This window comes from Pithys albifrons, chromosome 2 (assembly GCF_047495875.1).
Source record: "Pithys albifrons albifrons isolate INPA30051 chromosome 2, PitAlb_v1, whole genome shotgun sequence".
NCBI lineage: Eukaryota > Metazoa > Chordata > Aves > Passeriformes > Thamnophilidae > Pithys > Pithys albifrons.
Genome location: NC_092459.1, coordinates 22983773 through 23055861, shown reverse-complemented (window position 1 = coordinate 23055861; position 72089 = coordinate 22983773). Strand labels below are relative to the sequence as shown.

Sequence of the window (72089 nt, the reverse complement as noted above, 5' to 3'; positions counted from 1 at the left end):
CTAGAATATTTTGGATTTTTTTTCTTAATAACCATGTATAGCTCTCTTAGACTGTGAGAGTCTCTTTGGAATATAAGCCTGTTTATTTTATTGTGCTCTGTTTAGTTATTCTGAAAAAGAGTTACAGACACATAATTGTAGCCATCTGTTGTGTTTTAAGTCCAATCTAGCCCAAAAGTCAAAAAAGTCATGGCAACAACTTGTAAAAACAATGGCAATAATATGAACTCACTATGGTTACTGGTGAACCTTTTTTTCTCCTGTCAAATGAAGTAAGTTTCCTCAGAGAATTACTTTAATGTCTGATTTATTTCTTTATTAAATATGCCCACATTATGACCAGCTTCTCTATCAAAATTGTCATATAGCTGTCTCCTTGACTGTAAATCTGTGTTTCTCCAAAAACATGAGTTCTATTATAATAAAAACCAACCTCAAAGTGAGACTGCAGTGCTTGCCATATATTACTCTAGCATAAACTAGCAAGCAGGATTAAGATTGTTGAAGAAAATTTATTAGTGGTGATGAATAATATTTATCATATAATATATTTAACCCATACTCTGACAGATTTAAAATTCATTGTTTATAGATTTTAGATATTTCGTGCATTATGTTTAATAATTCACTGAGATATTTAGTAAATAGTTTCCTCAATTAACTTAATCAAAGTGTCAGTGACTTTTCTGAGAGATTGTTAATTTTCAGTATTATCCTGTCTTGTAGACATAGCCAGTTTGTAAATATACCACAGTAATTTTAGCTAGGAATGATGCTTTGATACTTGTATAAAGAACAATAAATGACACACGGGTTGAAAATGACCTCTAGATGTGTTGGATAAAGTCAGATAGATGCTTTCTGCTACTACAGGTTGTTGACGTGGTATATTTTGTTAGTTCCCTTTTTTCTATATTTATGGAAAAACCAGAAAATAGAAATCCATGCACAACTGTTTTTGTATGTAATCATTCATACACCTTACTTCTGTTAAACAGAAAAGCTGGAGTGTTTGGGGAGCAGTGTTGTCCCTTGAGGAGAATTACGGACTACAGAATTCTAGAGGATGGAAATGTCTTGAGAAGGGTGAGGATGCCTGAGGCATGAAATGTATCCCAGCTAGACCAATTTCTCTCTTTTGACTGTGAAGAGCATAGCCTTATGTTGATCATAATTTGGAGCCTCATGTAGTGCTTGCCATTAGACAGGATGAATATGAGCCCCAGCCACCTCCAGAGAGATGGTGGCCCAAAGACAAATTGCTGCCTGTCCTACAAAATTCCCTAATAGTCACCAACAGGGAGCTAGGTTGTTTCTGTCAAACCAAATTTGGTACTGTAACAGTGAAGTTAAGATGAAAAATAACAGAGATCAGTTTCCAGTTGTTCGAGCTGCCTCCATGGGAAATAGGAGGACATGTAAGTAATGGCCAATTTGTAGATTGTTTTATCCAGCTAGTAATAATCTAAATAAAATGGCAGGCAGTTCACATTGCTGTAAATGGGAGGTGAAATAAGAAATGTAAATAATGGTGTCTGTGCAAACTTCACTCACAAGTATAAGTGTCACGTAAAAGCCAACTGCTATTTTTTCACTTCTCATTTATTGAGTTAATTATGTGTGGATATCTTTGCTTTTACTCTTGGTTCTTTTGATAAATATGTCCAGTGAGCATGGGAGTGAACTGCTGTCATTAATATCTGCCTCATACTACCATTAAAAGTGACGGTGGAGACTAGCTAATTTTTTTTTTCAAGGGTGTAAAAAACATACTGGTTTGTAACCTAAAGATGACATATTTGTAGAATGTTGGCAACCGCAAAGCTTTGATCTAAAACATCAACTCTGATTTAATTTTTTTTCCCTGAGAAACTTGCACTGAAAAATTATTTAGACTTCCCTGTATTTTCCTGAGCTACAGTGAAAAAATTTCTATACAACACAATCTTCTCATTGAGATGTCCTTGGAATCCTCTCTCTTTTTTGCTCTCCTACTTTTGCTTTTAACAGACTTCTGATTTTCTCCCATTCTAAATAATTTTCCAAGTGTTGATCACTGAATCTTTTTTGTGTATTCATTTGTGCAAATGTAACTGTCTTTAATCGCTGTCTTTTAAGTATTAAAACCTGAAGTTATCTAGCTTGATGCATTCCCTTTACTACCTTTTATCAAATAATAGTGACTAAAAATCAACTTATTTTATATCATCCATACAAAGTGCTCATTTTTTACGACTTTATCATACAAATATATCCCAGACTTTGAGTATTATTTTGTGCCAAGCAGGCCAATGGGTAAAAGTAGGGCAAGTCCGTGGTTCAGAAGGTGCATGTGGCTGTGGAAAAGACACTGTGCTAGACTGGAATCTGATCAGTAGCACTACTGGTAACCTCACTCGATCATCATGCACAGGCAGCTGGGGCTACCTCATGCAACTCTGCAAGTGTTCCTGACTTTATGAGTGTTGTGTTATCCACAGCAAGTAAGAGAAACATTTTTATAAAAAGGAAAGACCTTAGGACAGTCTCAGTGTGCAGCTCAGAAAACTGAAATATCGATGACACCAACTTCAATGCAAGTGGAATTGTTTGGGATGACTTAAAAACAATAATTTATTTATTTATTTATTTTTAAAGGTACTCCTAAAGATCAGAGACTTAAGTTTCTAATCAGAGATCTCATCTGTTAAGCAGCTGGTTGTACAAAACCATTTGAAAAATATTAGTAGGATTAAAATATTGCAGTTGTGTGTTGTAGTGCTTGGAACATCAGTTTGCTCTAAATCTCTCCCATTTAATCTCTTTCATTCTCTGGTTAATATTAATCCATGCTAATGGTGCAAACATTCTGGGTGCGATGCAACAAGGCATAAACCCATGTTCCTAATTTGGAGTATTTGAGTTATCCTTTCAACTGATAAGCATATGATTGAGCGCTCTGCTGGAATGGGGCCAGAATACGTTTTACTGCTAGTTAGAATGATTTTGTGTGTGTGCTGACTCCACCTCTATGCAGGACAGAGTTGGAAATTGTGGACCGGAGTGCTATCCCATTAAACAGTCAGACAGTGTTCATATCACCCCCCAACACTTCACACACACGAAACCAAAAACAACAAAACAAAACAAAAACAAAAACAAAAAAAAAGAAGAAGAGGATAGAAATCATGTTCTGTGAGTTAATAAAGAAAACAGTCCTACTACCACAGTTCACATGAAGGAAAAATCTCCCACTGACTTAATTAGGTGCACTGCCTGACTAAAGCCTGCATGATTTGGCCAACATTTTCTACCATTCCAATGTTATGACAGAAGTTGCCAGAACAGTTCCAGCTGAGAAGTAGTCATGCTCCACACTGCATTAGGAGAACAAATGGAAGATGACTGCAGAACCTGAACATGTATCAACAATAGCTGGTGATAGCATGTAATCCTGTTGCTCAGCTCCTGTTGAACTCTCACATTTAATGACCCTTCTATTTACATATGACATTACAGAGAAAAGGTTTCCTGTCAGGTAAACAAAATTAAGCTTTTGATCTTAGCTCTTGTACATTTTGTTTAGGAAGTTCTTTTTTGATAAATCGTGTAAAAATAGTAATGTATTTTCAATAAAAACCCTTAGTATTTTTTCTACTTACTACACTTTTTCTGGTATTGATATCTGGTGGCAGAGATTTAGTTTCATTAATTCCTTATTTGCATACCATTCTTGTAGGACTGATGTCTAATTCTGGTCTTCTAGCAATCACTCCTAATAGTATTTTCGATCGTCTCACTTTTCTTCTTGAGTAGCCTAATCTTGACAATAACTTAAATTCACATTGAAAGATGCTTTAGACTGTTGCCATTCAAGGACTTCTGTCTCTTGACCACAGAAGACAGAATTATATTTTTCTTTTTCTGACACATCTCCTTTTATGTAAGTTTTATTTCTGCAATACATTGGTTTTTAATTTCTTTTCCTTTTTGTTCTGTTTTTAAAAGGCCTTATTGGCTTCCTTTCTATTGTGTAAAATTACAAAGTTCTGCAGTCAGATACATACTCCTAGAAAGTAGACACTACTGGTTTCTGCTTTCACCTTTGTAGGCATTCTTTTCTATAGATCAGGAAAAGGCCTAAAGCCCCATAGAACATGTGGAATTGATAAACATGATGCCAAGGCAATCAGTCCTGGGTTTTTTTCCCTTTTTCATTGTCACACACAGGCTGTTTGTTGGTCCCTCTCATTTTCTGCATGATGAACTATTGCTTGAGCTGCATTTGAAGGTGTTTTAATGTGTAACCAGAGCAGAGAAAAAAATATGGAACTGAACTACAGCAGCACCTACTGCAATAATTCTTCATAAGCAGTCTTCAAATCTACTGGCTTTTCTAAATCCCAGTGGTTGCTTCCCACCCTGATTCCTTGCTCTCAGCTCCACAACCCTCCTTGGAAGGTGCTGGGTGCCTCTCCCCCTGGACAACCTGAACAAAAGTACTCCTTCCCTCACATAGCATCTGCTGATTGGAACTTGCTTGAAATCTCACCTTAAAAGCTTCCCTCTTTCTCTTGACTAAAAGAAGAGTGCAAGTCAGCATCCAGAAAATGATCCTTCACTACATCACACAGATTTTGCTGTTCCTAGGGACCTCACTGGACCTTGGCTAGATGAGGGCACCCTAGGCTCAGACTCCAGCCTTTCCAGACATCTTACAGATTATTGCTTGTTCATTAGTTTTTGTGACTGAGCATTACCACTGAAGCGTATTTTCCAGCCTTTTTTCCTTACACAGTTGAAATCGATGCCCCCTGATAAATAATTTCTGTGCCTCTTCTATCAATTTTCATGCTGTCTATTTCTCCCTTCAATTTCTCTTCACTTTGGATTTCTTCTTCAAGGAAATAAAATAAAAACAATTTTTTTTTATTTTCATTCATCGCTTTGGCCATAATTATAAGTCTTTGCTAATGTAATACTGATAACTGTTTCAGGACTCAAAAGAAAATCACAAGACAATGCCACTTTTTTTCCTAGCTTTTTTCCCCCTTCCATACCATGCAGTGGTAGATTATCTCCTATGTTCTCTTCTCTGTGTTCCATTTGGAAGATTCAAAGGCAGCAAAGACTTGAAGCTCCTCTTGACAGGAGGCAAACTTCTATAGGAGGAAGCAGAGAGAGATCTGCTGGTAAGGCTGACTCCTTTTACTCTTTTCTTAGTCTAGAAGTGTGTTGGAGAAAAGAAAGGAAGTGACATAGTTAACTCTGATAATCTCTCCAGTTGGTAGATAGTCCTGGGGGAAAATGACTGAATAATGTTTGTTAGAACAGCATTGTTCCAAGGCCAAATAAAGAGAAAGAAAGGGGCTGTGAAAAATTCTTCTAGCTGAGTCTTTGCTATACTTCAAGAAAAAATATTCTGTTTGTCCTGAACTGCTTCAATTCATATGTTGTTTTCAGTTAGAAATACTAAATGCTTCTATAGATCTCATTTGTACCTGTGCCTGTTAAATTATAGCATGTTAAGTTACGTATATGCTGGTGTGACCTACTTAATTTTGTGCATATCAAGGTCCTTCTCTGAATATCTCATTACCTCCACAGTTTTCCTGTCAAAATGAGATACCCAGTGCCTGTGGACCATGCATGTAAAGAGCTGATGCCATTTGTCACTGTTGACTGTGCAGGACACACACTCCTGCAACGTGAACAACTGAAAGAAATTGAGAAACAAGGGCAAAGTCAGAAAAATGAGGGAGGGTGTTTGTAGCAGCAACTGCTGCAGAGGTAAAGGGTGAGGGGAAGGCAGGTGGGGCAACATGGCTGGCAGCGGCCACTGAGGTCTGGTGGTGCTGAGAGCTGGCAGCAACCCAAGTGGCATCACCCCACTGACTGGCTGGCTCTCCCCCCACTGCTGGAAAACAGCTGATATTTCTCAGGCTACTCTGTGCCATTTTTTTATTTCAGCAACATAAAAGGAGCTTGTATAGAAGTAGGAAATATGGCTTGGTGCCAGGAACTGAAATTCTCTGTACCATCTCAGCAGAGATGCCACACAATGACATGATACCCTTGTTAGGACAGCACAGAGGAAGTCGAAGCGTTTTGGTATCTCTGGGTAACAAAGTCTGTAGTACCTGCCTAGGGCATTAGGAGAGCATCACCAAAGCATATGCTTTCTCATGAAAAGCCTGCATGGTACAGATTAAGGCAGATAGCATAGATGTTATAGCACTGTACTTCTGAGAGACATAAACTGTAAACCTTTTTCTGGTTACAGATGAGAGAAACAAAAACCTCCATTAAAAATATAGAACAACTGAAGTCATCAAAAGACGGTTATTAATGACCTATAAAATGCATGCAATCTTTCAGTCAAAAATATAAAATGTATTTAAAATATTTAACAAAGAAAGACTACTAGAGGCAAGAGTCTCTTTTACAAGAGTGTCCTGGCAAGAGGGGCGACATAACAGTCAATTATTACAAACAAAATCCAGGTTTCTTAATTAAAATACAAAATACTGGCTCTGCTGTGAAGCCTGTAATAAGTTATGTCTTGAGAAGAATGTAATTATGCTGGCGCCTGCTAGTGCTGCCATAGTTAAGTTTGTCACCATTTCCATTATAAACCCCATTTTTGATCAATTTATAATGTAGCCATAAAACATGATTTTAGATTGCAACTTGGAAAATAAATTCTTAGACTGAAAAGTTTAGTTTCTTTTTTTTTTTTTGTACAAATAATCTGTTTATTCATCTTAATTTTTTATTTTAGAAGAGCAGGAAATAAGCTAGAATTTTATGATTTTAAGCTTTCTGGCCATTCTGTAGTATAAATATATTTTCTTTTTTCATCTGCATCAAGAGGATCAGTCATTGCTTAAAAGCAGAGAATTTTAGTTCTTTGAAGGTCCATAATAAAGGAAAACAAACTTCACAGTTCTTTACAGAAACAATGAAGACTGATTAGCTTTGAATTACAGTGAAGAAATGAGAACTTAGTTAACCTTGACCCTCAGGAAAAAAATCATTGCAAAATATTTCTGCCCCTTCTCATGCCAGAGGAAGATGTGGTCAGAGCTGGAGGCAACAGCGTCTCAAACAGGGAAGCTTTCCTGGCAGCCCATTCCAACTGCTCCTTCTAGCAACGCTCACAGAAGCATACAGAAAATATCTGCCCAAAAATCATAGAAAATTCTCATCAATTTGTCCCAGTGTAAATTTTATCATCAAAAGGTGATAAAAAGGAGAAAATTAGCACAGAAAATATTGGGCATCTGCTCCAAGAAATTGCCATGAGAAGGTACACTTGTGTGATTGTGCTATGTAGAAGTATGTTTATCATGTACTTCATCCTGATCTAAACTATTAATGAACAAAATTCACTTTGTGATTCAATGCTATTTTTCTAGAGAGGCAGATATATTTTTTGATGAGTATTACTGAACAGCAAATGGCAAAACCTATGAAAATATACACTTCCCAAAGGAAAAGACTTCTGTAGTCTCAGTCAGCATCTGTAGCTGTTTTATAATTTGCATGACTTAAATTAGAATTCCTTCAGGAAATACCATTTGTCCCAATTTAGAGGTCTAAATGCTAAGAAACAAGCACTAGAAGTAGTAAAGAAGCAGAAATGAAGGACTGCTCATGTGTATCATGCAGATCATGATTTCAGATGTTTGGCTACATAAAGGCAAGTTTAGCAGCTACAGTAATCTTTCATCTTCAATGTAGAGATTTTAGGGCAAATTTACTGCAGATTTTAGGTATATACTTTCTCTAATATTTCAGTTTTTGTCAACCACCCTAACAAACCTCTGAGGGAAACAAAAGGGTTTTCTAGACCAGCAGCAGAAACAGGCTTTTCATCAATCTTTTACCTTGCCAACTTATCAAATTCTGGCTTGAATAGACTGTTTTAGTAAGAGCTGGTAATGATTGTCCATTACCAGGATAAATTAATTTCATCAGCTATGGCCAATTGTAATCATTTTGCAAGATCAAGGCATTACGTGCTAGAAGGGTGTATGGCCAAATGAGAGAAATTCAGAAAACAGTGTTTTATTTTAAAGACTTTTCTTGTCTTATCACCATTGCCACCCCAGTACTATTGCATGTTGGCTAATTAAATTGACCCAACCCTGGGGAATTTAAATACCTTCCATGATGTGTTCACATACCTGTCTGTCTCAGTGCTGCTTGGTTGCTACCATCTTTAGGGTTCTCATGATGATAATAATTTAGTACAAACACAGAGGATACAAATAATGTTCTTTCTGACTGAGCTAGTATGGAAATGGTGTAAGCAGAACATTAGTTGCTAATATTACTAAACAATTCACAAAATCTCTGGTATTGTACTGTTGAAACCTAGCTCACTATGATGATGTCTTTTCTGTTTACCTGAAAATCCCATCACAGTGAAAAGCCTACAGCATTTTGTAGCTGGGTTGTTGCCAATTCCTCAGGTGGGTCTAGCCTGCCTCCCTGATGGATCCCCACACCTAGTCTAGCAGTTGTCCCATGAATGTCTTTTTCTTTTACAATCCTCCTCCAACAGAGATTACTGGTCTCTCAAGGACTGTATGATTCATGGTAGTGCTCACTTTCAATGGAAAGTACTGGAGCAGCAGTTCCTTTTTCACTGCCTGAGAGGCCAGCTGATCTCTTACTAAAGGGGAAACTTCGGTAAACAAAGGAAGTAATTTTAAAAGAAGAAAACAACATCTATCTACATATATGTGGAGAGGGAAAGAAGAAATGTGAAAATGGAGATGGTGGGGGAAAAAGATTTAAAGTTTAAAAAGCTGAAAAGAAATTCTGTATGGGATCAGAGGCAGCATATCCAAATGGCAGACTAAATGTAGAGAGATGTAATGGGAGGAAGAATCGGAAAGAGAGAGAGAGAGAGTGTATCTAAAATGAAGCACGGGGAAAAGGGATACCTCACCCCTCCCCCCCCCCCCCCCCCCCCCCGCCAAGTAATTTGGAGAGATTAACAAAACTGCTGCAACATCTCATTGCCAGTAGAGGTGCTAAAGCCCCGGTTAAGGAACATAGTAGCTAAATACTCAAGGGAAGAAGTAATTCGTATATTTAGATACATAGAGTATTTCACAATATGAATAATAGTGCAGTGCAGCTACCTAGAAGCCATCTGTTTAGAAATTAACTTCTATATGTATGTAGCTGAAAACAAAAAGATCTCCAGTAAGAGGCAGAAGAGGTTCCCTGAAAAAAGTGCTGCAGCCAGCCTGGGAACAGTATAAGATACTTCTGGCTGTGCTGCAGCCAGAGAACAGGGAGATCTGCAAGTACCAGTCACCATAAAATTGGGCACCATAAAACCCTTCTACAACCTAAGCCAAGAATAATCTTCTTTAAAAGTGCTTTGCTACTTGCAAATGTTGTTCTTGTCCAAGTGTTTTGTATTCGTCTCAGTGCAGTTTCTTTTCTTTTCTCTTTTCTCTTTTCTCTTTTCTTTTCTCTTTTCTCTTTTCTTTTCTCTTTTCTTTTCTCTTTTCTCTTTTCTCTTTTCTTTTCTCTTTTCTCTTTTCTCTTCTCTTTTCTCTTCTTTTTTCTCCTTTCTCCTCTCCTCTCCTCTCCTCTCCTCTCCTCTCCTCTCCTCTCCTCTCCTCTCCTCTCCTCTCCTCTCCTCTCCTCTCCTCTCCTCTCCTCTCCTCTCCTCTCCTCTCCTCTCCTCTCCTCTCCTCTCCTCTCCTCTCCTCTCCTCTCCTCTCCTCTCCTCTCCTCTCCTCTCCTCTCCTCTCCTCTCCCTCTCCTCTCCCTCTCCTCTCCCTCTCCTCTCCCTCTCCGCACCTTCCCTCTCCCCTTTCCCTCCTTTCCTTTCCCCTCCTTCCCTTTCCCCCCTTCCCGCACCTTCCCCTTCCGCACCTTCCCCTTCCGCACCTTCCCTTCCCGCACTTTCCTTTCCCGCACCTTCCCGCACCTTCCCGCACCTTCCCGCACCTTCCCTTCCCGCACCTTCCCGCACCTTCCCGCACCTTCCCTTCCCGCACCTTCCCGCACCTTCCCCCACCTTCCCTTCCCACACCTTCCCTCCCCCTCCACCTCCCCTTTCCCTTTCCCTTTTTCCCTTTCCTGCTTTCTTTCTCACTGTCTTTCTGTCTTTCTCTCTTGGTTTGTGAATTATGCAAAAGACACCACTGTGTTAGATCATATTGTTAATTGTATATTTTGCAGTTCACATACTGTCAAGCATATGTGTGAAACAAATTTTTCTTTTTCTTTTCTTTTATTTTTTCCCCGCCCAGTCCTTAGCACAATAAGTTTCAAAGAAAATCCTCAGGCAGATTGCAAAATTATTTTTCTCAATTTTCTTAATGTTAAAAAGTACAATTTCAATGCTGCAGAGTATTGTGTGCTGATAGGTTTACAACATTGTGCATGTACTATGAATAGAAAAAAACTTCACAGATGATTATACTTTAGGCTGGAGCTCTTTCTGTAAAAAGTGTTTACCTCCTAGGCTCATTTGTCATTCTGCCTGAGCTTTTGTAAACCTGGATGAAAAATTCTTTTGCTGTAGGAAACTAGTTGGTAACTGAATAAATAGCACTATAATCTAAGTATTGAACACTTCCACACAGTAAGTATTATTTTGCAGTGCATTCCTCTTCCTGTAGCATAGAATGAAAATACTCACTCTACAAATAATACCCTGAATAGAAGTTTATATCAATATGCAACATTTACAAAGATGACACAATTTATGTCTCAACTGTGAGTTTCTGCAGCTATTTCTACCAAATTTCATGGTGTCAATTACAAATTAAATTCCCTTAGCATTAGGGGGCAAGTATTTCATTGATTCAGAAAAATATATTTGTGTTTCTTTCTTATGTTAGCAGGGCAAAAATAAAATTTCCATACAACATGTAATTCAATAAAATAAAAACCTAAGTGGAAGCTATCATAAAGGTTTTGTTGATTAGACATTTAGAACATATGGACATGTGCATATTTATGTCCAAAGGGTGAAATATACACCTTTTGCAGTCCATACCTCTGTAAATTTGACTTGGACACAGGTAATATAACAGATTTGCCAAACTGCGGTGTCAGTGTCTTGTTTCTGCCCCAGGAGGAGTCCAGACTACTTACTTTCTTTTTGCTGGGGAATCTGTAGTTTTAACCACTGATTATTCTCCTGTTCTCATGAAAGCTTTTATAAAAGTCTTTCTCCATATACTTTTAGCAACAATAGCCATGCAGAGAGATAACAACGACAGACTAAACATTTTTAATGCTGGATCATCTGTTTATGCATAGTATTGATCTGAATGCCAAATTTAGCTGGTCATTAAGAAGGGAAAGAGCCAGTAGAATCATTCATTGTGCATGCATAGGTTTATGATTTAGATGGCAAATGTCTTGAAGAGGGTTTGCATTTTAGTTTATTTTGTCAAACATTTGCAGAGAATCATTGCTGTGGGGAATCATCCTCAGCTGATGTGGTATTAAGAACCGAGGGAATCTGCACTCAGTAGCCATCCACTGATTTTTGTATATTTTGAATTTTGGGCATTGCCCCAAAAAACACTTGTACCTTCAGTGATTACAGTGACCTACTGGGTAGCTATTTCTGGCCTTTTTTTTTTTTTACCAATCTTTTTCACCACAGTGAATGGTGATCCATTGGAATTTGAGATTGTCAAGATCTGGATTCCTAGGTTTCATTACTTTCCTTACAATATTTTCTCGAACACTGTTTAGATTAATGCAAACGTAATGAGCCCTGAATTCACTCATCCTGTGCATACATGCCACATTGTTTAAGAAATTCATGCAGCTGCTTCCTATCTTGTGATGCCATAGGTGCCTGCATGGTGCTCTGCTGATTTCCTACCTCTGAGACCCTGCTTTCCAGGTGCACCACTGATTATGTGCTCTTCTGTCAGATAACTACCCCTACTGGGAGCTCACCTCTCCCAGTTTTTAAAGGACTGGGATAAGGACTGATCAGGTGATTTTTTATGTTGCTACCAGGCTGAGCATCTGGGGAAGAAAGTAAGTCTATCTATGTGTATCTTGACGTGCTGGAATTGTACATGGCATTTATCCTTTAGAAGGACAGTACTTCATATTGGAAATACAAAATGGAATCTATCAGCTTCTGTAGACACCTTCATTTCTTTAGTAAAGGCTTTCAGTTTTAGACCTGCCTCTCCCCTGTATAAGATACCCAGACTAACAATGATTGTTTAGGAAGCATAGGTTTATAAAAATGGACCTTGTGTTATATTAATAAAAGCTTCATATTTTTGTATTCCAATCAAGGACATTTAGTGCCTTATTGTAGGGTAGGTAATAAATATAAATAAATCTTTTGGGGTTACGTTACTTTTTTAGTTGTGGCTCTGTCAAAAAATAACAGGAGCTGTTTTTATTGAACATATGATTATAGTTTACGTGTGTTAGTTTCTGTCTAGAAAGATGTTTACTATATAAAAGCATCCTCTAACTTGAGAGCATATTTGATTTCTTTATGCAAAAAGATTAACTAAATGTGGAACTCCAGACACTCTAGTGGGATAATATAGGAAGTTTCTATTGCTGGAAATTTTGATGGGCTGAGAACTTAAATCCTCTGAGTAATCAATACACTGGCTTTTATAAATGCTTGGGACAAAAAAAGGAAATATATTGCTGGAAAACAGGAAGAAGCCTTGTTGAAGCATATGTGATGGCCAAATTAAAAAAAAGATAAAAGTATGGTAAAGTCTTACATGTCATTGCAACTGTCTGAGCAGAACAAGTGAAAGAAAGAAAAACCCAGGAAATAATACTTTTCTTATAACAAACGGGTTTTGAGGAAGAACCTCAATAAGGAAAGAAAACATATTCTGATTGTGATTGCTCTTCTGCTGAGAAGAACAAGACTTCTGCTAAATAGCTTCCTAATTTTAGTGTTAATTCAGCAGCTAGCATGAGATAAATCCTTCCCTAGGAGGAGCATTGTTTCATTACATGTGCTAATTTATGAGAGAGATTCAGCTGTGTTTTAATGATGGCTGGGCTAGACTGTAAACATAGACTAGGACTCACAAATATGAGAAGAACTCGTTTGTGCTTAATATAGTAGATAAATTGTTCCTGTCTTCTTGGGGTGTGACTATACTTGCTGTCATACTCCCAAGTTTATTCAAGAACTGTGTGATTTGCTGAGTAGGTGTCAGGGAAAGGAAAACCCAACGGGCTAGATTTTATGTACCTGGTTTTTTCCCCAATGTCGTGTTGATAAAAAAAAAATCTTTTTTTTGCCCCTTCATCAAAGAAAAGTTTTCTCAAGACTAAAGGCAAATTATACGAGCAAGAAAAATGATGACCAATAATCTGAGCAGAGTGAAATTTAATGTGGTGATTTTGTTTTAGTGAGAGGAAAACACCAGTTACTGGCAATCAAAAATTTCAAAGCTGAACCTTAACTTCATGGGCAGCAGCTTTAAAATCTATTTAATATTTTTGTTTCTTCAGTTAAGCTGTTTCCTTCTCCAGTTAATAGCAGGCTGTGAGATTAAATCTTAGCTTTTGACATTTACTGGGAAATGTAGTATAGCAATTTATGAGCAAAAATGTACTTTGAATAAATTATCATTGCAAATTACAGTTTATGAAAGTTGTGTCTATAACCATAATTACAACATTGGCTGTGCACAATCTGAAATCTTGCTTGCTGAATACATTTGTTTTTGTTCAGATTGCATTTCCGACATTTTTAGAAAACAGTGAATAAAGCCTCACTGACAAAATTTCCTACAGAATTTATTAAAAAGGTCATCTTTGTTTGCTAAACTTATCTAACACATAAACATTTCTTGAATTAATAAGATAATAATCTAGTCTGTTATGAGAGTTTCCTATTGAAGTTTCCTAAACCATAGACTCATAAGATGACTCATAAAAACTTCTGTATTACACCTTGATTTTAGCTATCAATATACCCTAAAATTGTTACAGTCAAAATTGATTCTGCAAGCTGTAAGTAAAAAAACAGCCGATAATCAAAACTAGGTATATTACTGTAAATTGGAGAGCGGAGCAGAGGTTTAAAGCTCTGTCTGGCAAGAGAAGGGTTAAGGACTTTTTTGCTATACCCGTTTCAAATTACAATGAGAAGCCTCTTCTTTCCCAGCAGGGTTGTGCTTACATTAGTCTTTAGATCTCTCTTGAAGAGAGCTGTTATATTTGTGCCTGCTACAGTTGGAAATAACAGTTCAGAAGCTGAAAAGAGTTGAATGGATTTACAGAAGGTTATTTTTTGCGAGTAAATTCATGGCAACACATTAATTTGATTAGTACATGCTTTAGAATTACTTTACACTCGAACGATTCAAAAGATGTTAAAGTTATCACCAGGCTGCTGGACAAATATGTGTTACACCACCAAGGTACAGATCAAGACAAATCTGTGACTCAGGATTTTATCTTGGGAAGAGCGCAAGGTGTACGAAGAACTCAGAATAACAAGGGAAGATAACTCTGGGAACTACAATGTGTCAGAAGAACAGCTCTTTCTAATACAGCTCCCCACCAAAGACCTGGTTATCTAAGTTTTATATAGGAATGCCTAGGTCAGCTGACAAAATACTGGTCTTCTGCTCCATAAATGCAGAAAAAACGATAACAACAGTGGAAAATTGGAAGTCTGAATTTCAACTTTCTTAGAAATAACTGCAACTTGACACATTCCATAATATTTAAACAGGGTGGGGGGAGAGGAATCACCAAAGATGTTACGTTTAGAGATGACATTGACATGAAGAATAGGTAAATTTTGTTTTTCAGCTACTGGGAAAGCAGACCTCTTAGGAACTCAGAACAAGTAGGAGAAAAGATTTTTTTTCCTTATTCTTTTTCTTTTCAAAGATGAACCTAACTGCACTCAAAGCTTTCGTGGGCTTGCTCTGGAATTGCTGGGTTCTGGTGGGTCAAGCACAGGGAGGTTTAGGAGACAATCATGTCCATTCAAGTTTTATTTACAGGAGGCTGCGGAACCATGAGAGAAGGGAGATTCAGAGAGAGATTCTCTCTATCCTGGGTTTGCCTCACAGACCCAGACCATTTTCACCAGGAAAGCAGGCTTCTTCTGCACCCCTCTTCATGCTGGACCTGTACAATGCCATGACAAATGAAGAGAATACTGAGGAGCTGGAGTATTCACTAAAGGGATCAATGGCAGGGGAGAGCAGAGGGATACGGAAAGGATACCCTGCCTCTCCAAATGGATATTCGCGGAGAATACAATTATCTCGCATGACCCCCCTGACCACACAGAATCCTCCTTTAGCCAGCCTGCACGACACCAACTTTCTGAATGATGCTGATATGGTCATGAGCTTTGTCAATTTAGGTACGTGAAAATGTTTTTTATTTCTACTCTCTCTGAGAAACTGTTAACCAGGTCTGGTGAGGGAGAAACCTCTCGGCTGGGCTGTAACCTGTTCTAAACCGGCAGGATTGGGCCCGTGCTGCTATGCCACTGCTAAAAGAAAATCGTGCTGATGGTAAAGCAGCTACATTGTAGGTGGCCGTGGAAAAAGATTTTTCTCACTGTTTATATAAAGTCAGTTTCTATAACTCCCCTCTGCTGGCTTCTGTTTTCTTTCTTTCATTGATGTAATGAAAATTCTAGCCTTAGGCCAACTAACTCCTTTTTTTTTTTTTTTTAAAATCTCAAAAAAATCAAACACTTATCCTTATTGCTCAGTTATTTCCCCCACCATTTTCCTTAAAACTCACACATGAACAAACACCAGTTGTTAATATTTTAAAGGCTAGAAAGTTATGAAAGGGAAAAGTTAAGCCATTAAAAAAAATCTTAGGTTATTTAGCTTTTTATTTCTGTTGGTGAGAGTCAGAGTTTTATTATCTTTTCAGCTGGATGGCTGGATTTGAAATAATCTGTTGCTGTTTCCTTTGTTATTTCTATTTAATAACCACAGCCTGTGTTTTATTATACTGCTATGGTGCTCAGAGTCTGCAATCGTTCTTATTTTCTGTGTCATAAATAAATTGAATAACAAGTAGAGTATTAAAAAACAGAAACATGCTAGCAAAGAATACTTTTGAAAATTATATCAAGTCAGACACAAACCCTGATAAAACTAAATTATATTGGCTTCTGAGTATAATAAACATGCTTACCATTTACAGTATAGTTAAAAAAACTTAAATCTCATTTAGAACTCTGCAAATAATTCATGAAATGCGTTTACTATTTTAAAGTATTTTAAATACTGCAGAACTCACAAATTTGGCTAAAAATATACTTCTCATCTGACCTGACTGGCAAGACATTTAATTGAAAACTTGAAGTTTCTCAATAAGCTGGTACAAAGTCTGATAATAATACTTTCTGTACAATGACGCATGTTCCAAACTACTTTCAGATTATCACACACATTCTATACCTTTTATGTCTATCAGGTCTTTAATCCTTGCTGCAGGATTAAAAATGTTCCCAAATACTAAAATCCTCAATAACAGAAGTTTCTAGGAAAGTGGTACTCTAGAGTTCAGTTTTCGTAATAATAAAATCACTTTTAATTGATTTTTTGGCAGATAAGGGGGTGTTCAATTCTGACATCTTTTAAAAAGTAACATATGTCCTCACCTCTAAATATGTTGCTTGTTGCTCTTGCTCCTGAAATAACAGGCTAGGAAAAAAATGTAATTTTTTAAAAATATCTTCCTTATTGTTCCTTATCCTTAAGAAACAGTAACATATTACCCATGTGTTACTTTTAAGTCAATATTGCATGCCTTGATTTACTCAGAGTATCTGGATTCAGCTGAATTTAAAATGGCAACATTATATAGGAAAATAGAAAATGCTCTGATCTCCTCAGCATTAGTAAAGGCACTGATCCTGCAAAAATTTTCCTTGTGTATCCTGAGAAATATCGTCCATAAATATGTCACAGGCCATTCAATCAGCAGCCCTGAGGACTATTTACATGGGACTTAGCCTTTGATTTCACAAAATGTCTTTGATTTCAAGAGGACTTCTTGCAGTGAATGAGTAGAAGTCTTTGAAGGCTCAGTGTCAGATATGTCCTAGGCTGATCTTGTTGCACTTCTTCAGACACAAACCCTCTCTGGAAGAAAGCAAGTTTCCACTAGGTGGGAAGTTTCTAATATTTGCCTCATTTAGTTAGGAAAGCAATGTTGTCTTAAGAAAGTAATTCTGAGAAGTTAGAGAACATTTTCTGTTTCTAAACTGTGAAAACTGGGGGTGAGATGCTGTATTTTTCTAGTGATTAATAGATACCATTAGCTTATAAGAAAATACTGCATAAATGTCAGGTTTTATTTGGCATCTGCAAAATTAAAATGTGTATCAACTCTAAGTTAGCCTAAATCCTAATTCACTTCAAATGCCTTTCCATATATGTTGGATTTTGTGGTTTATCACACATTCCACCCTGTAACATGCGTAAAAAATATTGATGACCAATATAGATTAGCTTCAACGTTTTTATTAAACAATCCTATGTTTCAGTATAATTAACATAAAATTGAAATAAATCATGGAAACAGGTAACCATTTTATATTATTTATGCAGTCTAAGATTGTGACAGATGAGAGCAAGCTCTTTTAATGTAGAATGGGGAAAAATATGCAGTGATAAGTGAATGCTAATGCTGTACTTTAAAATCAATAAATGCTGATGCAGCACACTAATAACTCAACTGGTTCTGCACTTGAAGCCTCAGTCAACTTGCATTAAATTAATCTGCTCTGAAAATAGTATTCACCATGTTCATACTTGCACACAATTAATTAAGGTGTAATTATAAAACTCTATTAATCATCATGATATTTTATTGAAACTTTTGTATGTAGTTTAGCCAGTTATAACAATTTAAGACATATATATATATTAATACAAGAAATATGTAGCTGAGATGTTGGATAGGAATAACTAAGTATAAAATTGGAAAGATGAATAGGCTAAAATGCAAAGTAAAAAAATAGACAATGACAAATAATTTTATATTAAGGAATAAAAATTGAAACGTGCTAATTTTGATTAAAAAACTCCAAGCTTTCAGATTGCAAATAACTCAAATAAAAAAAAAAAAAAGAAGGAAATAATTATCAAGGGAAGTGCAATCATAATTCTGTCAAGCAACCAGGGAGAAAAATAAAAATGCATTTACTTCTCCTGAAGGTAAAATTGTAAACACCTGCTTTTTCTACTGAAATTTATATCAGAATTTCCATCTCTTTCTTTCTTGGAAGATACAAGACAGAGTCTATGTCTTGTCCAGTGTTTTGTATAAGACTGTGTGTGTTGGCAGCTCTCCATAAATATTGATGAGTGTAACAGAGGAGTTAACTGGGTTTGGTCCAGCAGTCAAAGAATAAATCCTCCACTAAACACACTGGGGTTTTCAAAGATCTGATTATATCACCTACAAGTTCAGAACTTTGTTTTCCTCACTGGGTGTTTTTATCCTGTTATTATATTTTATTATATTATTGCAAAGCCCTGAGTTCTCGCATCTTCTTTTTGGCTGGTCTCCCAAAATGACATATATAGGATACCCTGCTCCTCAGAGAACAGGCAAATAATACTCATGTAGTCCTACTCACTTTTCTACTCACTCAAAATTTAGTTAGGGAAGGACTTTTCTAAGATAAATGTTAGTGTTCCCACTCTTCACCTCTCACTGAAAGAGGGGGATTTAATAAAAAAATATGTACATGACTGAGGCTTGGAGAAAAGCAGCACTTTTGTAAACTGGATTTAAACATTTCAAATTGTGATTTTCCCATTGTCATCAAAGTGATCATTAAATCCACTATACTTGTGTTCCTTCTCTTGCAATTCAAATGGCCTATATTTTCATCTGTTTGCAACACATCTGTTAACTTTTCTCCTAGCAGATTGTTCCATTGGATAAACAAGTCTGTTTGCTTTCTTCACATTTTCCTGTTAATTGATATGAACCTTCTATAAAATAGGGGATTAATATATACATATTCTGTGGTTTTCTTTCTTAGCATATAAAATTGATTTCAAAAATATTAATGTGAAAATCGTGATAAAATTTGTGACTCTGACCTACAAGTGCTCATAAGGACAGGATATTATCGAGACTTTAAAGTCACTGGTACACCCCCAAAAGACAGCTTTTCTTCTTCACATACAATCTTTTAATAATCCTCAAGCCACACTTGCTGTGTTCAGTTCTTAAATGAGACACTGAAATCAATGGAAATTTTAGTCTGAGGCACAGAGGGCTGTTCATATTTCTCCATCTTCTCTACCCCAAGTTTGTACACTATCTTACAGATCATATTCTTTTTTAAAACCTGAATCACTAAGCAAATAAGCAAGTTCAAAAGATTTACAGCCCATTGCGTACACTGGAGAATGCTAACATGGCATAGAACAACTTTTATACAGCTACTTTGAGAAACCTATAGTATATCAATCCACACCAAATACCTGTACAAATATATTTTTGTTACACATAAAAAAGAAAGGATTCCTAACTGCAATCAGACCTTGAGCGTATATAGTAGCTCATTTCTTAAATTAAACTAATTCAGTTTCTACAACATTCAACTCACAGCTAACATATCATCAGTGAGGGATATGGAGTGCTAAGCTATAAAATTCCAGGAGCCGTGGAAGGGGAGCTGGGTTTGAAGGATACATACAAAAAGGCCTCAGGATCATTAACTTCTCTCCTCAAAGCTTAGAAATGAGCACATTTTCTTTCTTTCTTTTCCACAGGATTTCAGATGTTGCTGTCTTAATTTTAACTGTACATGAATTTCTTTGGCTGTAGTACAGTATTAGTCCATAAAATGCAGGATTCTAATGAAAATATTGACACAGCATTAACTGAGATGATGAAAAGAGCACTATTATCTTGCTTTGAACAGAGGGATGCTAATACAGAGATAAAACTTGTCAAATAACAAAGAGACTCCCTGTCTTTAATTTCGGAATTGACTCAATACTGAGAAAAAACAAGAAAACATTTATAATTCTTTTGGGGAATGTTAACCTGAAGTCAATAAGATGTCATTTTTTTGTCCTTTACATAAAATTTAAAGCAAATTAGGTCAAGCAGGTTTCACTTAACCTTCCTCATTTGGCATCCCGAAATCCTAGGATTTTTTTTCCACTTAATAAAATTTTTGTCACCCAATCAGTGAGTGGAATGAATTTCTTGTGACCTAGATATGCATTCAAACATTAGAAATAACTCTTAGTTATGAAATAATTTTCTATCATAAAATTAAATATTATGACAGCTTTTTGCAAAATAAGTTTATTTCTAGAACAAAAGGACTTTACCCACAGAATGACACGCCCTAAAAATTCTCATGCAATTCTTACAAATCATTAAGCTGTTTTAACCAATTTTTGTGTGATGACAGAGCAGGTTGTTAGGGCTTGCTTTTGATTTCAAGCAAAAAAATATTCTCTATATTACTTTTTGGAATTACACTACATTTGTTGTTTTGTATTGAAATATTTTATATTTCCTTTGAAATCTCTCAAGTTACATGAATCTTATGAACTATGTAGCTCTACCTCAAAATAGGTTTGTGTGTGATCCATAAATATCATCTAACAAAATAATGTTTTTATAATGTCAATTAATTTTTTTGCCAAAGTTAACACTTTAAATCCAAGTAAATTATTGTATCTACCCAGCCAAAAAAATGTCAAGCTCTCCATTAACTGGAGTATAAAACTGTCTGAGTCTCCTTGCAGACAGGTTTGAAAGAAATTACAGATAACTGAAGAGAAACTGATTTAGCAGATGGTTAGACGTGCATGGTGAAAAGCTATATATATGTATGGATATATAAAAATATATATTATTAATAATATTTTTCCCACTGGGGAGAACGGCTGATCCAGTTCCGCTTCCCCTTTAGGAAGTGCTCCTTTCCAGACTAAACACAGACTTTGGGTGGGGTTGTGGGGATTGTATGTATTGTACAATGCATATTATCCCAGGAAAACAATCTTCCAGTGACTCTAGCTAGCTATGAAAGAGAAAGAAGAAGGCTTGTGGAAACACCTCTGTGTGGAGCGCATTAGGGGAGGAGGAATCCTGCCATGGACTGGATAGAGAGCCTCTTGGTTCGCTCCCTAAGCCATGGGTTGTTTGCTTAGATAACAGGGTAATTTTGGCATCTGTGTGATCTCCCACACTTATTCCTCCTGTTATTATTTTCTCTGGATGTTAAATTATGCAAAGAATTTTACCATGGCTACCTGCCTGCTTACTGCCTGCGCTATGGAGGTAATTATGCCAGAGGCAGTTCCTTTTTCATCTCTTTTTAGCCATGATGGTTCCTTTCAGCTTGCTTTCATCGGCGTACAAACTAATATACTTTTGCAGAAAATTGATTGATTGCAGTCTGATCATTCTAGGTGTCGTCTGGTGTTTCCACATAGCTGAGAATGAACAGTTTATGAAGTGCCAATTGCAGCCTCCAGCTAAAGAAAGGCTCCCCAGGGCTTCAGGAGGGCTCTGGCTGCTACCAGACTTTATAATTATTTCCCACACTTTTCTCTATGCTCTCCTCCTTGTCCTTTCCCTTGTCTCTAACCCCTACCGTCTAGGCAGGGTCACTGAACTTTAGTTTTATGTCAGTGGCATTTGGCTGGAGAAAGGATTAAAGGCTGAGAAGTGGTGAGACTAGACGGCAGTGCAGGAATTGGAGTGGGAAAGAATGAGAGCAGGCATGAGAGAAAAATGGCAAAGCACAGGCCAGGCTTTACAGGGAACATATCCCTCTTCTTCCCAGTAGGTAACAGCCAACCTGAGGGGCTGGATACAGACCTGCTGGGCATGGGAAAGATTCACAAGAGAGAAACAGCCTCTGCAGGAACTGGTATTACTGGAAGATTTAGTCCCATTCCTCTGTTGTAGCACTGAGAGCACTTCCCATGCCAACAGTTACAAAAGTGGAAGTTCATCATGGTAGAGAGAAGGTACATGCAGACAGAGAAAGTGCAAAGAGCATGGTAAAGACAGATAATGTAAAAATGAAGGGGAAAATGAGTCCAGGTATGGGTTTCTTCTCTCAGTAAGCCTTGAAGGCAAAGGGAGCACTTCTCAATCCCTTGTGACAGACCAGCTACCTCAACGTCCACAGTCACTTGGCTCACCAGGCAAAAGTTTTCATCCTTGCAAAATAAAATGCAGCACCCCCCCACCCTTCAGTATGTGTGTGCAGGGAGTACACAGACGGGCTACTAACATTTGCAGCCATAAATAACTTAGAAACTAGCTTTTAGAAACCACAGGTTAAAGGATAAGGGCTGCCATGACGCACACAGAGAGGCTGAGATCAGAGGACCAGCTAAAAGGGGTCAGGAGAAACAATGAATCCCCTTGTTCTGAGTCATATTTATGAGTGCTCCATTGCACCTAAAGTTCATATTTATTGGCTAGGCCATGGGGTTTCCCCATTTGCTCATCTCTTAAAATAACACCCCTGGTTAAACTTTCCTATAAAACCCAGAAATGCTTCAGCAGGCAGACCTTGTCAACCCTGACAACTACATTATTAAAGTTTGTGGGTGGGGTATACTGAGGAGGAGCTGGTTTGTGTTTTGTGTTGAATTATGAATTTGTTTCTATACAAAATATGACTGTAAAACAGGTAGAAAAGGAAAGGTTTTACAACTCAGGTCTCTACTCAGAAACTTTCCACTATTATTGAGATGCTCCAAAAAGTGTATTTAAATGTTTCATTTCCAGCACTTTTTGAGCAACAGCTCTGGTGCAATAGATCAAGAACTTAGCTATATCAACCACAACTCACAGGCACATGTGGTACCTCACCAAAATTCAGTTTTACTTTTGTTCGCACCGCAGTTCAGGGAAACTGAGACAAAAATTGTTAGTGAGTCAGAACTAGAAAACTAACCAGGAGAGCTAGTGCTAGTACATGATACGCATCCATAGTTGACAACCAGTGGCTTTGCAGTAGAAAAATTACATGTAACTCTTCTTTTCAAGGAGAATCAGGAAGAGGAAGAAATTTGAACAGCTTCAGTTTCTTTTAGGTTTATCTTTAACTGACTTAATATTACCTATTCAGACCCTAGGAGAACCTCTGAGTTTTTTCCAATTTGAATGACTCTGTAATTATATCCCTTTGTAGGCTCTGTCTATTAAATGAAATTATTATTGTTTTAATTCACAGGTATTTGACTGAAGTCAAATTAATTAAGCTAAACTCTTATGATCTGCTAAAGCTGTACCCCTATTCCAGAGTAATGATTGTAAATTACGCTAAGTGTATCCATTTAAAACACTCATTTTTTAAAAGTGAAGGAGAAGTACAGGTGAGATATGCAACTATAAGGTACTTCAAAATAATTTGAAAAATACATTGTGTTGGACTTTTACAGTTGTGAATGGCACCATTTTTGGAGGTAGAGGTGTTCAGTTCTGTTCTGGCAAAGACCAAATTTCTGGCAAAAAAAAATCTGTTCTTGGACCATGAAAAAAGAAAGAGCAGGGACACTGAATGAGCAGGGACTCTGATTTTGGAGCAGTGGGCAGATGGTGCCTGAGAGCACCTGGTGCCTGGAGTCATGGGATTCTAGTGGTACAGTTTACAAAAACATTACCTGAGAAATTGAAAGACTGGGAGAACAGTAATGTAGATGATAACACTGTGAGAGCACATCCAAGCCCAGCATACCGCCCCATGACAGCTATAGTCTTTGTGGTGATTTATGATGGCAGAGATCCAGCAGGAACAGAGCTTTGGGAAGGTTGTTCCCCAGGTTACCTCAGCTGGGATATCTGTCAGTAACTACAAGTCATAACATGCTAGTGATCCCAAAGGTTAATCTGCTGCTCCTGACCAGGTTGCCTTGCTTCCTCATACATGAATGTGTGCAAAGGTTTTGCAGTGAGTCTGTCCTGGCCCCAGACTCGGCTAAACCTGAAAGTCACAGAGTGAAATATCTGAGCAGCCAAAAAGGAAAAACCTGAAGAACCCCAGATAGAGAATGAAAACAGTGTGCCTCTGTTTTCTGGTCTGTAATATGAAGATGGGCAAATATTCCTGCGTTCATTTTCACTTCTGTGCACTGTCATCCTTTCACCTTGCAGAGAACTGGTATAACTTTCTTCTTGCACAGCCTCTTTTTACTCTGGCAATGTGCTCTGTAAAATACTTCCCTATGAAGAACCTCATAACACCTTGCATTTCCTCAGGATGATCCCAAGTGTTATTTTAGAAAGGGCTAAAAAAGCCCTTCTATAAAGACAATAAGTTTATTGTTTTTAAAACAGACAGTTTACAAAATAATGAAAAAGAAAGGGAAACACTGAAATTTAAGCACCAAAATTGTGTTCTGGTGTAATGGAGAGAGGATGTATGGCTAGCTTAGTTCTTGTTCTCAGAATATAGGTTTGTGCCTTTCTGAAGTATGTGTGCATGCATATCAGTCTGTATGCATAGCTTTGTGTATGTAATGTAAAACTCTTCAGTTTTAGTCACTGGGATTTTTCCCCCTTAAATCATAGTATTCTTTCCCATCAATACTATGTGGCTTTAGCAGCCCTGACCTTTCAAGCTGCCTGTTTGGACCAGTGTTTATCAGATGACCATTTGACCTCCTTGTTAATTGTACTTAATTACATCCTGTTGTAACATTTTGAAATAAATAGGAGAGTTTATAGATCTGCTCCAAAGACCTGAAGACTAAAACAGCAGCAGAATTCAGTGGTATGAGGTACTGACTAATCTTGTAGTTAGGTCAGTAAGAGCTGTGGCTTGTCCAGTCGATTGCAAAATTCGATCCATGTAGTATCTTTGGTACTTCTGCAAATAAAATCACAATTTTTCTTTGTTCTGAAAAGGGCCTCTCCTCTCTGATTAATAGCTTGTGTATTTTTCCAAAGAGATCAAGAAAGGAGTGAGAGACCTATCAACAGTTCTGCAAGGGCTAAAGTTCACATATGATGATATAGAAGAGAGAAGTCTCTGTTGCCACAAGTGAATGTGGTTTTCCAAAACTTCAGAGTTCCTTATGCTTCCATAGAATTACCAGTTCCCATGAGCTTTTTGAGACTTATATTATTTTTGCTGTGAGGTTTTCTGTGCATTAAGGACATAGGAGCACATCTAAGGTTTCATTAAAGAGCAGCAGAAAAACAAAAAAATTAAAACAAACAAACATCCATAACGAGCTGCAGTTCTTGAAAATGAGTGCTCTAGAGGCTCAGAAAGCAACTCCAAACACTTTTTCATATAGCCAATGGCTTTTGAAACACGTGGCATTGAACATATTGCTTCTCTTCTCACTAATGATGAGGCAAATATATATGCCTCCTCTGCTGTTGGTCCATAACTCACTTTCCACAAACTTGATTTATGAGATTATAGTAAATTTGATTTTCCAAAATGAATAAAGAAAAAAGGGACTAGAAGCTATACAATGATTACCAATTCAAAGTCTAGTCCCAAGACTTTAAGGAGTGCAAGGCGAAATAATACACCTTAGGTTTTATTTTATTCAAAAACTGATAATTAAACTTAGTGGAGAATCAAGTGCCATGAAGAATTGTCTATAGTGGTAAACTCCACATAATTATGGCATTATTGTGGTGGTTTATCATCCATCATGAGTCGTGCTCTAGATAAAAAGACAAGCTACTTATGAACTGAACAGTACCGTGAAAGCTAAAGGTCTGTACTGTCTTTCATGTAGCAAAGTTTAAAGCTGCAGTTCAACCAGACATTGAGATTACATGGTTAAATATTTTTATGTATCGATGTACATTACAAGCCTATATGATTATACAGAATTTGCTAAATGTCATATTAAGGTATTCAAGAGATTGTGTTGTTTAAGTCCTCTTTGGCGTTCAGCAATAGTAAGTATATCTGAAATCATACAATGAAATATGATGACTTTCATAGACAGCTGGTTTATTTTTCAGAATTTTGAAAGGCAGTGTAATGTGACACTATATAGCATTGTTTATTAAGGTAATTTAAAATTAGGTTTTATTTCAGGATAAAGTTCTTTCTTTTTTTTGATTCCTTGGTTGGCTCCTTTATTATACCCTATAGCTATTGTTGGGTCTTCATAAAGTAATATTTTTCATCCCTTCTTTAATTATTGAATTAGTAATCACACTTAATGAGGCTGTATATCATAATGAGATCACATTTACAGGGAGAAACATTTATATATATATCAAAATTTTAGTTTAAGTAAATATATTTTAAATGGTTTTTTATAAAATATATGTATGTATATATATGCGGTAATGTAAAATTCAAAGTCAGTTGATGCTGTGGAGTGAATTCTATTTACTTTGAGTTCATGCTGCAATTTACTTAGTCAGAATGGAGGAAGTAATGTCATTAAGATTAACATTATATTGCCGCCATTCTGGTTTCCAAGCAGCTATATTTTGCTTTCTCCATAATTATACATATTCCTTAGAAATGGAAAATACAAAGGATGTGCTTACTAGCATGTGTGTGTGTACAGGACAGGCCTTACGTAAAAGAGGTTCAACACAGGACTTGAACCCATAAACAGGCACACGTGTGAACTGAAATCTTGGCTCTATGGGCACAGCTCCCCAACAAGTTATGACCTGTTCATCCTGCGTTTAAATTGTCGTCTGCCTTTATATGTGCAAAGGTGATTGATAAGATGCTGTAGAATGTTAGTGGTGGTGTACTAAAAAGATTGCATTTGAAATGAAAGTACTATGTAGGTGGTCAGATTCCCACTCCCTACTTGTTCTTATGCTCTGCTCAGAAATACTCCTAAGTTTTGCCTGAGACACATGAGCTCAGCATATAGTACAAGCTTCAGGAGACCATCTTTGCTGTTCCAGAGATGTGTGATATCTATAGATACCTCTACAATCAGTCTGATTATTGTGTTCATAAGTAAATGGGTGAGGAATATGAGAAATACAGTCCTAGGCAGAATAACTGAAAATGCAGAAATTTTACAAGTCCACAGTCCTGGGCAACCAGCTCTAAGTGGCCCTACCCGAGCCACGGGATTGGAGCAGATGACTCCTGGGGTCCCTTCCAACCTCAGCTGTCCTGTAACTCTGTGATAGAGTGACTACAAAGAACGGGAACCTTACTCATCTTAGACACTGACATCAACTGTTCTGACTTTTTATTTTAGAGGGGAGCGATGATCTTGCATCAGATGATTGTGGGATGAACACTACTGTGTGCCTAAAGTGTCCTACTTTTTCTTTCTACTTTGGAAATTATTTTCTTGCTCTTTATGTCATTTTGAGTCTCTTGCTTCTTTCTCCCTGGGTCAGTCTAAAGTAACCTATTGTGAGGGATCATGACCTGCTGTCATGTTACCTAGAGGTAATCTGAGCTCTTTCATGGTACAAATATTATTTGTGAAGATTAGCTTTCCTTTCCACTGGCAGTGCAGGTGTAATGCTGGATGGCCAACCATATTTTATTCACTAGCAGCCAATAAGTTTCTGCCCTGAAAGCAGGTCAAAATAGTCATTCATTTTGGTAAGTTTTGAGCTTTCAGTAAGAAAAAAAGTCCATGGTTTTTTTTTTCCTTCTTGTTGAGGGGACATATTCCATATGAGCAGTTATATGGGGGTGAAATAATCTCTATGAGAATAAATCACAATCAGATTAGACTGATGGAGCTGCAGAGGAGAGAGTGCATGTTGAATCAGCATTAATAGTCTGTTAAAATCACAGCCAGCTCCCAAACTGGCTGTTAAAACATGCTGTCTGAAAGTGCCATTCCTCACTGCCACTGGCCAGTCTCCTGTCTGCTCTTCCTCCTCATCTTCTTCCTGTTTGCTCCTGGTGTAATGTCTTGAAAGGCCTGTCCCTGCTGTGGTTCTGGCTCCATTGCTCTGTTCCTCAGCACCACTGCTTAGGCCCTCATTGTTGCTCCTTAGTGTTGGCCAACAAGGAGAGTGCACTGGACAAACCTTGAAAACAAGTGCTATCAGTTTATAAAAGATGAAGTTCCAACCTCTTAACATTTTTAATGTTATGATGGTGACTCATTCAGTACAATGATCAGCCCCAATATGCGCTTGTTCAACCAAAGTATAAATCTGAGGACCTCTGAATTCCTTTGAGCCAAGCTGGCACACTAGCTAAGCACATGGCCTGTTACCAGCTATTTTTTGTGAATGTATTTAACAGCCTATCTATAACATAGCCTAGGAAAACAGTTTTTAATTTGTTATATGTAATGAAGCCTTTTTCTACCATTTAAATGTGATATTGAGAGTTTCCTTCCTCATCCTTGTCACAGCTGAACTGATTTTAATGGAATGTTTGTTCACTGTTAATGGGTATGGGTAATGTTAAAATACTCAGATGTGAGTGCTGGGTAAGCAGAAAATACTGTCTATCCAGTTGTATCCAGTTTGGTATGCAGACAAAACTTCTGTGGAAGTATTTTAACAAATTCCGCAGCAAGAAATAGATGGAGTTTATTAGATGACGTGTGAATGGTAAATAGTGGAGTGACTTGCCACTGGAAGATGGAAGTGAGCAGAGGGTTAACACAAGCAGGAACTAAGGAGATGTGGGAAGATAGAGTGTGCTTTAATGTTTAGCTTTTCCTCCCCTGCCAGTCGCCCTATGATGATGTATGCCCTTTCACCCTCCTCAGAAGTTATGTTCCATCTGTATACTTTTACAGTGTCAAAACAGTTATAACTTACACCTATTTTCTGACCATTGGATCCCAGAGGTATAACTTTTGTTTCTATTCAGTTGCAGCTGAACCCTTTTCTTCTGTCATTTGTTAACCTTGAGGTTATGTTGATCTGACATTCTGACTTTCACACACAGTCAGAAACCTGGCAATAATTGTTAGTTTTCTTTGTGATATCTGTGATTAGAGGAAAACAAAATTGAACGTGAGAAAAAATGGAAGTCTATTGACAGATGGTATCATAATTTACTGGCTTTGCCAAAGATGAGGCAAAATAGATATTAAAAATGCAGACAAAACTCACAATGTGAGGCATGGCAACATAAGGGTTAGCTGTTATCTGTATGTATTTAATTTATCTATATATATTAGCTCAGAAGTATGTGATAGAGAGATCTTTTCTCTGATTTAATTTTCTCTGATTAATTTTATAGTTTTATTTATCACCAAAGAAACTGAACACATTTGGAAATCTAGTATTTGTGATTGGAGTGCCTTTGTAATACAGTGTGACTTTAATGAAGACATCACAGGGTCCTTACTTACTAAAAATTAAAAAGTACATATGTTTTAATTTTTGTTGTGCTTTGTGGTACAGCTGAACAACCGGAGTGAAAGTTTTACATTTAGGAGGTTGAAGGATACAGTGCATTATAATGTCAAAACCATCAGAAAAAGTAGATTTTGAGGTATTGCTTTGCCAACTATCCTTTTTATCTTATATGTTCACTTCCAAAACAGTCTCTGTTCTGGTTGCATTGGCTGTGTTCAAACCAGCATAAGAAAAGCAGGGTGTTGCTTTTCCACTTGTTTTGAAACAACAACTGAAAGCCTTCCAGGATTTAATTATTATTGGAGCAGCTGCAGAACAGCACTTGTTTTGACTTGTTGAGCAAGTGCATTTGACTTGGAAGAAGAGTAAAGTGAATGAATAACACATGCTTAGCCATGAAATTTTCAGCAAAACATTGACTATTGAATGAAAACCAGTAATTTCATAAAAATATCTATTTTATTCAATTTTTTGGTGTAAAATAACAAGAAGGTATCATGGGTAATCCCACAGTGTGCAGATCACCTGGGAGATTGTGTGTGAGAAAGCCAAGCACAATTATGCCTCTTTAAATGAGGCGTTTCTTTAGGTCTCTGCTTATAAACGTTGCTGGCAGGCACTGTTATGTGGTTCCTGGGAACTCTTTCCTTCTCAGTTTGAGCACTGAAAGCTTTTAATTATTAATGGAGTTCTAATTCTTAAAATAATTCATGGAAAAAAAGAAAACATCCTTTTACATATTCACTTATAATCTACTATGGGTTTGTAACTCATTATTTGCCTAGGTGCTCCCTGTTACTTACTAAAGTTGAATACATTGCATGTACATTTTGAGTCAATTTGAAAGTAGAAATCATATAATTTCAAACTCTACCTTATCCATATTTTAGTGTCTTGCACTAGTTTGAGTTTTTCAAATATGTTTGTTGTGAATTGGTAAGAATCCATCAGATCTTATTTACTACAACAAGGCAATAAAGAAATTAATATTTTAATAATAGAATGGTGCTCCTGATGTAACACTAAATGTTTGGTGAAGGTACATGAATATTCTAACTTACTTTTTTATAAACTAGGATATTGAAATGCATTTCTTTGAAGGTAAACCAGTAAGTGAAAGAAAACCAGTAAGTGTATTATGTAGAGATATGTAGATTATGTAGTGTATTTGGTAGAAGGACAAGCAATTTTTTTCATCGTTTTTGTTTTGATTTTTTATTGTGCTTTTTTTTTTATTCTTGCTTTAGATTCTGTTGCAGTTGTGGTAGTTTTTTTTGCAATGATTTTATCTTAATTTGAATTACTTTGCAATTAATATGGTTCAGTAATTCAGTTGTGAAAAGTATGTTCTTACATTAAAACTGTCACTAACTGCATAGTATTTCATTAAAAAAATTCAAACTGTCTCTAATTTAGTTAAGTAAAATAGGCAAATGTTGCTTATTGGTGTCAGTATCTCACCTGAAAATGAAGAATTTATTGAAAGAAATCTTACTTTACAGCAGTGTAACTAGCTTCAGAATATGACTGATCAAACTTCCTGCTTTCTTTTTAATAAGATAGTATATTTTATGTGAATTTACATCATTCTTTCAAAACCACATCTATAAATCTATAATTACTTTAAATATAACCAGTATAATAATAAATACAGAGAAACTCAAATATGCAGTACTGCAATAAAGCTGTTCTTAAGAAAAAGAACTGTTACAAGGAAAAAAAGTAAAATTTCTGCAGACTTGCCCATTCTAATTAAGCAAAAGCCCCAGTAATTACAGAAATGGTTTTGCTTCTATTGGAGGGGGTTCAGAATGTGGTTTAGTTTTCTGACAATGATTTTTGTGTGTAAGGTATTTGTGCAATGTAATTTTGGGGACACTTATTTTCAACCTCTGCTGCATTTTTTTATATAAGGTATCAAAAGATCATAGAATCATTTATGCTGGGAAAGGTCTTTCAGATCATTGATTCCAACCATTAAATTAACACTTCCAAGTCCGCTACTGTGAGGAATTTGTTCTGCTCCCCGTCTGTGTCTACCAGCTGAGGAGGCTGGTGGTTGGAGAACAACTGCTCTTGCTATCAGAGACTGAGGCAAAAAATACATTAAATACCTCAACCTTTTTCTCATCCTTTGTCACTATGCTTTTCCTAATATCCAATCAAGAATGGAGATTCTCCCTAGCACTCCATTTGTGGCTGATGTATCTAGAGAAACCTTTTTTCTTGTGTTTTAAGACAGTACTCAGATTAAATTCTAGCTGGGCTTTAGCCCTTCTAAATTTACTCCCTACATAAGCACTTGACAACCTTGTAGTTCTCCAGAGTTGCCTGCCCCTTCTTCCAAAGGGTGAAAGCTCATCTTTTTTTCCCTGAGTTCCAGCCAAAGCTTTCTGTTTAGCTTGGTTGGTCTTTTGGCACATGGGAACAGCCTGTTTCTGTTTCCCTCATCCAGGAAGAATGTCTGTCCTTCCTGGACTCCTTTGCCCTTCAGGTCTGCCTCCCAAGGGACTCTGCCAATCAGTTTCCTAAACATGCGAAAGTCTGCCCTCTGAAAGTCCAAGGGAGCAGTAATGCTGGCCCCCTTCCTTACTTCTCCAACAATTAAAAACTCCATTATTTTGTGATTGCTGTGGCCAAGAGGCCTCCAACCATCACATTCTCCACCAAACCTTCTCTGTTCACTAATAGCTTGTGAATTCAATCCCTCACCAGCTGCGTCAGGAATTTCTCTTTCACACACTCCAGGAAGCTCCTAGACAGGAGGTTCCTTGCTGCTGTGTTGTATTTCCAGCAAACATCTAAGTTGAATTCTCCCACTAGAATAAGGACTGGCTATTGGGAGACTTTTCCCAGCTGCTCATAGAACAATCATCTACCTCTTCATCCTGGTCGGGTGGTTTATGATAGACTCCCACCAGGATATCTGCCTTGTTTGCATCCCCATGATTCTTACCTATAAACCCTTAACACTGATGTCACCATAATTAAGCTCTAGACAATCAAGAATTTCCTAACATAGAGGGCTACCTTGCCATGCCTCCTTCCTTCTTTGCCTGTCCCTTCTCAAGAGTTTATAGCCATTCTTTGCAGCACTTCAAATGGGTAAGTCGTCCCACCTTGTTTCTGTGATGACAAGTATGTCATAGGTTTTGTGCTGCCCAATGGCTTTCAGCTACTCCTGTTTATTGCCTATGCTGCACAGATTGATGTAGGGGCACCTCAGTTAGGCAATTGATCTCACCACTGTTTTGGGGAGAGAAGCCCTAATTCCTACGTGACTCCTTTCAGACACTTCTGTGGTTTCTTATACCTCAATAACCTTTGTGTCTTTATGGCCTCATAGGTCTCCGCTCCCTACCTCTACTGAGAAGGTAAATTATAGGGCTTTGCTAGCACACTGTCTCTCAAACATTGGTGTGCCTTCCCCAGGCTTTTCTCTAAGGAGCCTGGTTTTATATCTTTCTGCCTCAATCTAGTTTAAAGCTCATTTACTGAGTCCTGCTATCTCCTGTGCAAAAACCCCTTTTCCCCCTTAGAGACAGGTGTGGTGTACCCCATCTGTTGCTGGAAGGCCTTGTATTGTACAGAATTACACATGTTCAAAAATCACAAAATTCTGTTGGTGATGTTGGGCTTGGAGCCAGGTCTTGGTCTGTTAACTATTCCCGCTTTTTACCTCATCATCCTCTGCAACTGGAAGGACAGAGAACACTGCTTGTACTCCTGATCCCAAGGTTCTGAAGTCTCTCCAGATTGCCCTCTGACTTCTTGTTATAACGTAATCATTGCCTACCAGAAAAATCAATGTGGGATATTAGTCTGAGGGCAGTACAAGAGCAGGAAGCAGGCAGCATAGAAATATCATCGGCTCATTACAGGATGAGGCTGGTCAGCTCAGCAACAGGGAAAGAGACAAGGCAGAGGGGTTTGATGCTTTCTTTGCCTTTGTCTTCAACACGAATAATGGACTAAGGGGATCTCAGTGCCCTGAGCTGGAGGACCATAACTGTGAGAATAATCATCTCTCAGTCAACCCTGAAACTGTGGGGGATCTGCTGCTCCAACTGGATCTCTGCAAATCTATGAGACCTGATGGGATTCATTCAAGAATCCTCGAAGACCTGGCAGATATTGCAAAATGTCTCTGTGTAGTTTTGGGCACCACAACGTAAGAAAGGTATTAAGCTCTTAAAAAGCATCCAAAGGAGGGCAATGAGGATGGTGAAGGACCTTGAGGAGAAGCCATATGAGGAGCAGCTTGAGGGCACTTGGTCTGTTCAGCTTGGAGAAGAGGAGACTGAGGGGAGACTTCATGGCAGTTACAACTTCCTTGTGGGTGAAAGAGGAGGGGCAGGCACTGATCTCTGCCCTGTGGTGTCCAGTGACAGGACCCGAGGGAATGGCCTGAAGTTGTGTCAGAAGGGGTTTAGGTTGGATATTAGAAAAAGGTTCTTCCCCAGAGGGTGGTCGGGTTCTGGAACAGGCTCCCCAGGGGAGTGATTACAGCACCAAGCCAGACAGAGTTCAAGAAGTGTTTGAGCAATGCTTTCAGGCACATAATGAAACTCTTGGGGGTGCTTCTGTGCAGGACTGAGTTGGACTCAATGATCCCTGTGGGTCCCTTCCAACTTTGCATATTCTGTGATCCTATGATCCTGTGATCCTTGTATTCTGATCAGAGACAACTTCTCAAAAGATCTCAATCCTGAAAGTAAATTGTGAACTTCAACAAGAAACATGGACATACATGATTGAAAACTGTGCAGTGTATTTTCCCATCTCAGCCTGAGGAGGTAGATTGGGAGGGAAATGAAGGATTATTTATGACTCACAAATCACCCCTTTCCCTTACTACTGGGTATAGAATATGCATGGAGGCACCAGCCCTTTCTCACTATTCTGATGAAAATGGGTAAAAAGAAATGTACAATACCTGATGCTAAAAGGAGAATAAGAAATGAGGCATACAACTCTGAAAGTTTGTAGTTGAAACACTTACCTGAATGATTATCTGGTAAGTGTCTAATGTCAAATGAATAAGAAATTCAGATGTGGGAACGAAAACTTAATTCTCATTTTGGCCATCACGATCTGTATTTCTTTTGTGCAATGGCCCAGGATGTCCCACTGCTTGGCTACTCAGCATCCTGGCAGTTAGAATATGGTCATCAAAATCAGCTGATAAGGATAGAAATGTCCCTTGACTAAGCAAGGGTTTAGTCCAATTCTACTTAAAGGGACTAAAGGGGAAATGTAGATAAACTTCTCTGTTTTGCTTACTGGTTGGTTACAAGACTGTTGACCTTTAACAAACAGAATTGCCCCTTCACTGACAGTATCAGACAGCTGTCTCTGGTGTCCAAAACAATGCTTGAGGGACAGGTGACTATTTTTAAAAATTTCTATGTCTAACTCAAAGTAAAATTCATGAGTCCAGATCAGGATTTTTGTCTATTCTATCATTCCATAAAACTGATTAAACCTAGTAAATCAGTAGTGCTTAGACAAGTAGAATCATAGTCTGCTGCTTTCTTTTCTTTTTATTCGTTGGTTTTTGTTTTGTTTTTTTTTAATCACCACTTTGGGAAGGTATTTTTCTTCTCACTTGGACTTTAAAAGTGCACTTGATTTAAATATTTTTTTAGAATACTGCAGTCCTTACTCAAAGGCCCATGGACAGAATGAAAAGGCTGTCACTTTTAGGGCTTATACTTTTAGGACTTCCAGAGTAAAAAGATGAAAGATATGCTTACCAAGATAAACTCAATCCGATTTCCTGAAGTTGATGTTCATTTCCTATGACCTGAAAGCCTAAAAAGTTACAAAGCTTTAAAATATATATTTTAGACTGTGTTATCTGGTCTCTCCAACTGAAAATGATGTTCTGATGAATGTTTGTCTTAAATTCTCTCAGAAGCACTTCATTAAACTATTTACACCTAGCATAGCTGTTTTATTTTAGTGGGGTTTTTATCCCTGTATGCTTCTCTAGAATCACTTTTCTCCTGTGAACACAACTTGTAAAATATTTGTTGCCTTATTTTGTAATGAGTCCCTCTAAACAGTCTCCTTTATGTTACTAGAATTTGCATGTTGGAGAGAAGAGCAAGAATGAGGTAAACAGCTATTTGATGTCTGTCTTTTCACAGTAGCACAATAGCTAATTCCTTGGGCCTCTGACCTTTTAGTGTCCTGCAACAGAGTACTTGCATTAATCTGTTGCTTATCTGTCACCTACCACATTTGATATTTCCAGTCTCTGCTTTCAATTATCAGTCATTAGAGGCAGCACTGAGTAATTTCAGGAGAAAATGCCTGGAACCTTTGACCTGTTTTGGTCAGATAACCACAAGTGTTCACTGTAGATAAACTATCATTTCATTATATTCGAGATGTAAATGGGTGTCGTTTGTAGTGTATCAGCATACTCTAACCTTTATCACCTTGAAGTGATTAAACTGACTGGTTTACTTAGTACTTATACAAGAATTTCAAGTGAAACAGTGAAATTCAGTGAGATTAGTGTAAACGGCCCTTTATAGTTACACAGGACTGTAAGACCCTCCATTTTGCCCTGGCATGTATATTTAGTAGTTAAACAGTGACAATAAGTTAATTAGTGAGGCTTCACTATTTGTGAACCATTTGGGATCTTATTTGTAAAATCAGCTTATTACAATGTATCGTTTGTTTGTTACTGGTTTGCCAAAGCAACTTTCACTTTCACTGTCTCGCAGCCACCAACATCTTCAGGAAAAGAGAAGCCCATCTCAGTGGAGAGCTAATAATTAATGAAAGAACATGTCTCATAGTTGCTCATGCACTATGACCTAAAGTCATTGCTAGCACTTTTTGAACTTTTTAAGCTCAGTCAACAGAAACAGACATTTAGAGTTGAACTGGTAAAATAGGGACTTGTTGTACTGTCTGTACATAGATGTGCTTTGGGTGTTTTTTAGTTCTTCTTTTCTTTTTTCTCCCCCTCAGCCCCCCACCCCCATAAAAACCCCACTTTTGTTAATGAAAATCAGTGCATGATATTTTCTGTTGGTGTAAAAGAAGACCAAAGACCTTTTTTGTGTAAATTTTACTTCATTCTTAGAGTTGGACTTAGTGTTAATACAGTATGAATGTTTCATCAGTTTGCCGCATGGGTGGAAAATATCATTCTTTCCCATGTTACACACAGGTGTTTGTGATATTCCCCTGAGCTGTGATTTGTCTGATGTAACTGTAGAGCTGCATATATTAGTTTCAGGTGGTATAAAAATGCCATTTTTAAAAGTTGATGCTAAGAATCCTGAGCAATGAAAGCAAATGAAGAATTTTGTTGTAATCCGTATTGACCTTAATATTCTAGTTACTTTTATTTAGAAAAATTGTATTCATCTAATGATGAAAAAAATATTTACTGATTTTCTGGTCAACCAGTTTTTAGAGGCTGTAATCAGTCCCACAGAGATACATTTTGGCAGATGAACTGAGCAGGGCTGAAATGACATGAAAACACTCTGGAAGGACTGAGTAGTTAAAAACCTTAACCTGTATTTTTCAGGCTGCCAGGGCTGAAAAGCTCTCGCCTGTGAAATAAATAGACATAGTGCCTCCCTGTACTTCACACTATTTCAGCAGGACAAAGGATCTTAGAGGATCCCTACTGAGCATTCACAGTCTTTCCTGACAAACCATTTATTGGATGCAGAAGGAGCAAAGATTTGTGTACTACTTCCAGTACCAAAATACTCAATATCATTAAATAACATTTTGCTTTTTAAACTTGGCTATCATTCTAGCCATTAGTCATTATTGCAACATCACCATCACTGCTATTTTACAGTTTACTATATAATGCAAGACTCTAATTTGTCTACATTTTTTAAAATATTTTGTTTTTACTTGCACATTGGCCAATAGAAAATTGCAGTTAGAATTTCTGGCTTCACTGTGGAGAGTAGGATCTCCTTGGACCCAGGTTTTTTCTCAATGTTCACTGCCTGTTTCCTGCAACCCTTCATTTCTGCAGGCTGCTCCTACTCTGAAGGCCTGGCCTGCCTGCAAAGGTTGTCTTGACCCAAAGAAATTTTGAACCTATGTCCCTTTCTTCTTGCTTGGGTATACAGGAAGACACAGATAAGTACTATCTGTGTGAGCTGTAATAATTAATTTCAGGCCCATGAGGAAGTGGCTATAAGTATTCTTTCAGTAGTCATGACTGGTCCTGAGAGAACCTCACCGATGCTATTGAAGGGTATTGTAGAGGGTATTCTGTCCAAACTATAACATACAGGGAGACAACCGTTGCTTCCAAACTCTTGTAACCAAATAGAAACTACTTGGTAGAAACTACACAAAAGGAAACCTCAAATCCAAACAAAAATTAATTAGACTAGGAGTAGTGGCATTTAAACTTTTATTGTGCCACTATTTGTGTTGTGACATTAGACACTTTTACTCAGTCTAATTCTTCCAGGTTTACTCTTAGTGAGTAATGCTTAGTCACCCATGCATACTTGTATTATTTTGAATAAATGCTATCCAGAGACAGCAGGAAGGGTTGCTATATTAAGTTTGTCTTTAATATAGTGTTCATTTGAAGGTTATTGACATATCTGTTCCACGTCAGTTTTGAAATGCTCAGTTATAACCTGAGAAACTTGCAGCGGACTCTTTACACTAGAAAAAATGCTCTTCGGCTCAGTGCTTGTGCATATGCTAATCTCTGCCAAGTTCTCTCTGAAATGAAAGGCTTTACATGGACATTTGGAAAAAAAAAAGCAAACAACTCCCAAACCTCAAGTCAGATCTCTGTATATATCTCACAGTTTAGAACTGGTCAGTGGAGCTGCTAAATAGACTCTATCCTGTTTCTCTTCAGCAGCAGCCCATTCATCTTCAGGTACAGAGCAGCCAGTTTACATGCCTCCACCTCTTTCCTGCTTTACTTTTGCTACATAGTGTTCAATGGCAAACCCATGTAAGCTAAACATGCACTTGAGCCAAGTAAACCTCACAGTTAGCAGACAATTTTCCTTTTGTCAGCCAGGAGAAAGTTCATTTTCACTGAAGATAAAGTGTTCTTATACGCTATATATTTTGTTTTTCATGCTTTTTTAAGGCAACACAGATTTGTACATTAAAAACCAACCAAACAACAAAACAAAACAAACAACAAAAAGCTAATGAGAACAGGGAGAGTTTACATTTTTGTGAGAGTGAAAGGGAAATACACTGCATAGGACTACTACATGACCACAGGTGACTTAGCTAGTTAACTACTGCTTCTAAAAATAATGTTAAATACATTCCCTTCAATAGCTCTCATTTTAATATGTCTGTAACTGTACTCTTATATGGCGAACTCAAAATGATTTTTTTTCTTTTAGTGCTTTTCTGTTTAGTAAGACAACATAGACTTTATAATAATACAGATATGTAGATTTATATATAAATTATATAATTATATGTATATACATGCAAACACATACACATTGTGTATGTAGACAAAACTGCCTGGCAGGAACATATATATGAGCATATAGGTATAAATACACATAAATATTGTGATAATCTGCATATTACCTATACATGTAGCATCTGGTAATAAAAATGAAAGCATTTCCAGAACTGACGTTCCTCTCTCAGATATGAGGACTAAAATGGAATTAAAGAGCAGGGGTCACAGAAAGCAACATTTAGTGGAGCTGGGTGCAGCTATAAATGTTTATCAGGTTATCTAAACCAAATCCCAGCTCTGAGTTTTCGGCTTTGTCCACCATCACTAAAATAAAGCAACCATCTCATCAGGCAAATAGAATTTCTCCAGAAGAAAGAAATTCTGTCTTCCATTAGAGCACAGCTTCTTCGTAGGTCAATGATATGTTGTATGCTGTGGCAGTGGAAAACATGGATCATTTTCCTTTCCGAATCCTTAAAATCTGAAGTATTAATCCCATAAGGTGGTCATCAGTCAGAACTGTGGCCTGTAGTTTCCGTTGCCACATCAAAATACATGTTCCATTGCAAAAGTTGCTCCTAACTCAGAGTCAGAACTGCTGCAGACAGTGGAATTAGACCTGAACCAGCTTTAAACTCAAATAAATTAAAATCCTCACTTTACTCCCTCTGAAAATTCTGTAGAATTCTGAATTAGGCAATAATGAGGTTTACTTTCTAACTTTAGATTGTAGTAGCGTCAGAAGCAGTGGGAGCCTGCACCTGTCCACCCAAAGCAGGTCTGAGGGGACTTCTCAAGCCAAGACTGTGCTCCCTATGCTGATGGGGTGCCAGAAACACTTAGCCCTGGCTCATGGCTCCTTCTTCTTACACTGGCAAGATGCAATGTATGCTATTGGAGTACAACTTTTGTTAATTTATATGACTTAACTGCTTCTTAAGTATATAGTTGCTGCCGTGCGCTTTAGTACTACTTTAAAATTTATTATGTTAAGCGGAAAAGAACAACATTCCTCTCATCTGCCTGATTATTAGTGGCAATTAGTGTTTTCTGAAGTCATCTATAGCTCTACCATTGCTACTGCTGTGCTTATGACTACATTGAAGTCCTAAATCCTTTCACAGCTTTTAGTTTGTCCATATTTCTATTTACTTTACAACATGTCCCCTTTCAGCTTTTTTTAATATTCTTTCCACTCCAGCTTCTGGAATTTATATAAAAGCCACCAAGATTTTTTTTCTTTTGAACTGAAGACACTGGGCTGGTGGAATTTCCTTTAACTGGAAGTATGTCTTGGCTTGTGGTTTTATTATTTGCACAGTTTTATATTGTCATGTTTGTTTACTCCCAAGCAGAGGGAACACACCACTAATCATGGGAAATGGGCATTTGTTTCATGTCTCTAATTTACACTGAACTCTTTTTCTCACAGTTGAAAGGGACAAGGACTTCTCCCACCAGCGAAGGCACTACAAAGAGTTTCGCTTTGACCTTACTCAGATCCCGCATGGAGAAGCAGTGACAGCAGCCGAATTCCGGATATACAAAGATCGAAGCAACAGCCGCTTTGAGAATGAAACCATTCAGATTAGTGTATATCAGATCATCAAGGAGTATCCAAACAGGTACCTTCTTGTCATGAATGCATCACATGTTGAAGACCATCTCATGTGTCTGACTTAAGCAGGGAAACAATAATTGATCATGAGTGTACATCTGGAAAGGCATCATTGCTATCACCATTGCTTGGGCAGTATTAATCCCTAGGCAACAACAACAAACACTGAACAAAAATAAAACTTATCTTAAATGTAATTTATTCCAGATTTATGTCCAAACTCATCAAATAACTTGCCCATGCACAGAGGGGTTGAGGGTTCTTTGCTTTGAACAGGAAACATGAGTGTCTGACAGGGCTCTGCAATCCCAAATGCAGTAGTGCTATGCTTTTAGGCAAAGAGTAACCAAGGTTCAGTGGCAGACTAAGGATTATGCTGTAGTCTGGGACATTTTTCTTTCTCTGTGGCAGCATACTGAAATGTGTGTGTGTTTAATTACCTTGGAGTTTACTGAAATTCCAGTCTTTGGGATTGAAGTTTTCTATTTGCTCTAAAGAAGCATGTACAGCACAGCCCATGACTTTCCTATGCTGCCCTGCCAATGCACTCTTACCTGGATTTTTTCTCATGATGAAAGTAAATATAGTCCAACTGGCCAAATCTTTGCTCATGGTTTGGTGGCAGCTACTCACTAATTTAAGTAAACCCTAAGACTTCTTCCCACATTAGGGAATCCTCAAGTGGCATTAAGATATAAAAGCGGCTTTCTGGAGTGAGGTGACAGGTGAAACAGCATTATCGGAATGGCCTATTATGTAGGAATCATTACTTGATCTGATCATAAGCTGTTCTGGGTTTCAGGGACCATATAGATAATTCCACCTTTACTTCCTTAAGTGAACCAGGATATGTGGAGCTTCTCAGATGTTCTGCCCACAGCCTCTTTGCTAGCTGTAATGCTAGCCCAAATGTGTTCACTGTTGCATTTCAGGCTATTTACAACATCATGCCTATTTTTTATGTGGTGTGGGTTATTTTTAAAATATAATTTTTTAAAAAAATTAGATACAAAATTTTCAGCTATCTTTCATTTTAAATGTGACTGTTTTTTTCTTTTCACAGAGTAAAGGAGAATTTTAAAATTAAAAATGCCACAAAATGTCATGAGAAATTTGAGTTAATGACTTGAGCTAATGAGGGAACCTTGATCCCAGACCTCTCACTGCCTTCTTGGGGCTCAAGTTTTTACCCTATGTTTGTATCAACTGTAAAAGAAGTTGTTTTTCTCCCTGAAAAATACTTTGAATTTATGTAGTAAATTGCTGTTATGTGGCTTAAATCATTGACATTGCTCCAGAGACATTTTCTCTATTCTGCTATGTCTTCTCAAGAACCAGTTTTGGTTTCTCTAGGTATCCACAACTCATTTGGGTTTCATTTGCTGAGCTAATGGATGAGAGCAATCTGACTCTTATGAATCTATTACCTTAGCCAGATCACTATGCTTGTAGGAAGATAGACAAGAAAATCAATGCCAAAGACCCTTTCATGTGAGTTTCTGCTGCAGTACAAAGTGATAACATCACATTGATAAGAGATCCTCAGGGGAAATCTGTCCTTCATCAGAATTTCTGGGCTCTAACAGCAGTGGTACCTTCTGATTTGACATGAGACATTGTGCATCCTGGCTTTTGAGAACATTTTGGATCAGTTTCATCAAAATTTGGAACAGAAAGAATCCATATGAAAAAACAATTATGTATGCTAGGAGAAGTGTGAAATTATATCACTGTGATATTTTACTATTTTCCAAGAGCAATTTTACAGTTTTCTATTAAATCTATTGAGTGATACAAAAATACTTATAAATAAACATATCAAAGACTATTACAGTCAGGATTAAACTTTTCCACTTTAAAGTTCTGACAAACTGCTTATTAGAGAAAAACGTTGGCATTTAAGACTCCAGAGGGTACTATTTATGAGCTTGTGGTACATTGTTAATTTGTTCTGTGCTAGCATAGCAGGTCAGGCTCTTTTGAATGGTAAGATTTTCTTCATGGTAGCTCCAGAGGGGGAATGTATGTTTTCTCCTTGTGTGGTCATTACCACAGTTCTAGAATGGAAGTGATAAGAGCCCAGCAAAAGATTACCCTTTAACAGAAGGGAAAAAAGGTGATTTGAAAGAAAGCCCCTTCAATTGCCTTTTTAAAAGCAATCTTCCTTTATAATTTTTGAGCTCTTTAACCTGATTCTGCAGATACATTTTACATGTGCATGTAAGTAAACATATGATTGTCGTAGCTCTTTTGGTTTTATTTTCCTCAGTGTTGAGCAACAGGTTCAAGAGCTACATGGGATGCTTTTTGCAGTGCCAGACCTTCTAGGTGCATTTACTGTGTTTAATCTAGATAAGACACTAACTTTCTTAGCTGTCATGGTGATTAAGTGCTGCAAGAATACAGTGACAGGACCACAGGAATCTTAAACAAACTTTAGGATGCAAAGCCTATTATTTCTGTCTGTCTTTCTGTAAAGCAACAGCACAATTCCCAGATCTGCATAAGCCAAGTCAGTCTTTAGTTGACTTGTACGGTTAAAATTTAAAATAAAACATTCTTTTTTGTATCTTGTATCTTATTGTTTTCATTATTATTATTGGAGGAAAAGAAATGGGTTTCTATAACTATAGACTTAGGTTTGAAAGATTAAATGGTGAAAAAATGCTGTTTTGTAGAAGCATGTACAATGAAACTGAGGAGAGTTAAATGTCTTGGGTTTAGGGTGGTCATTGCAGTAAATTATTTGTAATACATATGTTGTTCTGGAACCAATTGTGTTAAGAGATATGTGAAAACAGAACAAATAAATGACCCATGCTAAAAATTTAGTAACACAATTATACTAACTCCCTTGAGCAGCCATTCTGAATTACTGGGAGATTTCATGGGAACAAATTTGAGACTATATCTGGGAACTCAGGGTTAAAATGTAATCATTACTTTATTAATAGATACATAATCTCTATTTTGATATAGAGACATTTTCTAAACATCAGTACTAATGGGAAATGGTCTGAACTGTCATCTATTAATGTTTGTCATAGGATACAGATGCTGTCATATGTTATTAACAACAGATCTTTTTAACAACATCATGCCTTTGAATTTTAGTTGAAATCGGAATGTGGGTTTGATATATTTTGTCTTTTATACTGAAAGGTTTATAAAAGTTAATCTTCCTGAGACATTCTCATGCTGAAAGAGGAATTCTTTATACAGAGCCTCAATTATATACTTTGTGTACTCATTGGGAAGCTGGATTTTTCAGATTTTCCAGAGCTGTAGTTTTTACATGCTGAGACTCATTTCAGAAAGGCCTCTTGGGGAAAATACCTTTATTATGCTTTACAATTACTTGTTAGCTACAGCACATGCTGTACTGTGTCATGACGAGGATATGTCAAAGGATTATTCATTTGGACTACAAGAAGTTATTGTCAGCAAGGAAATTAAGGGCAAACAATAATAATATTTGAATGCCTTAATACTCTATTTTCTTTAACTTAGGGATGCAGACTTGTTCCTGCTAGACACAAGAAAGGCTCAAGCTTCTGATGTGGGCTGGTTTGTCTTTGACATTACTGTGACCAGCAACCACTGGGTGATTAATCCACTGAACAATCTGGGCTTGCAACTCTGCGTTGAAATGGGGGACGGTAAGATTGAAACTGTAGTTCATAATGCCCTATATGTTCTTGCCATATCTTGCTAGAAATCTGTTCTGGATGGATGTTTTTTAACTTGACTGGGTGACAATTTACTGAGAGTTTGTAAGCAAAGAGCAAAAGTCTTATCCTGCTGCATCTACAGTCTGCAAACTTTCTATTATTCTTAATTCTGTAGAATATGGCAAATATTGAATCAAGCAAAATTAAGTAAGGTTTGGGATAAAAGCTTCTACATATAAAATGAAGTTCCATTTTAATGTTCTTCCACTGGTTATTACACTCAGGAAACTCAGGAAGATTTGCAGAAATTTTGTCTTAGAAAGTTTCTAAAGAACTTTATGGGGTGAAGAATAGAGAAAATTGCAAAATAACATTAGTATGGTTCAGAAGGTATCTCTTAGCTGCTTATACTGATGCTGGAGAAAGATTAACAATAGAGTAATGTTGGAATTGGTTTTCTGTAATTTGAAAAAAAAATCATTCTATAAATTTTATTGTCTGGAAATTGGTTAAAATTTCAAAATCTTGAGAATTTCATATAGCTGAAAATTAGAAAAACCTCTATCAAAACTGAAGCTATGAAGTTTTAAACACAGATTTACTCAGGTACTGCATTATTCACAGTAAGCTCTTCATTAAAATTGAAAATGCATCTCAGTGCAAAATAATATTTTTAGAAGAAATATTCTTTACTAAGCCTTTTTTAGAAACTAATAAAAAGAGACTTATATACTGGTTTTTCTGTGATGGTTCACTTAATCCATACTACTTTACAAGCAAACTTTCAGATTTAGCTCTTTCTTGTCCAAAAGCCTTTTATGTCAGAGGTCAAGGGATCTATGATGCCAGTTAATCTAAACCTTAGCTGACATAATGTTAATGAGTAGCAGAAGAAACCCTGGTGTAGGGATTAATATTTTTTCTTCTTTCTTTGTCCTGTCTACATTTTCTCATTGGTTTTGATCTAAATTCTCCCCCAGGCTCAGCTGGGCTGTGAACAAAGCAGCTCATACTTTTTCAGCAAGTGCTCTGGCTGCTGGAGAGTTATGAAAGCTGTCCTTTGGCATGATGCTTAAAAGAGAGTTGGCATGCTTGCAGCAGAGCAGATGACCATTTCATCTGATATTACCTAAATGGTTGGAGTATGGTCAGTGCAAAAGGGAGGCAGCAATGCAAAGTAGATCATGTTGTTCCTGCCTTCAACCAGCATTCGTAGGCACCACACCTGCATTTGGACTGTATGGAGATTGGATCTCTTAGGTAGCCTAGTTTTATAAGGCCATTTTAAAGCCCTTAAAATTCTGAGGAAGTCGCATCCAAATTAGGTGGACTGGCTTCTGGCCAATTTTTCTGCTCCAGAATAAACTCCATTCTTGACTTTTTATTTCAAGAAGATTCAAATAGAGAGATTTTGAAAACTAAATATCCATGAAAGGCTTTCATTAAGAAACCCCAGAACCACCAATTGGTTGGTTCTAGCCTCAAAATTATATCTGTCTGGTAAACAGCAGGAAAGTTTGTATGGGTAAAAGGAAACTTTTTTTTAATACACTGAAGAAATTGTAAAAGAATAGTCACACAACTATTTTCCCCATCCTACTTCCAAGATCAGAAAGGTAATAAAAAATTCTCTATTTTAAATTCCAAAGCCATAGGCAGCTTTACCTTTTGCATCTCACTCATTTGACTTTCTCAACACAGCTTGACTGAGGAGGGAATTCTCCTTTTCTCCCACTTTCTGTTCCCTTTTCAGTTTATTCATGCAAGAAAGAGTGCCTTTCTAGGGACTAAAATTTTCAAAACTGTAGGAAAGACCTGTGTTATACCACTTCAGATTAGCATAAGGAAAATCATACTTTCATGCTCTTACAATTTTGCTCTTAAGGCTTTGATTATTTTTATTGGGTTGCTGTAACTTCTGGAAGCTATTAGAAACACCAGCAGTTGAATGACACATTTGTGTACAGATGGAACATGAATTTTGATATATGACTCAGTATGTACCGGACTTGGTTTGTAACCCAGAAAACCCCACCCACCTTCCCTCCAACCATTTCTCTATGAAAGCTCGGAAACTGGTTAAAATCAACAAAAAAGCCTTCCCTCGGCTCAACTGAATTTCAGGCCATGAAGGTCTGAAGTAAGTTTCTTCATGCCTCCAGCTGTCAGTTGAGTTCCAGGAGGCAGTGGAGTTCTGCCCCCCATAACTTGAAGGATACTTATGGTAAGATGTAATATATTAACTTGTCTATCACGACAGATCATTAAACTAAATGGGGTCCTGCTAAGAGGATTCCTGTTTGAGGTATTCGGGTGCTACACTGGGGCCCTGGATAATAAAGTCTTTAATTACATACTAATGGTTAGATTTATTCATAAATCACCTTTAAAATAGGGTGCCAATATTTGCTGAGACTCGAGGGTGCTACTGTATTGTAATAATTACCATTAAAAGTAATCTTTCTTACAGTTATCTTTCAGAGACTTTTTAGGCAATTACTTGTGTGGATATATTTCTATGGATCCCTGAATATGATGCATAAATAATAATAATAATAATGTCTACATAAGAAATTAAAAAATGTAACTATTTAATATAACAGTGTGAAAAAACAACTTTGGAAGAATGTCTGGTTGTTGAAATTCATATTTTTCTCCCTTTGAAATCCTGAAAAAGTACAAAAAGCCACATGACACTGGAATGTGTTTTTTCTTTAAGATGGTATTTGGTATCACACATCCCATTTTAGCATGAAATGTAGACTTTTTCTGTTAATGGGATGTTTTATTTTGAACAGTAAGAATAAAGGTTTGCATGACACATATGGAAGCTGTCAACATATAATGCATGGTTTCCCTGGGGCTGTGGTAAATTAAGGATCAGGTTTTTTTGATTCTCCTTTTAAATGTCTCATCAACATTCTACAGCATCCTCTTTTGGCCAATTCCCTCCTTGTGACACCAAAACTCTCTGTGGTGTTTAAACTATTAGGTGATCTTTTTCACACTGATGGACATGAGGGTGTCACATTAATGGCAGCAAAAAATCAGTGTAGATGCAGAAACAATTTGAAAAGCTCCATGCAACTCTTTTCCTGTGTATATACTGTATGTCTCCAAAGACTTAAAGCATGTTCTGGTGAATCAGCACCTTTTTACTAATATTTAGCATTTTTATAATTGGAAGTTAGCAATCATCTGATGATCACTTTTGCTGAAGGAGTATAAACAGCTGCAAGAGTAGTCCTTTTTCTGTTTACATCACTTCTGAAGAGAACTTAGCATTGTTTACAGAAAATGGGAGAGGGAGATAACATGTAACAATGACTGTTGGTGATCCACAGAATACAACAGGTCCCAAATACAGAGCTCTCAATACAATATCCTGGGTAGCCCCACAGCCATGTAGTTCTGTGCCTTTTATTAGATTATCACAGCATTCAGTTATTTTCCATCAGAGAAGAAACTGTTGGCAACTTTGAAAAGCCAAAGCTATTTACGGTGATTTCTCTTACCGCATTGTCCCATGGAAGGTTTCTTTGGGCATTCCTGCTGTTTGAGATGTGCAGGCAGCAGGAATCTGCAGTTCCCTGACTGAGTCTTACTTCAAGTAATTTTTTTGCCCCAGAGCAAAGGGAAACTTGAAAGAAATAGGTTCCTTGATCCAAGTGAAGCCTGGAGAAGGTAATTGCTCCCTCCAGCATGTATTTTAGTACAATCTACTGTGTGTCCAATGCTTGGATCCTAACCCCACATGCTGCATGAAGGATTGGTGAAGTTCTCCAGAGATAATGGGGGAGAAATTAAAAAACATTCTCCCTACTTTTATCCTCTCTTCCTTTTAGCCTGTGTCTTCCAAGGTCCTTTTCTCCTACCAAGGCTTCAGAAAGGTAGCATGACCTTATTTTTAGTGTTGCATAGAGTGGCTGATTTGTTTTCAACGCAGCAACCTGTGGCAGCACCTTGGCTTCTTCATGCACTTGGCTGCATATTTTACATTGGTCTTGGCCTCACCATTACCACACTAAATATTATCAATCTTATCATGCAGCTGCCCCCAGACAACTTTGGCACCTAACTTCCATGACCATGGCAGCTAGAAAGTACTCTGGAGTATGCTGCTGTGTTGTTACTTTTAAATCTCTTGGTGATCTGGTATTTACAAGGTGAAGTACAAGGAGCAAATTCACCTTCGTTACTGTCCTTATAGTGGGGGAACTGAGGATATATGTATTTATATTGACATATATGTATGGACTTTGGCAGGCAATATCTCTGACTAAATTCTGAGCCATCTGGAAGCCATATAGCCATGTTAGCACAGCACTGAACCCAAGCTAATACATCCTGCCCCTCAGCAGGTTTTATTAGCTTGGGCTCAAGCACTGCCTAAGTACAGCTACACGCGTTCTGGTTCAGAGCTGACTTTGGCCAAAATTGCACTAGTAAATTAAACATATTCAGGAATACTGTGGTGTGAAACAAGCCAGAGGGATGATTTTCTGTCTCCAAAACAGGGTGACCCCATGGCAGCCGTCCCCATGGGAAAGATCCCTACAGTGCTGTCCTGAGGGATTCTGTGGTGGAGCTGGCATAGGATGTGACTGCATGAGGATTATGCTCCCACCCTGAGCAGAGAAGATGATCCAGCTCGAACACTCCAATTTGATCAGATAGGTGTAACCATTGTTCCCATCTGGGTCAGAAATACAGTTAGCATTGTGTCTGCTTGTAGTAAGTGAATGCACCCTTTGTTAGTTAAGGGCATGCTCACTTTAAACAGAAGGGTCAAGGAGGTGAGTGAAATGGGCTCCTGCTCCTTCTCCTGGCACTGCTGCATACTGGTGTACACTGCTCCCGGCTATAGAGCTGTGCAACTTCCCCTCCACCCTGCTCCCCAGACAGATGAAGGATACATCTGCTTCTCAACACTATTATTTTAGAGATAATGGCATTTGTGTTCCATTCCATTCAGAAGGCTTTTATCCATTTTATTCCTGGGTGGATGACCAATTAATCTAATCTCCTTGTTTTATTGTCTTCCTGAACACATTTTTTAATGGTGCAGAAAAGCCTTAGGACTCCCATAAGCCACTCACAGTTTAAGTACATTAACTTAAAAGGATAAATCAAGTACTTACTTAGACAGCATTTTTATGTACAATTACATCTGATTTTTTGTGTAAGTATATATAGTACTGCCACATTATATAGCATATCAGGGTTCCTTATATGTTCCAAGTGCTTTCTTCAAGAGCTTTATGAATACCAAAATCAACACAAAAAGATACTTAAAATTCCTTTAGCTGAACTGAAAAAAAGTAATTAAATGTAAGACTTCCTGAACAAAAGCTGAATTGTTATTTCTGACTAAGCCAGTGAAATCTAGGAAAGGTAGAGCAGAGCATCCAAGACCACCTATTTGTTAAAATTCCTTAAAGTCTCAAGGAGCAGAAGAGTTAATAAAACACTAAAAACTTGCTTCTAAAGCATATTTTACGTTGATATAGATAAATGTGTTCACCAAAGGAAAAGTTTGCATAACAGTTTATGTAGAGATACAATAGAGACAGTAACAAATAGTTTGGAGTTGGAGTGTAAAGGATGTATTAATTATGGACCATCACATTTGTGTTGTTAGAGGGATTTTTTCCTCTTTTTTAAAATAAACCTTCATTCAGGCTTAGGTAGCCAAACTCTACCAAAAATCTTTTGTTTCAAGTTCCACTGGTCTCAAGAGCACTGCTTAGGCATGAGTAACCACAAAAGTTTTTATCTAATTTTGAAAACTACTTTGTGCGCTTTCAGACTCAGAGCCTCAGGGCAGTTTTTTTCTCAAATACTGCATGTTTTTGGACGTTGCATACTCAGGATCTTTCTCCAAAAGGCCTTTCCCAATCCTCATTTCAGATGTCACTCCCCATGAGGGGCAAACTATAGGTGTGGCACTGGAATTTTAAATTTTTTTCAGCAAACCATGCTGAAATGAATTCTCAGCATCACTAAAGTTTTCATTTCTATCTATAAATATGTAAAATTATTACCAAAATAACTGCTGTGACCTGGCAGTAGTGGTTAATCTGTAAAACGTTTTTGTGGCTTCTTGAACACTTTTGAAAGTAAATAAGTGCTTGTTTTTCATAACAAGATGAGTGGTTTGCTGCAGTCTGATGACTCAGGACAAAATAATGGATTTTGGAATTACTCATTGTACTGTGTTGCCAGTGTAAATTCAGCCAAGATGCATAATGGCTGAAAGCTCTTGCAAAATTAGTGCCTGATCAATGTTTTACATGAAACATATACTGCCTGAGGAGAGACAGCCAAGGCACAAATCTTACCACTGTCATTGGCATCCACACTGGTGATCTCAGAAAAAATCAGCTCTCTGAATATTGTGAAAATTGGAGAGACGTCTCCAGGTCAGGATTGTGAGGCAAATTATTATTGAAAGCTTGAAGGGCTCTTGCATTTCTATTTGGAACAGCTGAAGGGGAAATGAACTTTTAAGATGGAACTTGATCATTTCATGAAAAGAATTGTGTGATATAACTGCATATGGCACCACAAAAGCAGATGTAGTGACACAGCAAATAGCTCTGTGGGTAGCATCCAGACTGCTGTTTTTGTGGATAAAAAAGCAAAAGCACAAAATTACCAGGATTGTTGAAGTAGGACCTTTTTATAAGCTGAACTTCACAGTTATTTTTGCAGCAATGATTCCTTTATTATAAAGGGACAGAACGTGAAGAGAAACAGACAGAACAAGAAGAGAATTAATATTCATGCAGTTCAGTCAGTCAGACCTGCATTTCAATTCAAGCTTCTACGCAAACTGCTAAGGGCAGTTTACTATCAAACAGTATAAAAGCCAAAAAGAAATTTAAATGCCAAGACAAACAAATATATTTTGCCAAAGACTTGGAATCCTATAAATGAGGACTAAGGAGTACAGCAAATTTGGAACATAATGCTTTAAATAAGTCTTGGTCTCTGAATATACATGTCAATATGTAGAAGAGATAATTAATTATCATAGCAGGATTGAGAAGTGCCTGCCAGAATGTGAACAATACAAAGGCTCTGGATTGTCACTGCACTGAGTAAGTCCATCTGTTATGCTTTTTTTTTCTTTTTCCCCTCTGGATGTAGAGGCAATTACAGATGTTAGGTTCAGTGGGGCAGACACAAGCTGATTTCTGGTTTCTTGCACTTTCTTCTTTTCTTCTAAGATCTGGGGAAAAAAAAAATCAGAATTAAAGATATGGAAGGATAAAGTCAAACTCATTTCTCAGAATGCCTGACCATGCACAATTCTTGTTCAGAGATGGTAAAGAGAAGCAGAAAGACACACCTTGCTGTTTTGATTTTATGAGTTTCATCTGGGTGAAGCTCCAGGTGTAGTTAAGCAGGTCAGTCTGAGTGACTCAGCTGATTTTAGAAAATATCTCCCTAATGCCACAGTATGGAACAGCTGCATGCCTGAGAGGTATGGATTTTCAGTTTTTATTGAAGCCAAGACTTTTCTAAACACTTACAAGAAATGATACCATTTACAAAAATGAAGGCCATGAATGCTTTTTGCTACAAGGTGCAATTCAAGTTAGAGTAAGATTTTTCTTGGTGTATTCCAAAATTCACAGTAGAGATAAAGAAAAGTACTACTTAATAAGATCATGGCACACAGATGGAGCTACTGGTGTGGCAGAAAACTTGATGCATTTCAGAAGCAGGATACTTTAAAATGCCTCCTGTTTAGGAAGGGGCAAAACTTTCTGGTTTTATACTGAAGAAAATGTCCCACATATACACAATTTTTTTAATAAAGGATAATAGAACTTCTGTAAATACAAACTTTCTTTTGCAAAGAAACAACATAAAATGGAGACAACATATGTGGTTTTAATTTCCAAACCAAACAGTTCAGATCCACCTTGAAAGAAACATAACGTCTCAAGGGCAGTGTATATTTTGATGACTTCATCTTCTAAAAGTTGCAGTTAATCTAAGGTATATGATAAAAACTGAGAGAGAAAAGTTTGATGATGAACCCACCAAAGCCAATGAAAGTTTTCCTGTTGACTGCACGAGAAGCAGATCCAGTGCATATACCCTTCTTGAATTAAACAAATGAGCCCTAAAAACTCATGCTGGCTGCTTAGAAGATCAAGCAAATAAAGGAATAAAATTACAAAAGCTGTTTCTGTGTGTAAAAAGGCTGTGGGTTACAGGATTAATTTTTTATAATATATCTCTATACCCTGGATAACCAAGTAAGCCTTAACTTGTGGAATCTTAATAGCCATCTCATTGCTGAAGTCCAAAGGAAACCCAGAGGAAACTTAATAATATTAAAAGTTATTTTAAAGGGAGTTCACATTAGTCTGAAGGATATTTTGCTTCGCACACAATATCCACCATTGTAAATTCAGAGAATCTAGACTTAAATTCAGAAAAGCTTCACACATCTTTACAGCCCTCAATATATAAATCTAATAGTATTCTTAAAATGCCCACCAGTAAGGCATGAATGTTTTACAGATAAAATTAAAATTCTGAAAGTCATTGGAACAAAAAATAAAAAAAAAACCAGTAAAAATATTCCCTCTAGAAATGAGGGGAAACCTGGAACTTTGTGGTAAGAGTCTAGCTTGTCCATGCTGCAATGAATAGAGAATAGTCTGTACAGTTTTTCATATCTGACTTGCAATAGAAGATTGGAACATATAGAAATTAATGTTACTGAATTATTTACTAGTAACTCAAACACATTAAAAGATGAATTAAAGAAACTGAGGACTAAAAAGCCATTTAAAATGAAATCAGAAGCTTCAACAAATATATTTTTCCCTTGCAGTCAAAAAAGTAATTATCAAAATTGTTCAGAATATGTTGCCAATTACTCTGCTCCATAACTGCTAACTTTCTCAGTTCTTCTCTTGCCTTTTCTGGGCTCTCTGTCACTGGGAACATCTTAAACCAATTTAAAGTGCTACACCTGAATAAACATGTTGTAAAAGTGTTTATGTATTGAAGTGGGTCAGTTCAAGGTATGGTATTTGGCTGGAACTTCTAATTTCTCTTTTTACTGCAAAAGGGCTGCCAGAAAGAGGAAGTCTGAGCTGAATTAATACATTTGTTACAGTGGAAGTAGAATGGAAACTACTTTAACCACAAATCAAACTGCCTCTTTCATTTAAGCCAGTGATAGAGTTTTTTTAAGAAATATAGACTCTGGCGTGCAGCCACTGTAAGTTTGTGTTTGAAAAGGAAACCTATATGCTTATTTCTATAAGGTTTACTCCTATGCTTGTTTGCAAGTTCTTTTTCAGGATGATTGAGTTAACAGCTTTATACAATTGTGAAGCAGATGCTCCTTCGTTGCCTGCGTAGCAAAGTTTTCCAGTCAGCTTAGAAGAATGCTCAGGCGCCCCGATGCTGAACGGTGCTCGCAGTGCCTGTGCCCGTAGCTCCCCATTTAAAAGACCTCTGTGTCCCCCACCCAGCACAGCTGCACAGCTTCACATGACACTGTCTCATTTTCTGACGGTTGAAGGGCTCTGCATAATACACATACGCACAAAAGTGTTTATGCTGCCAAAATAAATTCTGTTAAGAGCAAGGGTTTATTTGCTAAAATGTCACTGATGCAGTTTCAGTGACTTGTTTTGCTTTCCTTTCTTTCAGTGAGGTTTAGACCACATAATATAGTGAGATTACCACACAGTCCTGACTGAACAAATATTTTAAAGAAATATGCACGTCCCCTGGGAACAGAACCAGAGTCAATAATATACATATTTCAAACTCTCTTCTCTTGAAAGACTGAATGGCTTCCTACCTTTACTTGTGAATGAACATCAGTTTCAGTAATGCTGCACAATACTTATTTTTAAAGCAGAAGTATATTTATTATCTACGCTTCTATTTGCTACTGATTTGCTTTGGGGATATAAGGTTCCACATGTCACACTGAAATGGTGCCAAAATTAGAAGACAGCATTACATTGTCCTTTCTGTAGCAAATAGACTTTAATCGGGCTCATTCATTTTTTAGTTCTAGAGATTTGAGCATGAGACTGAATCAAAATGTCTGTGTAATGAATAAGATATAGCACACAGAGACTGCAGTTTTATGCATTAGCTAACTACCTGTAAAGCTATTGAAACTTCTGCAAATGTTTGAATTTTTTAGCTTTTAAGTTCTATTCAACAAAATGCAGATTGTATTCTTAATCATGGAAATTTAGGATTATGGCAAATTCCTTGCTATGTTTCAGTCAGCAGCTGAACTTCCACTGTGGCTTCAGGAGGGGCAGAAGTTCACCTTTTAACTTGCAACTTCCATTACTTTATAGGTCGAAGTATCAATGTTAAATCTGCTGGCCTGATTGGAAGACATGGGCCTCAGTCAAAGCAACCATTCATGGTTGCATTCTTCAAGGCAAGTGAGGTGCTTTTCCGTTCTGTCCGGGCAGCCAACAATAAAAGGAAAAATCAGAACCGCAACAAATCCACTAGTCAACAGGAGTCTTCTAGGATGCCAAGTGTTGGGGGTAAGATGAATCTGTTATTTACTAATCTCTTTATAGGAGTTATGGGCACCTGCTCAAATGCAATGGAGTTGCAGCAGCTCAACAAGATACTGCTTACTGGATGACCTGTCAGAAACTGTGCTCCCACTCCTCTTTGTTATGCTGGCCCTAAGTGTGATCTACCTTCTGTAAGGCAAGTCAGTTATATCTGTCATAGGCCCCAGGAGGGAAGAATGACCAAGTAGTTTAAGAAAGTCCGTATCTGAGCTTGAAACGTCCTACACAGCTGGCAAACTGATATGTTTGCTATGCATAACACAAAAATAGACAGTAAAGACAAGAATTGCACCCCAACTACTTGTCTGGGAAGCTTGAGCAAAGGACAGTGTTCAGACTTTAGTTAAACTGCCTCTCAGCTGAAGATAAGATGTAACATTAAAATCTGAGTACTGGAAATGAGGAAGCTTAACCAACCTGAGAAACTGTAAACTGTTTATGAGTTTAGACCAGCGGACAAACACTGATGTAAATATACAATATATCCCTGAATAGAGTTAATTTGATCCCTTACCAACCTGAAAGGTACTGACAACAACGCACATGAAAATGTTCTTAGTCCTATTAGAGCCTGGAATAAGTTTTGCACCAGTTTTCCCCTGAAAGTTGCCTTCCAGCTTGAGATACAATGTCACTTTCTAAATATTCTCACTTTTGAACAAACATTTCTACTTTTGGGGAACATGGTGTGCAAATGTATCTTTCCCAAAGAATGGCAGATCTAGTAACAGCACATCAAAACCTCAATATAGGTGCTATTCTTAAGCCCTATGGATGTCTACAAGTAAGCAAATCATTAATTAGTGGAAGGAATTTAGTCTGAGAGTGGAACTCATCTGTTTGAGAAGTGTTATGAGCAATATGCATTACTTACGTGATCTCAGAAACTCGATCAAGGCAGGTTAGAGACTGATCTAATGTCACAGAAAAACCTTTTCCTGATCTACTGCAGAAGGATGAATTTTGCTATAACAACCAAAAACTGCTACTGAGGTGCTAAAAAGGTCAAAGAAATTATTTAAATAATTTTTCATATTTCTTGGAAAATGTCTACTAATTTTGTGATTCACATTATTTTGGGTGAAGGGAAAATCATCTAAGTACATGGTATGAACAGGATACCAAAATATCACACTTTCAGATTAATCCTATGTTTCTAATGCATTAGGAAATGAGAACTGAACAGATTTCTTACGCCTCCTTGATTATAGCAGGAAAGTGGAACACAAGTTACTTGCTAGTTTAATCTGGGAAAAACTCAGCCTTAACACATGCTGGCAAGTTGCATTGGCATGAGAATTACCTCAGGAAGAGCTGTCTGAAAGTTTAAAAATACTTGTCAGCCTTGTCTGTGCATCCAGTCATGCCCCAGAGATGCTATAAAACAAGAAATATCAGAACATCTCTAGTGAAATGTGCATTATGAAACAAATTTTCTCCTAACACCTTTAAGGTCTACATGTGCATAAAGTTACATCATTATATATGTTGAACCATGGCAGATCTATTTCAAAAGAGATTGCAGTTCAAGAAAACCATACTGTTAAAACAAAATTAGGTTAAGAAGCAATTGCACATGGAGTTGCATCAAAATCAGGGACACTGACCTCTGACTGGAGATGGAGGCAGTAAGAGATGGGCAGATGGGAATATGTGGCAACGCTGAAGGTAGATAAGTCACCACAGTCTCACACAGCAACATTCTCTGTAGCAAAACTACTTGGAGGTGTAGCTCCTGCACCATGGCAAATCAGCTTCCATATTCTTGCCTTGTAGTTTGCTTCAACTATCCTCATATTACAAATGAACAAACTTCTTTAATTTGAGTGCTATTAATGACCACTGAGGGGACTTCTCACACTATGGGTGATCCAGAGCACTTTTCCTTTTAACAGCTTTTGCAACAGTACTCATTACATCCTGGGAATGAGCATGCTGAGGACTACAAAGGCAATGTTCAGATTCTATCCAGATGTTCCAGTGTGCAAAAAAAGACATGGAGAAGAGAACAGGTTCTTATTTACCCAGTCTTTGAGTCTTCATAGACTATAGTCCATATGGAGAGCCTGATGTCAGGGAAAAGCTATGCCTTTTTCCTCCTCTTCACCAGCCCCAAGAACTGGGGGATATGCTGCATCCCTTCAGGTTTGTGGGTGAAGGCTAATTCTCCAAGTTCTCTACAGCTTCCAGTAATGAGCAGCACTTTAAAAGTGTAATTGTTCTCTTCATATTTAAAGTCAAAATTATTTGGGAAAAAGACTAAAGAATTCTGCCCACCATGGAAAACTCCAGAGACTATATTCAATTCTCATTCATTCCCTGATGCAAGACACTTAACATAAATGACACAATGATGGGCAAAGGTAATTTTGTGATGTAGGTTATTTGTTTCTAAGCTTGTTCCATAATCTTGTACCTACAGCATCTAAGACAGACATTGACAGTGAAAAATGTCAGATAGGTGTGTTGTCATTTGCATGCTTTGGTTATACTTATCTATATGCATCAATCTCAACTTTACTACAGTCATGTCTTCATTTTCTTCTTGGTTTTTTCTTCTTCATTTCTGTTTCTTGGGGTTTTTTTCCTTTTTCTTTTTTTTCCCCTCTGTAAGCCTTGCCTTTTGGTGTAAGCCTTGCCTTTTGTAATCTGCCTTTTGTCATCATCTGCCTCTTGCCTTTTGCATTTTGCCTTCTTCTTTTTCAAGTTCTCAGGCCTCAGCAATTAGCTTTACTCTATTCTGAGTATGTCAGAAAGGACACCCTCAGTAGGCAACTCAGCTCTTCCCTTCCAATGGACAAGACAGTTTTTGAACTATTCATGAAGATACAAAGTCATAAAATCATAGAATGCTTTGGTGTGAAGACACCTGGTCTAGTGGAAAGTGTCCCTGTCCATGGCAAAAGGTTGAAACTGGATGATCTTTAAAGTCACTTCCAACCAACATTCTATGATTCTGTCATAAATGCAAACACAATATGAAGAAAATAAAATCTCATCTATCATTTATTATAACATCTGGGAAACTGTTGACAGATTTGGGGTCAGCACCCCTGTGTTGTGCTAAGAACTTCAAGAGAAGATGAGCTCAATGCAGTATCAAAACAGACGGAATTAAGCTTAGCATTCAGACTCCACCTGCCTGCTATGCACAGAGGATTGAACTGTTTATTATTTACCCAGTTTTACTTCTGTCGAATTGTAAATTTTAAAAAAATTAATTAAAAACCCAAACCAAACCGCTATCAGACAACTTTTTTCCCAGAGTACATCACATAACTCTTCCTTAAAACCAGAGCTGGTTTAATTTTAAATTTTTTAACCTTGTGTAAAAAGAGTTGACAGTATAATTGGGCACTAGAGAATATCCACGTTTAAATACTGAATAGTGACTTACACCAGGAAACTACAAAACAAAGCTAAATAATTTTTGGACATAATGCAGTGAGATAAAACCGGAAAACAATACTTAAGTCTACATCTCCTGTATTTTACTGATTTATGTCACACTAATTAATTAAAAGTGTAGTCCTTTGGAATAGTATATATAGGCATACTTATATGCCTCTATTCCCTCTGCAAAAAATAAAACCAAACAAACCGCTCCTTGAAATTTCTTATACATACTTTTTCTTGCCCTCCTTCCACAGCTCTTCCAGTTATGTAAGGGCTTGAATTCCAAGTGTAGTCCCTGAATAGCTGAGGAACAATGTTTTCTTAGTCACAATAGCCTACAGTTTTGATTCTTGACAGAATAAGCATATGGGCCTTGAAGCTACAGTGTGTGAAATTGAATCCTTGGCACCAGATCTTGTAATAAATGTCACATTTGATACTTATATGAAATGTTACATTATACAAAGTATTCATCTTATATGAAAGACAGAATTCAAGGAAGTCTCACTTTCTTCATAAGTGAATGGATTAGACGTCTTGCAGTCTGCATGCACAGACCATCAGGTCTAGTGTGATCACTCAGCCACTGCTGGTTTTAACCCACATTCAAATGATTTAGAGTATCAAGCCACTGGTGACATCTGTGCAGTGACTTACCTATTTATTTTTCAGACTTTCTTCTTTAAGTGCAGGGACTTGTGCTACGTCCTGGTACTAAAACTTCTGTACATATTCTTGAATAAAAAAATTTTGTAACAGAGAAAGCTCCCAAAAGCACAACCTTCAGCTTTCATTTGTTTACCTGCTTGGAGTTATCTAAAAGCAGGTTGTGACTTTTCTGACTTTCTCACATGCATATCTTTTCCACAGTTTTCAGTTACAGGGGTTTTTTTGCAAAATGTCTTGTATTCTATAGACATGAGTTTTAAATTTCCACTGATAACTGAGACAGAAAAGCTCAGTGTTTCCTTCACTTATATTAGTGAAAATGAGTGTATAGATCCTTGCAAGGAGTGGTCAGTGAAACTCATTTCTATTTTTTCTGAGTAAAAGTTCCATCACTTTTGACTACCATAACCTTACTTATAATGTGTGTGCAGACCATACCGGATTATTACAGGCAACTCAGCATAAACTATGACTTAGATGTTTTGGTTATATTAAAGGCATACAGATATTTGAAAATTTGTGATATCTTAAGGCATTCTGCCTTGTCTCCAATTGCTACACCAGAAAGACGTAGAACTCACCTGGGATGTAGGTGTATATTTTGACCCTGCATGCCCTGGGACAACTGAGATTATCTGAGATGGCAGCACATAACTAGCTAATTGTGGAGATCCTTTAACGACAGTCATTAAAGGGCTAGGAAAATACCACAGGGAAGAATGCAGTATTCATATTTTAAAAAGTACGAAGGTTTGAGGTATTATAGCTTAGAAAGCCTAATTTAACATCCCTGATGGTTATTTAGTAGGGCAAATGGACATATCTTGACTTATGGACAGCTTTTGACATAATTTTGGGAGTCATATTGGGGCTCCATGTGTATTCTACAGAAAATAGGTACCCAGCCTGTTTAAAAAGAAAAAAAAAAACTACTCAAAGAGCATGTTACCAATAACAGAAAAAGTTATGTGGGTATTTTGAATGACATCTTGTTGAGTCTCTTCTGGATCTGGTTCAGTCCAACCTTTTATTGGTGATGATGCCAAAGGGGTTTTCTGATTTTTCATTTTTATAGATTTTAGAAGTATTTGTAACTGTAGCAAATGTAGTGTTCATATTTGTAACAGCTTAAGTTCATTGTTTATATATCCTAACCCCTACCACAGATTAGTAGCTCAAATTCTTTTAGCTATTTAGGCTCTCTTCAAGGTACAAGGGCTGACAACTATCAGAAAGGCCTGCAAAACAAGACCAAATGTAAACCAACAACCTTGAGTCTAAGAACACTGGAAAACTCCAAAGCCTGAGGAAGAAGAGAATGAAGAACAGAGGGTCCCAGTGACCCCAGCCCCAAAATCCTGGGGGATGGCACAGGGGTGGGACTGGGACTGGACTGAAAGATGTGTAAACTGGGGATTGGGTGGGCAATATTATAAAAACCATAAAAATCAGTGTTCTAGGAGGAAGGGGGCAGCACGAAGATGCCATCATATATTCCTAAAAACCCCAAGCCTGGCCATTAAAGAATGTACCTTTTTATCATTAACTTGGCTTGAAGTCCTGTTTTTGGGAGTACTCACAGCAACAGTGACTTGGATGATTGAGCACTCCACCCAGATCTTGTATGCCCTGTGAACTTGTGATGAACACACTCTGTTCTATTGTCCAAGTTACTAACAAAGATGTTAATCAGTATTGGCACCAGCATTGACCCCTAAAAACCAGTGCCAGCAGGACTTTGTACCACTGATCCTAATGCTTTGAACCCAGCAGACTAGGCAAGTTTCCATCCATTATATTCTTACCTATCCAAAGTTATTTATTGGATTGACCACTTTGACTCTAAGAATACTCTGGGAGACCATATCCAAAACCTTTCTAAAAGCACACCCAATGCTCTGCAAAAGCCCGCAAAACTAGTCAGCCCCTCCTAGAAAAAGTCAGGTTAGTAAAACACAATTTGAACTAGTCAATCATTCTGACTGTTTCCAAATCCCTTCTTGTTCTTCATGTACCTGGATACAGTTTCCATAAGAATTTGTTTCACAGACTTCTCAGAAACTGAGGCTAAGCTGATTGGCCTTCCTGAAGATGGGTGTGACATTTTCCATTTTGAGTCACTGGAAAAATCCTCCAGTGTATGAACACTCAAAAATGGCAGGCAGCGACTTTGCAATGATGTTGCTCAGCTCATTCCCCACCCAGAAATTCATCCTTTCTGCTCATGTGGACTCATGTATCTTCAAGTTGTTTAACTGATTTCTAACACTATTTCTTTTACTGTGGGTAGAACTTCAGCCATTAGGATCAGGGACTTGGGTAAATCTTGCCAGTAAAAAACCAGACAAAGAAGTCAGTGAGTACCTTAACCTGTTTTGGGTCCTTGTCACTAGGTCCTTTGCCCTATTGAACAATAAATATGCATTTTTCTTATGTTTTCTTTTTGCTATAAATGTACCTGTAGAGGTTCTTCTTGATGACCTACACACCCCTCACAATTTTCAGCTCTAGCTAAGCTTTAGTTTTTCTAACATCTGCCCCTGCATGCCCAGGCAACGTGTTTATATTATTTCTGGGTAGTTCATTCCAATTTCACATTACTTTTGCTTCCAATTTGAATCTGAGTTCAGACAAGAGTTTCCTAGTCAGGCATGGTGGCTTTGTGCCATACTTTCTTGATGTGCAATGGGCTGTAATGCTGGTGTTGATGACATCCCTCAGAACCCTGACTGTACTGTACCATGGTTGCTGCAGCCCCATGGTGCTGCAGGTGTCATCAGCATCCTCACCTTCAATCTGTATTTTATTCATTGATTTATACAACTAAACCAGACTCCTAAGATGACTAGGCAGGAAAATATAAAATAAAGGTTCTGAAGCCCATCATTTGACAGTGTGGTTTTACTGAAAAATTCCTATTCCACATTATACTACTCAAAAATAATCTGGAAGTAATGTTAAATAATTATTTTACTTTATTTGGCACTGTGTTCAGTTGTGGTCATCACATCTTCAGAAAGACACAGAGAAGCTGAAGAGAACCCAGAGAAGCAATGAAAAAAGGGATCAGGACTGCTGACAAGAAGCAGTTGTTAAATTTGCAGAAAAGCTCCTCTAGGCCATATATTTGGAAGAGTTTTCTGTAAGGAAAGTAAAAACTACACAGGTTGTCTTACAGACTAGAGAACTCCCTTCCTTTCATTTTATGTGAAAAAGACCTCTCTCTCTTAGTTGTCATGAAATTTTTCAGAGATCTTCCTATTCCAGCCTCATCTTATAATGTTAAAAAAAGTGTTCCTACAAAAATTCTTTTCCTGAAACTGAAGATTTTATTTCTTTTTACATGTCTGTTTGCTTTTTCTTCTTGTGAAATTATTTTTGTGATTTTTTTTTCCAGAATGGTTATTTAGTTCCAAAAAATCCACTTTAAGCACTTGAATTGGAAACAGTGACAGCGTGTACTACCTGCTCTGTTGCATACCTCACTTATGACATCTCTTGAATAACTCTATAAACCAGCTCTGTGGTGCTAATGTGATGAAGGTCTGACCCTGCTCCCTTCTTTCCCTATTACTTAGGAGCAGTAAGGAACAAGTACTAGAATTTCTCCAGGATTAAGATTGTCCTGGAGAAGCATATAAGTGTATATGGAAGGTTCCCAGTGTGCTATCCTGATGTATCTCTAACAATGCACCTGTTAATCTACTTGTTCTCGTCAGTATTACCAAATAGAGATCATCAAGTGGTGAATATTTACAGAAAATATGGTAAAAAATGAAGGTATATAAAATCTGCTAATATGTAATTAAATTACAGACTTTATGAAATTTTGTTGTTTCAGAACAATTTTTATCATTGTTAATGTATCTTTTGAATTGGGCTACTTTCTTTTCCTGGCAATTAAAACTGTGCCAACCTAGATGACTTCTCCATGTCTTGGATCAGGCTCACTTGTCCTCTTTGTGTGCGTCCTATCAGAGGTCTTCCCCAGCTAGCCAGCAAACAGACATCATGTAAACCTGTTTCTCCTAATGCTGTATGCATTATTTTGCCTGTGTACACAAATTTTACCTGTCTGACTGTGCTGATTCAGCATTTCCAAGTTTACATTGCCTTACAACCAACCATAGGAATATGAATGACGGTATGGTTTTCATTTCCTTTGTAAGTTTGGTCAGGATGTCAAAAATAGCTAAATTTTGTCAGTTCTAGGAATGCTTCTAAACAATTTATTGATGTTATTTTCTTCCTGTAGATTATAACACAAGTGAGCAAAAGCAAGCATGTAAGAAACATGAACTTTATGTGAGTTTCCGAGACTTAGGATGGCAGGTATGATTCTAAATGCTTTTTCCTATCAGTTCAAATTGGGACAATCTATTTTACAGTCCCACATTATTTACCATCTGTTTTCTTCATGATACTTGGCATTTTGCTGATGAGAGATGAATTCTTTAAATGCATTTTGTAAAGAATGCCAATCAGTATTACTATCACTTTTGCCTTACCTTTTTTAGCTGTTCTCTCAGACATATTGCATAAATCAGTGGATTTATGATCTAGATTCATTCACATAAAGATAGATTTGAACTGTTACTCAAGATATGAATGAATCTGCAGTAAATTAAACCAAGATCAGCACATCAAGTAATGGAACTTTTAAAATTTGCACTTGAATTCTCCCTGGTTCACTGTTGTCTACTGCAGGTCAGAGAGATTTCACTGGGGTAAGATTCTTAGGGAATTAAATCTCAGATCCTTGCTCAGTGGTTTTCATAAAATCATAGCTTTTTTCTAATAATTTCCTGGGAAAACTCATCCTACCATTCAGTAACAAAAAAGTAATGTACTAAAAGGTCATGAAGTCAGAGGAAGGGCATTATGAGAAAATAGACATCAGTCTAGGGTTTTTTTTCCAGAAAGCAAGGAACTCTCTATACAGAAAGAAAAAGAAGGCCATCAGCAACCTATAACCTAGACAAATTGCATATGTAGGTAAGAATTCAGAGATGGCTGTCTGTGCATTTCACATTTCTCTGAATTATTTAAAAAAAAGTCTCCAGGAGCAGAACAAGTCTGTGATGAGAAAAAGTATGCTATCTTTTTAGTGACAGCTCATCTTTTACATATCTAGTTCAGATTCTCATATGGCCTCATTTTCCTGTCTGATATTTTGCAGTGTATTTATCCTCACAGCAGCCTGAAGAAGGAGGCAGAGGTTGTTTTTGCAAATCTGCAAAGCAAAATCACCCTGTCCAGGGCCACAGAGCAGACTTGTGATATTGAATTCAGGCTACTGAACATGTGAGCCATTGTGTCTCTGTTGATCACAGATTTTTTTCACATATCCACAGTTTTTAAATTTTTTTTAAACAGTAAATTCTGACAGGCTCCAAGATGTCCAAGGCTCTCGGATGATGACCATAGTGGCCAAGGTGGCCATAGAGAAAAGAAAATCTATTTTCATCATAAAATGTACTTTAAGATTGAAAAGTTTCAACTGGAAAGCCAAAGATTCACTGTACAATATTTCATCAGTGAAACCAAGGGTGAAATGAGATATCAAAAAAAAAAGGAAAAGAAAAAAATAGATACAAACCCAATGAAGTAGCTACTTGATCCTCTCTGCCCTTCCTGCATCACCTCCATTACCTGGCAAAGGAGAAAGCAAACTAAACACACAGCTTTCATTAACATTTTTAAATATTTTCCCTCTTGCGGTCTTTTGCCTGTGCTGTGTTGCTAGAAATACTCAGAATGCAGGATTCATTGACACACCAGTGGGTAATCACTGGCAACCCTCAGACTCAAGCAATAATACAGTTAATGATATTGAGTACGCTGAAGGAAGAGAATGCATTTTAATTACTTTGGTTGCACCAATAAATGCTCAAGATTTTTGGACTGGGAGGAAAATTATTCTGCAAACATATTTTGATCTTTAATCCCCCTTATAGCTTTGTTAGTTGGTATTCAGCACAGATTTTTAAGTTTAATTTAATTTTCATCTCAGTTTTGCAAGAACAAAGGAAGTAATTGAAAAAAAAAACTTCATATGCCACCTTCTGAAGTTTGTTTTGTCATTGGACAAACCTTAGTTCAGTATAGTTATAAATTCTTTGAGTGAGAAAAACAATTGAGTGGATCTATTTGCTCTTGTTTTAGGATTGGATTATTGCACCAGAAGGCTATGCTGCGTTTTACTGTGATGGAGAGTGTTCTTTCCCTCTCAATGCCCACATGAATGCAACAAACCACGCCATTGTTCAGACTCTGGTATGCCTCTGCTTATGTTGTTGTTGCCTATTACACAGTTGTTAGTGTCTTTGCTCTGGGTCTGACTCTTATGCTTACTATGATTTAGTTTTGATTATTCTGGGTGAATGATAACCCACTTCAAAAACATGTGTTGATGGTTATGTTGGAGAGAGGATGAGCTGCTGAGAGTGGCCTGTGTGGTAGGTTTTCCTCCATTTCAAACGCAGCAACATGTGAGAAGACTGTGTTGTATTACTGGAGATTTGTGTACATAGGAACCAAAGGGGCCCCCTGGTTTGGCTTCCAAGAGTTTTTGCAGCTTATTGAAGCTCAATGTTAACATCTACATGCTATACCTTCCAGAAATGATGACACTTGGCCCCTCTGTGGACCTCTGTTGTCAACTGTTGGCAGAGATACTTACACTGTAATTTAATGTGAAACTCTGCAAACAGATGCATTTGCATGTAAGAAATTGTGTTCAGTCATGCCTGGCTTACAAATGCAATTTAAAAAATAAGCGTGTTTGGATCTCTTGCTCTGCCTGGTACATGTTAAAGGGGATTCGCAGCCAGCTTTCTGCCTCTGCTAATTCTTATGTTAGTCCTGTGCCTCAACCGAAGCAGCCAAAAAGATGATCTTAGCTGAGACAGCTGGCTAGGCCTCCTCTACCCTGGCAGCATTCAGCTACAGAAATCATAACCCTTGTACCATGCCTAAATGTAATGCTGTGAGGCTGAAATCTGGTCAGTCTGGTCGAAAACCAATTTTTCACCTGTGTTGATGGAAGACCTGGGTCTGAACAGGACTGTTATTAGCAGAATGATTAAGAAGTAGAGGAAGAAGAGATAATACACAAGGAGGGAGTGGCAGTATGAAATCAGAACAGGAAAGGGTTACCATCCCTAACTAGTTTCTGGAAAGGTCAAGGCACTCAACTGCAATTAGAGAAACATGGGTTTAAGGCTCTCTCTGATTTAAAGTCATAATAGCAAAGTATGCTGACCATCAGATTATGCTGCTAAGCCTGTGCATAGGTGCTGATCTTTTTCTTTGATTTTCACATAAAAATTCCGGGCCTGAAAAACATTTCCCTCTTCAGAAATGAGTGCAGTTACTACCATCCTGGGACATCATCCCTAGCATCCCCTCAAATTGGAACCCCACACCATAAAACAACCCAAACCAAACAAGCAAACAAACAAAAATGAAGTTTGATTTCTTTCTGATAGAAAACAAATTCTGCTTGTGAAAATCATCACATATGTCTACATGAGAGGAAAATTTTTTAAAACAGTACATGCTGAGACCTTTTCCTTTAAGTTCAACTTTTCATTTACTCACCTTCTCCAACTTCAGCCATCACTGCAATATTGTTCCTCTATACCAAAATTCAAGTCAGCAAGATTTACAAAAAGAAGGGAAAATGTCAGAGGTTGGAAATAAATAGAAGTGTATTAAGGGGTTCAGGTGGAAGGAAACAGAAAATGCCAGTTGGCAGGGAATACACCAATGTGCTTAGGAGACAATGAAGAACAGCATATCTGCCGTTCAGAACTGAAAAGAAGTAGGTCAGCAAAGCAATAGTTTAGCACTATGCAAACATTGCTCAGAAAAGTTGCCAATACCAGTGAGATCCCCAGGTTAGAGTTCCCTCCTGCAATTATGGACTATTAAATAAGAATTGGCCTGGTGCTACTTTTGCTTATGTGTCTCTCATGTCCAAAAATGATTAATTTCCAATGGTTAAGAATCGTGTGTAGTTTGTCCTACTTTTAAAATTGGATACTCAAACCTTTCCCTTTATTATGGCCTTTTGGAATTGTGTGTCTCCCTTTGCATGTACTGTACATGCATTCAGTTGTGCAGCCAAAAAATCAGGAGGCTAATTAAATTTTAGCTGCACGTAAGTTAGATGAGATAACAGTAGTTGAATGCTTTCTGGTTTAAATTATACAAAATTAAGATTTACACAAGGTGTGCACATGGGGATGGCTTGGGAAACAATTATTCATACGCCCCACCCTAATCCAAATGTAGTCATCTCCCAGCCATACTGATTACACCATTCTGAAAAGCCCACTCTTTGCTTTGTTGGGAAGCCATTATTCCTTGGTACCCCTCCAAACTTTACTGACTCTTTTTAAATTTTCTTTTGGAATAAGAATGGGAGAAATGCTGGACCAGTACCTCTCTCTCTTGTTTTTCTGCAGCTGAATTTAGGCAAACAGATGATACAGATGCATATAAATAAAAGACAGGCTGCATTTAACATGTTCTATAAGCTTTCTTCTCCTCTCCTCCTTCCCATCACTCTCAGAATAGGCGCAGGAAAAGCACTGACTTCCTGGTCATCTGAGGCAGTGGATCAGCTGTTAGCTTGCAGTGAATTTAGGGCTAACTATTGAAAAGCCTGTGAGCATCACTGCTGTGGTGGGTTAGTGGGGCCATGGAGCTTTCAGCTGGGGTGGCAGAGGTTGGTAGGACCAGGATTTATGGCAGGGCAAACATCTGCCTAGATGAGGCACAACTCATCTTCTCTCCAGTGTTTTGCTATTCATTTGTTAAACCGTTTTTAAGTGTGTGTCTAAACCTTTACTAAACTGCTACTTCAGGATTTATTATTGCTCATTTCAAAAGACCTTCTCATGGTAACAGTTACGTAAAAGTCGTTTCCTGATAGACTATTCTCTGTTGTCTGGCAAAGGCTCTGAGCTTATATCACTGCAAGACAGATGGCTCTAACAGATTTACAAAGACTTACCATACAAATGAAACCTATTACTGCTGAAGTCTTCATCCATGCCTTAATAATCTCTTGCCCTCTCTATTACAACTCCCTCTTTCTCTGGCCTCCCCACTTTCCAAGTCTTCAGCATGTGTAGAATATTACATCCAACCTTCTTTCAAGTACAAAGAACTTGTATTTCTCCCATTTTCAGATATTTCCACTAAATTCTGTTTGTTCTGGGATGCTGTTCAAAACTCTTTTCCTTCTCTTTAACCTTTCATTGATATATTTCAGCCGAGAGAACATAAAGACTTCTCTGCCCCAGACCTTTCCCCAGACATTTTGGCCAGCTGGCACCCACTTTATGAATCAATTTCTGTTTCAGTAGAAGTAGAATTGGATCCACTGATATGTAGATAAGGCCCTAAAATACACTCATACTGTCTAAGACCCCACATTTTACCATTTCTTAGGCTGATAACAGTTCCAGTAAGAACCTTTGCCTGCACAGCCTTTGCTGTCTGCAACAGATTTTCTTCCACACTGAGACCCCCAATACAAGAAAGCATTTTAGCACATACTGGGATCCTGGTGAGGACCCAGGGGCTTGAGCCTTTGCTTCATGTCAAGCACTGTCCTCAGCAAAGATGGTACAGACAATATGTTTAAATATTTTCCTCAGCAGCTGCCTAACTCCAGTTCTTTTCTAAATTTCATCTGAAAACCAACTTTCTCTCTTGGCCACTTATTTATCTCTCCATCTACTTTTATTGTATAACTCTGCCCGGGCAATTGAAATCAGAGCAATGTCCTAGAGGTAACTTGTGCTTTAAAGTTGTTAACCAAGGAAAATTTGTGAACACATGCTTCTCTGAATTGTAAAGACATGTTTTGCACTGATGTTGTTCTTGTACCTCTCTGTTTGATATATGAGCTATGTATTTATCTGTCTTTCAGGTTCACTTGATGTTCCCTGATCATGTACCAAAGCCATGCTGTGCACCAACAAAACTGAATGCAATCTCCGTGCTCTACTTTGATGACAGTTCCAATGTTATTTTAAAAAAATACAGGAATATGGTGGTGCGTTCATGTGGCTGCCACTAGAATAAAAAAAAAATAATCTAAAGCAGAGGGATTTATTCAAAATTGTAATAAAGTCAAGATATGAGCCTTGCTGATGAAAAGGCAGGGCTAAATTTATTCCATTTCATGTCATCTCTCATTTAATTGTACAGTATAATGTATATAGTAGCTTTTATTTATTTAAAAGTATATAGTTTCTTTTATATGAGCAAAATTTCAGAACCATTTATTTTATAGGTCACCTTACTATGCAGTAAAAGTTCACAAACTGATTTTTCGGTTGACCATACTGAAATCTGTTTCATTCCGTTTCAATATTTTAAAGTAAAGCCTTTGTATAGAATTTTTTAAAACCAGAAACTCCAGAACTTCTGTAACTGCTTTGTGTTGTTAAAGGAACTAAAATACATTTGGTCATATTGTGCCAATGAAAACCGTGGTGAGGTGTTTACTTAGAAAAAGGCACAGGAAAAAACTAAACAAAACTGCTCAGCTAAACATATTTTTTTCTTTTAGAAGTTCTACTCCATTAGAAAAAGTGAAATGTTGAACAGTGCTTAAGTAAATAAATAGTAGATAGAAAATAGAAAGGAAAAATTGCACATTATTGTTATAACTTTTCTTTAACAAACTGAGTATAAGTGGAGGAGTATGTTACATTTTGGCTTGTGAGCTGCAGAGTTTGCAAAAGACTCCAGCCTTCAGAAATTCCATGTAGACGTGGACTCTTGCCTTTACCTAGGACTTTCCAAGTTAACACTAAAAATTGAATGACAACATCCTTATTTCAAATCATATCAGACTATTATCTACTATCTGTCTACTAAGCTGCTCTGGCAAGTATTTTTATAATAGCACCACATGGTAAAATCAAACACAAAACCACCCAAGCCTTCCCATTATATCCATTAGTTACTATGTGCGCAAAATACACAGAAGACACAGTATGAAAAGGCTTTGCTTTATTTAGATCTCACTTCTGGATGTGTTTTGTGAGTGTGTGAGAGAAGGCATCGGGGATGCAGTTGTCACCTCTTCAATCAAAAATCTTATCCCTAGTGGTGGCTGTTTTCAGGCAAAGATGAAAAATACCTTTCATAACAAGGTGCTGGGTAATTTGCATCCTACTTTCAGTCCCATCTGTTTTTCTGTCAGGTGGGGATTGGTTTAAATAGACTCAATATGGGGTATTGTTCCTTTTATTTTGCATTAATTGTTATAACTTTGACAATTCTTAAGTCCATATAAATAACTTTTTAACCTCCCTAAATTTTTTGCCTCAAATCAAATTCTGTGGTTGTGAATTGCACAACCAATTACAGATTACATTCCCAACACCACTACACATGTGCTTATTTTGAATTAATCACATTTAATGTTTTTGGACACCCCTTTGTTTTTGTGTTGAGAAAATGGGAAAATACAGAAACTCTGTTTTCTCTCTATTACATGGCTAATTATAATATGTGCTTTTATCACGAATTGCCTTCATTAAAAATGCTGCATTTAAACCATTCTCAGAGAATTGCTAAGAAGTAGATAGGACATATCAGTTTCTCCTTAGACAGCCTATTAATGAAAACTCTGACTTCTCTGGTTATTTAAAGCATATTTCAGAAAACTCACATTATTACAGGCTGATAAAATCAGTGTGTGTGTGTGACTGTGTATGCATGTGAATGTGCAGCTGTCATTTTTGCAGAAACTAATTTATTTTATCTTGCTGTTGGAGTAATACATAAATCCTTTTTAGGCATACGCTCAGTTAAAAAAAATTGCAGTTCTCATTTCAGTCTTGGGAATTCTTTCTCCTTAATAGAACAGTTCCATTTTACACTTCCATCTCTTTTTTATACTGACATTACCTACATATCTGCATTTAGTTGCAGCTCATGCACAAGGCTGTATGATAAAAGATGTCTCCATCTGAATAACCATTTTGAAACAGATTCCTGGGTTATCTTCAAAAGATTAACTAATTTCTGTATAAATTGGGTAGGTGGATATGCTTTTTTGAACTCAATTTATTCGAAATGGAATTTGATGGATACTAAATTTTGGGTACATTAAGTAATATATTTTTAAATAATGGTGTACCATTTTGAGATAAAGAAGCTGAAGATTATTGTTATATTATTCTTTAAAATATGTTGTTGGAATATATTTCTATATTTTGAGACATAATAAACCTGTAATAATATTGTCCTCTGCTGTGATTTTGCTTCTAAGACGCATGACAAAATGACACTGACTTGATGTATTCTTTTAGGACAGTGACTGTACTATAGACTTTGCTCAGCAACTGTAATCAATGACAATCCCTGACACCTTTAAAACAGCATTACATTGTTGAAAAGTTTTTACTGAACTGTTTATTTGGGATGCAAAGCCTTGAGAAATCTTTTGTTATGATGGGATATCAGACACTTCTCTTTTGGAATATAATGTTCTCTACCTTTTACTTGGAAAAGGTTGGATTGCTGACTGTGTATTTCTTGTGTTTTATTTTGGTTGGTTGTTTTGTTTGGGTTGTTTGTTTCTTTGGTTGGTTGGTTGGTTGTTTTGGTCAATTCCTCTTTTGAAACGGTTCCATTATAAATTGACTCAAAGATTAGAAAATTGTTTAGCCTTGTCCTCATAAGATTCTGAATTGTTTCAGCAATAACCAAAGCATTCTAATTACTACAACTAAAAGTATATTATTTGCAATCTCTACCAGCTCTTCTGCTTACACATTCAGCTGTATATAGGGAGAACCTGACATGTGGTGCCTGAATGACAAACCAGCCACATGTGAAGTATACAGCATTATCTTTTACTATCTCATCTGCAGGCACAGAACTTGCAGAATATGATTTACAATGTGTTACTGAATTCTTACTCACAGGGCTTGAGAAAGAGATTGATTAAAAACAAAAGAAAACTCAACTAAAAATTCAACAAAAAACAGCGAGAGGAGGTTTCCTTGCCATCTTAACTCAAATAAATCAGCACCAAACGTGGTACATGAGGAGTCGAGAATCTCATGTGAATTAAATGGATCTTTTGTATTCTGTTTTCCATATTTGCAACACATGACACAGACACTTCTGACTGCTATATTTCCAGCTAAATACTTTCTGTTCTCTTCCTGTACATTTTTACTTTCAGATAGGCACCATCAATTATTATTATTAATATGAATGAAGATATTTTCATTACTTTAGTAGATGCTTTACAAAAGAAGTATGTGCTATTAGTATTACTACTTTAGAGGTACAGAAAAGTCGAGGGATGGCCAAAGAGAAGAGCAGATGAGAGGCAGTATAGGGAAGACAACCAGATCTCCAGTGTCCCAGTGCTT

The 72089-nt window shown here is 37.3% G+C and overlaps 1 protein-coding gene across 1 annotated transcript; it reads left to right on the top strand.

Moving 5' to 3' along the window:
* The first annotated feature begins 14689 nt into the window (after positions 1–14689).
* On the top strand, positions 14690–70940 carry BMP5 (bone morphogenetic protein 5). The gene is made up of 7 exons (XM_071547819.1): positions 14690–15361; positions 40158–40350; positions 43854–44002; positions 54373–54570; positions 62927–63003; positions 64837–64947; positions 68618–70940. The coding sequence occupies exons 1-7, from the start codon at positions 14878–14880 to the stop codon at positions 68765–68767; spliced, it is 1362 nt and encodes a 453-aa protein (XP_071403920.1). The 5' UTR covers positions 14690–14877; the 3' UTR covers positions 68768–70940.
* The last annotated feature ends 1149 nt before the right edge of the window (positions 70941–72089 follow it).

What these genes read in the sequence shown, in the direction of transcription:
- BMP5 (XM_071547819.1), top strand. Translation starts at nt 14,878, where the DNA reads ATGAACCTAACTGCACTCAAAGCTTTCGTGGGCTTGCTCTGGAATTGC. An exon ending in ATCAAGGAGTATCCAAACAG is followed by an intron (nt 40,351 to 43,853) that starts GTACCTTCTTGT and finishes TCTTTAACTTAG; the next exon opens with GGATGCAGACTTGTTCCTGC. An exon ending in ACGCCATTGTTCAGACTCTG is followed by an intron (nt 64,948 to 68,617) that starts GTATGCCTCTGC and finishes TCTGTCTTTCAG; the next exon opens with GTTCACTTGATGTTCCCTGA.